At 44.2% G+C, this 72,089-nt stretch overlaps 2 protein-coding genes across 4 annotated transcripts in view; one reads left to right on the top strand and one right to left on the bottom strand.

Moving 5' to 3' along the window:
• Positions 1 to 23,340: 23,340 nt before the first annotated feature.
• CCT7 (chaperonin containing TCP1 subunit 7) lies at positions 23,341 to 50,835 on the bottom strand. Of its 2 annotated transcripts, XM_061583582.1 has the most exons (12): positions 50,698 to 50,835; positions 48,844 to 48,997; positions 46,165 to 46,271; positions 45,443 to 45,568; positions 44,773 to 44,825; positions 43,051 to 43,222; positions 40,985 to 41,149; positions 39,138 to 39,326; positions 37,863 to 37,960; positions 36,954 to 37,086; positions 24,998 to 25,204; positions 23,341 to 24,014 (listed from the first exon to the last, which is right to left on the bottom strand). In XM_061583582.1, exons 1-12 carry the CDS (start codon positions 50,701 to 50,703, stop codon positions 23,790 to 23,792), a joined length of 1,635 nt encoding a protein of 544 aa, XP_061439566.1. In that variant the 5' UTR covers positions 50,704 to 50,835; the 3' UTR covers positions 23,341 to 23,789. The 2 variants fall into 2 exon arrangements, with proteins under 2 accessions (XP_061439566.1, XP_061439567.1); XM_061583583.1 differs by lacking the exons at positions 44,773 to 44,825; positions 46,165 to 46,271; positions 48,844 to 48,997; positions 50,698 to 50,835 and having other exon boundaries at positions 45,443 to 45,504.
• A 4,882-nt stretch (positions 50,836 to 55,717) lies between these two features.
• Positions 55,718 to 72,089, top strand: part of PRADC1 (protease associated domain containing 1) — a 21,635-nt gene continuing 5,263 nt past the window's right edge. For both annotated transcript variants that reach the window (XM_061583584.1, XM_061583585.1), the window contains exons 1-4: positions 55,718 to 55,868; positions 63,838 to 63,938; positions 67,545 to 67,654; positions 70,453 to 70,620. In XM_061583584.1, coding sequence (XP_061439568.1) covers positions 55,736 to 55,868; positions 63,838 to 63,938; positions 67,545 to 67,654; positions 70,453 to 70,620 — 512 coding nt within the window. In that variant the 5' untranslated portion in view covers positions 55,718 to 55,735. The remainder of the gene's footprint in view (positions 55,869 to 63,837; positions 63,939 to 67,544; positions 67,655 to 70,452; positions 70,621 to 72,089) is intronic.

Below are 72,089 nucleotides of genomic sequence, written 5' to 3' on the forward strand. Positions count from 1 at the left end.
CTGTATGTGGCTAGAGCCGCACAGAGACACAGCCGGAAACCTTGAGATGGATGCAGTTACAGCTTCTGTTGTGATAGAAGAAGACCAAGAAGCTTTTCTGGATACAATCCAAAAGGGCATAGGCATATATCTGTAAGATCACCACAGTGATGGCTTCTATTGAGAGCATGAGCCAGTTGATCATCTTGTTTGAATCCTGTCCTCTACAGTGTTTGCAGTACTTGCTGGTTTTGTGCCATCTGCATAACTTGAGAAGCACACTCTTCCTTCCTTCCTTCCTTCCTTCCTTCCTTCCTTCCTTCCTTCCTTCCTTCCTTCCTTCCTTCCTTCCTTCCTTCCTTCCTTCCTTCCTTCCTTCCTTCCTTCCTTCCTTCCTTCCTTCCTTCCGGTTGTTAACAAAAACTGTTGATCACCACTGAACTCAGGACAAGCCCCACTTCCCACAGAAATTACTCCCGCTGAATTCAAGAGGTTATTGCTAACCTCTTGCACATAACTTTTAGGCCAGTTCTAACCTAGGCTATGGTCTGAAGGCACATGAGGCCAGCACCCTGCTGAAGCTAAGCAGGGTCAAGTCTAGTCAGTGTCTGGATGGGAGACCGCCTGGGAACCATCTGTAAGCCGCCTTGAGTTTCTAGCATGGAAAGACAGGAAGGGTATAAATGTAATAAATAAATAAATAAATAAACCTTAACCTAGCCATAACCCCAATGGATAATCTACATGTCCTCAGTTTTGTACATCTTCAAAAGACTTCCTCAAGGCATGTGATAATCTGTTCACATTTACCATTTCCTTTGGGCAGACAGTTTATGGGATTAAGGTAGTCTTCCATATGGGAACGCATAATACTTCACTGAAATTTAGAAACACCTTGGGTGTTCAGCTTTTCATTTGCCAACAAAACAGCAAATGAAAACAACATCCTTTTGATTTCTCTTCATCTCTTTATGTTCCCCACAATAGGCGTCAAGGCATAAAATGGGGAACTTCATTCTCATACTTGATTGACATCGATTATTTATTAATGCATTTATTTGAGCTATTTATATAAATCACCAGAATTTCTAAGCAGTGTACATAAAATGTCAGAAATCTACAGTGGCCAAAATCAATTAAAATTATCAAAAAACAGAGAACATCCTTAAAATGCCTGCTGGAATAGAAAAGCCTTTGTCAAGTGTCTGAAGTTCAACAGGGAGACCATCTGCCTAATCTGCGAGTGAGTTCCATATAATTGGGCCCACAATCTTGAATGCATGGCTTCTGGTGGATTTAACACCTCCTTTTACATCATAGAATTAACCTTGCGAACCTTAATCTCAGCTCCTGCTTGCGGGCTTCCCAGAAGAGGCATGTGGATGGCCACTGAGAGACCAGGATGTTGGACTAGAAGGCCTTTAGACTGATCCAGCAGCCAGGCTCATGTTCATATGGTTATGCACCTGGACATCATAAACATAAGGATACCTTATGTTCATATGGTTATGTACCTGGACATCCTGTTGCGTGATTTGGTCCTGAGTCCAGCAAAAGAAGGGGGAGTGATAAAGCCTAGCATAGGATCTCATTCCATCCCAGATTTCCTTGAGCAAGAGGCTCGCATCCAGAAAGAAAGGTGGCAGAGGGCCCACCCATCAATAATCAAAGGGATTTTCATCCCAAGAGACAAAGGGGAGGAAAACTCATTACTCAAAAGCACTTATAACTTTCTACATCAATCATGATAAATAACTGAAAGTCTGTTAGTGTGCCAGAAAGAATGAAAGTGTCCGGCTCTTAAGCTATTTTTTTAATTATATAAATATATGTATATTTTAGTCTTTAGCAGAAATGTTCTGAGAACCAAAATGTTTGTTTCCTGTGTCTTGTTGAGACTGATCCCAAATGCCAGGGTGAGCACATGGTTTATGGGAGTGGGAAGCTGTGAAGGGGGGGATGGGGAGAGATGACGTGGCAATCAACAGGCTCAATCATGGCCAGCGCACTGAATGGCTGGTGGTTCCCAAATACTGGAGTCTTCTCTGACTGTCTGTGGTTAGGCTTTGAGGCATGCACAGCTAGAGACTTATACAATTGGGTATGGCCTCTGTGAATTTAGGAGGGCTTTGTTTGCTTGTTTTGGAGTTGGAATGGATCTAATTCCTACCGTGCCCTCAAAGGAAATTCAAAATGTTGCAAATGCAGATTTTGGGATTCATTGGGAAATGGTGGGAGAGGGGTGGAAACGCCACTGAGCAGTGAAAGATTTCTCAGCACCAAATGTGGATCCCAAATCCCAGTTTGCAACAATCGGCATCCCACTAAATATTCAATTTCACATCCAAAACCCAGACTTTACAAAATGCCAAGACTGGTCAGGAAACAGCAGTTGTCTGAGTTGGGGAGCTGGCCATTGAGAACCACCACAATTCAGGAGACTGGAGATATGCCTGTGTGGGAATTGGGAGGAAAACCTTTGCACTGAAGATGTGAATTTTCTTTCATTAGCAGCCTTCTCCAACCTCATGCCCTCCAAATCTTTTGCGCTACAACTCTCATCAGCCCCAGCCAGCACATCCATGCTGATGGAACTGATGGGAGGTGTAGTCCAAAACAGCTAGAAGGCACCAGCTGGGCAAAGGCTGCACTAAAGGGTGAATTGGCAAAGGACAAAGTGAAAATGGTGCTTTAAAGTGCAGGAAGATGGGAGCTTACACCAGCTGAAGGAGAGACTTGCAAACCTGCCGCCTATATGTTAATCCTGGTGATTCTCATGGGGGGGCCCCCGTCAGGACACCTTCATTTTTTGACATTTGGGGGGCAGAACTATCATCTGTAAAATGCACTTTGATGTTGTTGCTTTGAAACTTTGCCGAATGTAAACAATACATATTTAAAATTAAAACAACAAAAACCAACTCTGTGTTCCAAGAACTATTTTATGATTCAGTGGTGAATAAAGTTCCTTAAAATGGAGAGGGTGTGCTTTCTTTTCCCTTTCAAGATGCCAAGGTTAAGGGAGAAATCGGTTTTAACAGGAAAAGGGGGTCACATGGCTTTGCTATTCTCCAAACAGTATTCATTGATTAAAATCCTCCCTTGCTTGGCTTCAAAGGTTGCATTTTTGCATCTGCATTTTCCCAAAGGAGGTGAGGCTGTGTACACATCACACACAGCTGCGAGCCACCGTTGGCGGCAATGTGCCTCTGAATGCCAGTTGCTGGAAACTGCAGGAGCGAAGACTGCTCTTGCACTCAGATCCTGCTTGTAGGTTTCCCATGAGGGCATCTGTTTGGTCCCTGTGAGAACAGGATGCTGGACTAGATGGGCCACTGCCTGATCTAGCAGGGCTTTTCCTATGTTCAAAGCATAAATAAAACACATGACTGAATCCTGGGAACTGTAGTTTACTCTTCACAGCGCTATAGTTCCCAGCGCCCTAAACAAATGACATCTTTGGGCAAAGTTACATGCTTTAAATGTATGGTGTGAATGCAGCCTGTGTTTAGCATCAGAGATAGGGAACCATTGGCTCTCCGGATGTTGTTGGACTCCAGCTCCTATCAGCCCCCAGCCAGCATGGCCAACTTTGAGAGATGATGGGATTATTTATTTTATTTATTTATTTTTAAAGGTGTATATCCCACTGAATTAAAAAAAAACCTCTAAGCAGTTTACATAAAATATATAAAATAAATTATATGTATAAATGTTCAAAGGAATTAAATTTAGTCGTTTATTTATTTATTTAAAATATTTCTATCCCGCTCTTCTATCCTATAATAGGGCACTCAGGGCAGCTTACAATAAAATTGCACACATACATAATAAAATTGTACACAATAACAAACACAAAAAAATTAAAGTAAATTAAAATACATAAAATACAATTATGTGTACAACAACCGGCCATTCTGCACATTCTCCAGCCCTCACAGAGAATGTGTACCTTAACCTTCTGTGAAGAGGGAATGGTGCGCATTTGCAGTCAGTACACATAACCTCCAACAGGCCTTAGGAAATGTGCATATATCACCTGAATTTTGCACATTCTTTGGTCATTATGGATAATCTCCAACAGGTTTTGGGGAATATGCATATCTTGGCTACATTTTGTACATTCTCTGGCCATTATGTATAATTCCTGACAGACCTTGGAGAATATGCGTATCTCAACTGCATTTGTACATTCTCCGGGCAATGTGCACATTCTCCAGTCAGTATGCAGAGTCTCCAAGAAACATGCTCTTTTTCCTATCTCTTGTTCAGAAGTGTGCAATCGGCACCCCTTGGGCTACGTCTGGCCCACTGCCTAATATTACATGTTCTGCAACATATACCCTCCCACTGATCAGCAGAGCATCAGGAACAGGGGGCACCAGATAAAGATTAACAGCTATTTTCTCTGCAGCCCAGCCCCCTTTTCACCACTCCCACATGTCCCCATTCAGCTGAGCAGCACAAGGAGGTTTACAGGGAAAGTTTTAACCCTTCCCTCCCCCTCCCACGATTCTGATAGAAATCCCAGCTCACCCTGCTGCTGTTAAGCTAAGGGAAAAGGCTCTATAGCAGCATGGGGTCTGCAATCATCAGGGGAATTGCAAGGAAGGGAATATTTAGCAACCTGAGGAAGGGTTTCCCAGCTGAGAAGAGACAAGAGGCTGGGAGAGAAAGGGTGCAAAGCACTTCTGATCCTATCTGCTGCCATTTTTGGCCCCCATACCCCGCTGGCAAATTACTCCCATCAGCCCCAGCAAGCATGGTCAATGGCCAGGCATGATGGGAGTTGTAGTTCAGCAACATCTGGAGGACTAAAGGTTCCCCCATACATTTAAAGCACAGTGCTGTCCCCAAAGAATCCTGGGAACCATCGTTTGTTAAAGGTGATGGGAACTGTCGCTCTGCGAGGGGGAAACTGCGGTCCCCGGGATTCTTTGGGGAAAGCTAAGTGTGGATAGGCAGCTTCAGAGGCCTCCCTCCTCTCCCTTCTTACAATTCTTGATCTTTACACCAGGCAGCTTTCCAAGTACAGGATGCCTTCAAATAGAGAACTAGCCTCTGTAAGGGTGGACACATACCCACTCTAGAAAGTAAAGGGCCCGTCAGCCAACCATAACAATATTTTAAATCTGGAAAAGTTTCAAAAACAATAACGCAGCATGTTGGAGAGGAGTGCTGTTCAAAACTAATACAAGTTGTGCTGGACACACGCCCTTCCCTCTGGGTGACTCAAGGTGTTACAGTCAGTGGGCTTATCCACATGGGAGCATTACTTCGTACTAAAGAGGCTGTTTTTACCTCCATATTTTATTTGCTCTGTCCACAGTAAGGGCTCAATGCCAGCTGCAAACACAGTATTTTCTATTCACATTGAGGGGAAGAATCAATCATGCAGTTTTCTGATGACCACGCCCTCTAATTTAACTTTTCCACTCCCTCTGGTTGCTTGGCAACCAAGCATGCTCAGTTTGTTCTAGCAGCTGCAATAGATTTAAAAAAAAAACCCAGAAGTGTGATTATTTGTATCACAGGATGCCAAGGGGCTATCTCATTACTTGCAACAGCACCCAAGATCTGGACAGATAACAGACAGAGAACATACAAAAATAACATATAAGGAAAATATTGTGTAGATCACTTTGCAGTAGGAACAAAATACAGGTCTTGAAAGATTGAAGTGGCTGATCTATATCCACCCAAATCAGCCTTAATTTGTGCTTGCCCAGGCTGTAAAAAATCTCTAGGGACTCCAGAGAATGCCTTTGTGTAGCCATGATTCTTAATTAACAGACCCATAAGTGGGAGGAAAAATGCCATTAGTCGTAAATGTCAATATCTGTGCCAGATCTCTGCAATTCACCAGACTGTTCTATGTCTAATAATAACTCTTATTTGTAAGAGGCATCATCTCCCAGAAACTCCTCTGTACTAACTCCTAGCAACCTAAGTGCCTTCAGAAACAATATAATAATAATAATAATAATAATAATAATAATAATAATAGAAGAAGAAGAGCCCTGCAGGGCCAGCTGCAGGTATGACTAGCCATGATGGCTGTGCTCTGCCACCCTAGTCAGAGACAGCATGCTTCTGTAAACCAGTTGCCGGAAGCCTCAGGAGGGGAGAGTGTTCTTGCACTCAGGTCCTGCTTGTGGGCTTCCCCCAGGCACCTGGTTGGCCACTGTGAGAACAGGATGCTGGACTAGATGGGCCACTGGCCTGATCCAGCAGGCTCTTCTTATGTTCTTATGTTCTTGAGCACCAGCCTGCCGCAGGCCTGCAATGCTGTAGCCCAACACACACACCCATACAGGCAGCACGGGGCTAATAAGTTTGCCTGTGCTCCCCACTTATCTCTTGTGTCATGTGAATGACTTGTGCGCATAGCGTGCATGCCTGCCATCACCCAAGATGGCAGTGGGAGCATCAACCCCTTAGGGAAGCCCCCACCGCCATCTTGGGTGATGGCAGGCATGCACACACAGTGCACATGGCATTCACACTGACAAGAGAAGTAGGTGGCTTACTGAAGTCCACACTGTCTGTATTGGAGGGGTGCCTGGGAGCTCCCTCTCTGTGATCTGTGGCAGGGTCGGGTTGCAGGACTCAATGCTGCTGCAGATCACAGAATGGGAGATTGACCCACCCACCCTAAAGACAGGCCCTTTAGGGCAGAGTTTGGAAAAGTTATTTTTGAACTACAACTCCCATCAGCCCAATCCAGTGGCCATGCTGGCTGGGGATGATGGGAGTTGTAGTTCAAAAAAGTAACTTTTCCAAGCTCTGCTTTAGAGCACCTACCTTTGGAATTCCCTCCCCTTAAAAATTAGACAGGTACCATTTCTGTTATCTTTTTGACACCTTCCTCTTTCAACAAACCTTTTAAGTAGAGACCTTATCCCAGTTTGTTTCTGTGTTGGAATTGCTCTTAAATATGTTTTTAAAGCTTTTCTAAAAAAAGATGTTTTTAAAGATGTCTTGTTTTAATATGTTTTTAAAGATGTTTTGTTTGTAAAATGTTTTAGAGCACCTTTAGCGCTTTTGTTTGCCGCCCTGGGCTCCTTCTGGGAGGAAGGGCATGATATACATTTAATAAGTAAATAATACTCCACACTGGCTCTCAACAATTGGCTCATGACTCACAGCAGCAGGAGTATATTCACAGAGTAATGGTATATCAAAAAATGTACTACATCCATTTGGCTGGGAACCTGCCTTTGAGAGGGGACACGGTGGAGTTAATAAAATTGCAAATGTTATGGAGAGAGAGTTGCCAGGAAAAGCTCCATAAGAACGACAACATGCACCGATGGTACACATTAATTGTTTGGTAGCTGCACGCACAATGCCTTGGCACTGCAGAACAGCCACTCTGTCCCAGTGCTGCTGGACTACAACTCCCATCAGCCATGATCATTGGCCGTGCTGGCTGGGGCTGATGGGAACTGGAGTCCAGCAACATCTAGGACTGGGGAGGGAAGCAATGAGAGAACTAGAAAAGGTCCTCAAATGCCAAAATGTATCACTGAACACAAAAGTCAGGATCATTCAGACCATGGTATTCCCGATCTCTATGTATGGATGTGAAAGTTGGACAGTGAAAAAAGTGGATAAGAGAAAAATCAACTCCTTTGAAATGTGGTCTTGGAGGAGAGCTTTGTGCATACCATGGACTGCGAAAAAGACAAATAATTGGGTGTTAGAACTAATTAAACCAGAACTATCATTAGAAGCTAAAATGATGAAACTGAGGTTATCATACTTTGGACACATAATGAGAAGACATGATTCACTAGAAAAGACAATAGTGCTGGGGAAAACAGAAGCGAATAGAAAAAGAGGAAGGCCAAACAAGAGATGGATTGATTCCATAAAGGAAGCCAGAGACCTGACCTTACAAGATCTGAACAGGGCGGTTCATGACAGATGCTCTTGGAGGTCACTGATTCATAGGGTCGTCAAAAGTCGTAATCGACTTGAAGACACATAACAACAACACCACACTGGCTGTCTACATGATTCACTAGAAAAGAGAATAATGCTGGGAAAAACAGAAGGGAGTAGAAAAAGAGGAAGGCCCAACAAGAGATGGATTGTCTCCATAAAGGAAGCCACAGACTTGAACTTACAAGATCTGAACAGGGTGGTTTATGACAGATGCTCTTGGAGGTCGCTGATTCATAGGGTCGCCATGAGTAGTAATCGACTTGAAGGCACACAACAACAACAACAACTAGAGGGTCACAGGCAGTGGAGGTTTGCCCATAAGGGAGGCAACCCCACCTGCCTGCCTTCTTTCTTACAGCTAAACCAGGGGGTTCTGCTTCCTCCTGCTCAGACTCAGTGTTGCTCTTGGCGAACTCAGCAGGGAGGAGGAGGGTGGGGGGGAGCAGAATGAGTTGACTCTGCTTATTCCTGTCATTGGATCTGGCACCACCTCTTGTCTGGGCTCCCTGCCCTCCAAGAGCCACCAAAAATCACAGGATCTCCATCCGTGGACTAGAACTTGGGAGTTGTCCAGTGCAATTGACCGGCACTCACTTCAGAGCGGACAAAAGGAAGATTTTCACATAATGCATAATTAGCCCACATAAATCCCTTGCCCCAAAATATGGCGTCGTTGTTGTGGGAGCATTAGCATAGGTGGCTTTGTAAAAGGGGGGTAGACATTAGAGAACTCCAAACATACAATCTCCTGCCAGCAGTCTGCACTGGTGCAGCCCAGAAAAAGCCACAGCAGGTGCATCCCATGCAACAGAGGAGCGAAACAGAAGCAATAAATCCACACCCAACAGCAACAGTACTAATTGGGTGTTTTCATCTTCATTAGCTTTGCTGTGTTTTTATATTTTTTTTCAGCTGTCACATTTTGCAAGACCTTTGGTTTAACTCGTTCGCTCTTGCTTCCCAACTAATATCAGCTCAGGGGTAGAGCACCTGTTTTCACAGGCACGAGAACCCAGGGCCAGCTCTGATTCATATCAGACAGAAAAGGCCCCTGTCCAAGACTTTGGAGAGTGCCCACTGCCAGCTGTGGTTCGCAATTACTGCGCAACGTGGACCAATGATCAGACTCAGTATAAAGCTGCCCTCACATATTTATTTTAGCACTGTCATTTCCCCAACCCCCCACACTATGATTTTCTCACTGTTAATTTTAGATTGTAAGCTCCTTGGAAGCAGAGCCCTTTTACAATCCAGTTGGAGAACTCCACAATTCTATGATTCTATTATTCTAATTGGCTCAAGTTGCAGGAAGCCAGATTTTGACTGGACATCAGGAAAAACTTCCTAACTGTTAGAGCCATACGACAATGGAACCAATTACCTAGAGAGGTAGTGGGCTCTCCAACACTGGAGGCATTCAAGAGGCAGCTGGACAGCCATCTGTCGGGAATGCTTTGATTTGGATTCCTGCATTGAGCAGGGGGTTGGACTAGATGGCCTTGTAGGCCCCTTCTAAACTCAATTATTCTATGATTCTATGATGGAGCTTTGCTTTTGCTTATGAAACTCTGTAGTGCCACGTCCAGCAAACTAATTAGGGATGGGAGGGAAGAAGAAATTTGATTTTTTAAAATTTTAATAAGAAATTATCTAATGTGTATGTCTCAAACATATGTGAACTGAAACACAACCATCCTTGGAAATTCACACTTCTCCAAATTTTGCAGCGCAGCTCTCCAATGTGTAAAAAAAATGCATATATTAGCAAAAAGTGTACATAAAAATGCATGTACTAGTGAATATAACATACAAAAGCACATCATATTAGGCAAAACTACATAAAAATGTGGTTGTTAAGAGAAATTTGCACTAAAATGCTGCTGAATTTTCATGCAGATTTTAAAATATAGCAACTTCCTGCAAAAAAGGGGAGGATTGAGTTGAAGATTGGAAAAATGAGAAACTGTGAGAAACCAAAATGGATAGATGTGTCCATCTCTGCTACTAATGATCCCAAGTATCAGGGCACATTAGAGAAAGCAACAAGCCAGCCCTGAAAGCAGCTCAGAAGGACTTTGTGGCTAACAAACATTCAAGAACCGCCAGAGGCACCAGAGAGACAGAGAGAGCTTCTGCCATGGTGCTCCCGGGTCACCAACACACACCCCAGCTTCTGAGGGTGGTGGAACCACCAAGAGGACCCCCTCTGCTGATCTCAGCACCCAAGAGGGTCTGTAGGGAAGGAGGCGGTCTCTCAGATATTTGGGTCCTAAGGTGCTTAGGGTTTTAAGCACTAGTGTGAGCCCTTTAAACTGGGCCACGTTATTATGATTACATTTGTATTCTACCTCTCCTCCAAGGAGCTCAAGGTGGTGGGCATGGTTCTCCCCCTCCCCATTTCTTCCTCACAACAACCCTGTGAGGTAGGTTATGATGAGAGACAGCGACTGCTCCAAGGTAACCGGGTGAGCTTCATAGCCAAGCAGGAATTTGAACCCTGGTCTCCCAGCTCCCACTCTAACCGCTGCACCGCATACATTTCTGCCTTGATGAATCCCATGACACTCTGACTCAAGGGAGGGCAAAAACCATGGAATCAGCGGCAGACTCCCGCCTGGGGTGACCACTTTATAGAAACCAGTCCTCTATCTGAAGGGTGGTCTGCTCAGAAAAATGGTTTAATGAGAATCCTAAACAGGGAGAGCAGATGGGCAGGCCTTGAAGTTGCCAGCCCAGGGACTGCAGACTAAGCAGGCGCTCCAGGCCACCTGGTCATGGCAGTGGTGGCTGGCGGCTCCATGTCAGTGGGGCAGTGGAATCCACTCCGGGTTTTAGTCTGGAGAGCTCATTGAAACTTCAGACTAAAACCTGGAGTGGAGTCCACTGCCCCACTGACATGGAGCCGCCAGCCACCACCGACTCAGCTTTCTCCGCTATGCTGAGATGTATTGTTTTTTCAGTTTAGATTTTAGTCATGCTTTCTAAATTTGCATCAAAAAGTAGAAATTAGCATATGCAAGTTTTCTACAGACCTCTTTCCTCTTTTTTTGCTGATGCATCTGTGTGTGTGTGTGTGTGTGTGTGTGTGTGTGTGTGAGTGAGAGAGAGAGAGAGAGATGCATAAGGGGCACACATGCCTAAGGCTTGCCCCTTCCTTATAGCTCACCCCGACCAACCTCAAGACCCAGTGCATTCTTGGAAGGCTTCTTAGTTTCTTCCCATGTGATGCTGGTGACTGCAGAGGCCAGGTGTGTAGCTCCAGCAAAGGCGCCTCTCCGCTAGAGATGGCAGCTAATTGCCCGCTCTTTTCCATTACTCTTTCCATTCAGCAAAGGGGTGAGAGACCCTATGAACGGCAAGGGGAAGTCACAGAAGGGGGTAAATGGGTCACTCTCTGGGAACGGCCATGGCTCAGGGGCAGAGCATTTGCTTCGCCTGCAGAACAGCCCAGGTCTTCATCACTGTTATCACCAGGCAGGCCTTGTACTCCCTGCCTAAAACCTAGGAGCACCCCTGCCACTCCGTGTAGACAGGACTGGGCTAGATGGACCAGGGGTCTGATTCTCTGTAAGGCAGCTTCCTCTGCTGATCTCTGAGCTGTGGCATCCTCTCTGGCAGCCCCTAACTTGTGGCATTTCCTCCCCACAAAGGTGCATCTGTCAGCTTCACCGTACAGTTGTCAGCCAATGCTGAAGATGCAACTATTTGCCCTGGCCTTTGACACTTGAGAAGTGAATTTCAGGACCCATCCCTGTGATTGTAATCGGTGTTCATTGTTTTTAAAATTGATTTTGCAACTATTGTAACCAGTAACAACCAAATGTGTTGTAAGTTGCCTAGAGACCACTGGGTGTGAGGTGACTTAACAAATTATAAATAAATAAATACCCAACCCTTGGATCTGCTGGGGCAAGTAATAATAATAATAATAATAATAATAATAATAATAATAATAATAATAATAATAATAATAATAATAATAATAATAATAAATGAGGCAGAAGTGGGGAAGCCCCTCCCAGACATTTCTCCTCCCCATTGCTAGACTCCTGTGGTCTACCAAGTACCATTACATGCACCCCAATCTCTGAGTGGTGTGAGACTTCCAGGGGTTTGGTTTCCTTGGAACAAAGGTATGCAGAGACTGTGGTGTCTTATAGGATATATGGCTTATTTACACATATATACAATCTGAGCATAAGATAAGATGGAGGGATTCTCAGCATTAACATTCCAACAGATCTTGTGTCCCCATCAGGCTTCCAGAGAGAAACAGCCTATGGAGGGCAAACCTCTCTGTGTGTCTTTCCAGATTCACCCCTAGTCTCACTCTAGCCACAGACCACTTCTTTGCTCTAGGATGAGGGGGGCCTCCAGCCAGGTGAGTGGGGAGGAGGGGGGCTCTTTCCAGGAAAAGTTGCTCCCCCAGCTAAATCCTTACATGTGTTAACAGGGGCCACTTGACAAACTTGGCTGGATCCATTCGACTAGTGGGGCTGCTTTCTTTTCTACAACTCTGCCTGTACAGATTCCAAATCAGAGGCTGGAAAGGGGACCCAAAGACACCATCCATCTCAACCCCCCCCAATTCTATGATAGTACTTTTTGCATACAGATTGGGCACTACGTAACTATTTCAGTCTGCACAATTGAACTCCCCCCTTCTCCCCATACTCGTTGTGTGCCCTCCCCAAATCTGATACAGAGGGTTTGCAGAACTCCCAGAATATTTTTAGGGGTCTCTTAGGGGGCAGAGAGGGGGGAGTTCCATTGTGCAAGAAATCCTTGGGCTGACTGAATGAGCATCTATTATAAATGAATCATAAAAGTGGAACGCAAACTAAAGCTGTACTCCTAAGCTGTTCACCTGAATGTTGGCTCCATCAAAATCAAAGAAAGCTTGTTGAGGACGCAGCATTCATGTGAAATATACCACCATTTCTCTTTCAGAAATCCAAGATGTGGGGCAAGACAAAAGGTATTTTGCCCCTTCCGTGCACCTCCCCCCCCCTCCGAGTGCCACTACTGTGGAAATATAGGCCAAAATTCCATCTAAAGCTAAATGGAACTCATATTCAAGAGTTCCTCTTTAGGCAAAAAGTTAAAATAAATTTATGTGGAAACCACAAGAGTTTCAGGAATTGCAAAGAGGACATTCTAGGTTTGCATAAAGCTTTGGTTAGAACTAAAAGCACACCAACCCTGTGGCTCATATCCTAAAACAAATATGCCAGCAGGAACAGTCTGAAGGGCCCATTTAAAAGCAGGCAAAAAGGGTAAGGTTTGAGATCTACTGAATTTTTGAATCACTTCCCACAAGTCCCAAAGTGATTTACAACAATAAAAAACTGTAATGAAAATACATCAAACATATTCAAAACATATTCAGAGCAAAAACATCAAATCGTCAGTGCTGCCTAAATGGCCAGGAAACAAAAATGTCTTTGCCTGGCACCAAAGTGATGGGAAAGTTGGCGCCAGGCAGGCATCCTTAGGGAGAGCATTCAATAGACAGGGAGCATCACTGAAAAGGCCTGTTCTCTTGTCACCACCTTCCAGGCCACCTTCCTGGAGAGGGCACATAGAGAAGGACCTCAGCTGACACTCTCAGGGGCCAGGCAGATCCATAGAGGGAAAGGCAGTCCTTCAGGTATTGGGGTCCTCAGCTGCACATATTTTTAAAGGTCAAAGCCAGCACTTTGAACTGGTCTGCGAAGGAAATTGGGGGCCTGATGGGATTTCTATTTGACCTCACCCTAAATCTAGCTGCCTTTATCTGGAAAGGGAAGGGAGGGGAAGGAGCTCTGCACCTGCCCAGACTGTTACCAGATTTCACCAAAATTGGTGGTTCCTCTGTCAACTAAAATCTGAGAATTTAAATCAAGCAAGAGCAATTAGTGCTGCATTTGTTCTGTTGGTATGGAGAAGACAGCACAAAACCAAGCATCTTCGGCAAATATAAACTTACATTTCATTATATTTCATTATAAGCACACACACACACACACATATAAATGTCAAGACAGGTATGGATGTTTTTAGCTGATGGACTGTTTCCTTGGTTACATGCTCCCTTGGCTGAGCATTACACCATACGCTCCTGAGCTGAACACTGATTGATCCAAGCAGGCAGCTTTTAGGAGCAGTTAAAATCACAAACACATGCGACAACCCTGACTGTTCCTTCAGAAAATGGTCTACATTTTTTACTCTTAAGTAGTATGCCAGTAACAACTGCTGCCCATATAGGACCAGGAAATAATTGCTGCCAAGTAAATTAAAATCAGGTAGGTGAATTGGTCCATTAGAACACAATTCACAGAGCCAGCAAAAATATACAAAGTCCAAAAGGTCTTCAGTATACAGTATGCATGCTTTCACATTCAGACATGGCTCTTGGCCCAGTTCTCAGTGAGACAGAAAGCTTGTTCCTGGGCAGTACCACTGAAGATGGCAGGTTGGAGCTCGTATAATAAAATACTCCTCTGTCCCTCTGCCCCCCCCATTCCTACATGTAGAAAGCTAGGCTAAAATATTTCTAGCATGCTAGTTTTCTGTATGTGGGGAACTGTTTTTGTATGGAGGAGTGCTTGGTCATGTGAGCTTTTACCTGCTCTCTGATACTTCAGGTAGAACTTTTGATTACCTCTCCCACTGCCCCAAGTGCAAAGTTTCTCAAACAGAACTGCACCCTTTACAGAACATCCCTATCTATGTCCATGCAGCAGTAAGTCCCATTGATTTATTTTATTATTGATTGATTTATTAAATTTCTATCTTGCCTTTCCTTCCAGAAGGAGCCCAGGGAGGCAAACAGAAACACCAAAAGAACTCTAAAACATCTTAAAAACAAAAGACTTTAAAGCAGGACATCTTTAAAAACATATTTTAAAAAGCATCTTTAAAAAAAAAAAAGCTTTAAAAACATCATAAAAAGCAATTCTGATAGTGTAAAGGAAGACATCTAAATGGCCCATATCTTCCCCCCAATGCAAGTGGGGCTTTTTTATGTCAATGGGACTTACCCCCAGGTACTGGTTTGCAGCCTTAAGTGCTTAATTAGCTAGAATTCTTTTCAGCCTTGTAAAGAGGCATTCCTAATTAATCTGGCAACATTTAACGAAATTAATTCTTATTATCCTTAATACGTATGATAATACTTTTTAAATACTTAAAAACCTGCACAGGGCATGCAGATTTTTGTTGATGTTGTTATGTGCCTTCAAGTTGACTATGACTTATGGCGACCCTATGAATCAGCAACCTCCCATGAACCACCCTGTTCAGATTTTAAAGAAACATAAAAAGAGCCCAGTTGGGTCAGACCAAAGGCCATCTAGTCCTGCATCCTGTTCTCACAGTGGCCAAGCAGAATCCCCACTGGGAAGATCCTAAGCAGGACCTGAGTGCAAGAGCGATCTCCCTATTAAGGATTCCCAGCAACTGGTATTCAGAATGTTCCTCCAACAATGGAGGTAGAACCAGTGAAGGCTGTTGGCTCTGATGTCAGTGGGGCAGTGGAATCTTCTCCGGGTTTCAGTCCGAACTTCCAAGGAGCTGTCCACGATCCAGCACTTTGGGCAGCTCCTTGAAAGTCCAAACTAAAACCAGGAGAGAATTCACTGCCCCACTGGCATTGGCAGCCTCCACTGGCCAGGGATGTACACATCCACGAACCCACACCATATCAGACACCCAAACCCCAGGGAGTTAGAGTCTGCAGCATGCTGTAGTGTAGAGATGGGGAACCTGCAGCCCTCCTAATGTTGGTGGACTGCCCGGCTATCCCTGACCAATGACGAAGCTTGCTGGGGCTGATGAGAGGTGAGAGTTCAGCTACATCTGGGGGGGCTCAGATGTTCCCCATCACTGACATAGCAGTTATGGTAGCAGACTTGCATCCGGAGACCCTGGTTCAAATACCCACTCCAGCCAAAGTTGACCGGGTGGCCTTGGCCCAGTTGCTATCTCTCAGGTTAGCTCTCCTTCCAGGGGGTATTGACAAGGATAACATCTGGAGGTGGAGGATGAGCCACTTCTGCCCCCCTGAATGCCCTAGACCAGCCTTTCCCAACCTTTGGGTCCCCAGATGTTGCTAGACTACATCTCCCATCAGCCCCAGCCAGCATGGCCAATGGACAGGAATTATGGGAACTGTAGTCCAGCAACCTCTGGTGACCCAAAGGTTGGGAAAGGCTGCCCTAGATGAACACTGCTCTTCGGCTGGTGGGCTGGGGGCCAGAACCGGGTCATGGCCTGACCTAAGCTGGGTTTTAGCATCAGTACTACCACCATACAAACAGATGGTAAAAAAAGATAATAATTAAGAAATGGGTCTCCAAATGCATGTTTGCATTAAAGGTGTGTGTCCCAGGTCTGAAACAGTGGAAGACAACTGCCCTAGAGAAGGCAGGGCCGGCGCTGGTGTGTTCGGCGCTCCCCTGCAAATTATAAATCGGCACCCTTACCTTTTATAATTTTTTTTGTTCATTTTTCAATTCAAATGTTATAAAAAATGTAACAAGGCAAATAAGGACAAATAAGAAACTCATTATGGAGTAGGGAAATGTTTTATAGTAATTTATTATTAATTTTTCCAGGCGTTTTAATTTTTTTTCCCGGGCTTAGAGGCGCCCCTCAAGCGTTGCGTCCTCCTGCCATGCTTACCTTGCTTACCGGGTTACGCCGGCCCTGAGAGAAGGGATGGGGAACCTTTTCAGTCCAAGGACCGCTGCGCCTTTTGGCAAACCTTCCAAGGGCCACTTACCAGCTGTGGGTGGGGACAGTGGCAAAAGTGGGCGGAGCAATGGACATAAATTTTGCCTTTGTGCGGCAGGCTAGTTTCTACACAGATTTACACATGCCTCTCTGTATCCTCCATCCAAACAAGCATGAGGCATTTTTAGAGTTCAAGACACAAGCCAGCCAGGCAGAAGCACTCAGGGTGTGAAGTGCGGCCAGTGAGCAGGGCCTGGAGAGACTAAGGGCCAGACTGAGGAGGGACAAATTTGGCCCGCAGGCCCAAAGTTCCCCACCACTACTGTAGGACATAAGCATAATAATTGGGAGGGCATTTATACTAGAGGCAGGAGGCATCTCTTTAAATGGGGGGGGGGTGCCATTTAATTTCTTGAAGTCCAGGAACATGGTTTGAAATTTAGAGAGAAAATTCAAGTTATTCTGTTGAGAAACAACTAAGGAGGGTGCAGATTACAGGCAGTGCTTTATCAGGAACAGGTAATGGAACGTATAAAGTCTGAGCATCTGCAGTCCTCCATCCTGGCAGGAGGCATCCCTTGTTAAGCCAGCACACTTCTTCATTTCCTGCACCACTGCAGAGTTTCGTGCGCAAGCACGCCGGCTCATAATGACATGCAGCAAGAACAGAATCTAGATGGAGCTTGATTAGCCAGAGTGCACAATTTATTTATTTTTTACAATAATTTTTATTCAAATTTTCATAAAACATACAAAACAAAATCATAAAACATTCAAAGACAAAAAACAAAACAAAACAAAAATGATTAAACAAAAAAATAAAATGTTGACTTCCCATTTGTCGCAGATCAAATCAGTTATAGGTCTACAATATATAACAATCCTGTCTCTTAAATTATATTATAAAATCACTTTCCTCCAGTAGTTATCTTAATTAATCATCAAATCTCATAAACATTACTTTATTCAAAAGTCAAAGAGAGGTTTCAATTCTTTAAGAAATATATCTATCAATTTTTCTCCTAATAAACATGTCGATTAATCCATCTCGTTAATAATAATAATAATCTTGTCATAACCATAGTCCAAATAAACATATCGATTAATCCATCTCATCAAAATCTGTTAGGTCCAATAATTTCAATAGCCATTATTCCATTATCCATATTAATTCCATCTTCCATCTTCAATAGTCCTGTTAAGTCCAGTAATTTCAGTGTCCAATCTTCCATTATCAGTATTCCATAATAATCTTGCTGTCATAGCCATAGTCATATAATAAGAGTCTGATGGGAATTCCCTCTATCCCAAATATTTTCTTGCCATCAATTCTGAATAAGTTGCTGAAATATTGTTGTAAAGTCATATCTCTGTTCTTCTTTTTTACAAAATGCACTGGCTCATCCCTTGAGAGTTTTTCCATTGTCACATGGCTGCAGTTAATTCCATAGATTTTCTCTATATCAAGCTCCATCACGTCATTCCAGTCCAGAAGATTATCCAAGCCATTGATAACTTTATCTCTAATATCTTCATTAATTTCTTCAGAGATAACGTTAAATTCCAAACAGTAGATTTTATTTCTAATATCCATAAACTCCAGATCTTTTTCCAATTCCACATTTGTTCCAATCTCCAGGGCTTGTATCTTCCCTTTATTTTTTCTTTTCTCATCTCTGATCTCATTCTCCTCTCTCACAGGATCCCCTATTTCTTTAAGCTCCTGCGTCATTTTGCTCATTTCAATTTTCAGCTCCTTACTGCCCTGTCGCAGGGTTTGTTTCGTTATCTCAATCTCATCCATTATTTTCTGAAACATAATTACTTCCAGATTCTCAGCCACTTTCTTGATTGCCATTTTTAAAACCACGAAAACAAAACAAAACAAAAATAAAGAAGAACCACTTCTTATTTCAGCAACAATTGGGTTAATATTCCAGGCTTGATGACATCACAGTATAAACAGAGCAGCCTGCCTTATCTCTCTATGTTCAAGAATACAAAACAAATTTAGTTCCCAGCGTCAAAACAGTTAGTGGCGTCGTGAAGAAGCAGATTCGTCAAAATAAAATAGACCAAAAAGAGAATAGTCCCAGACAATATAATGTTCCTTGGAATAGAAATCCCTCTTCTGGTTATATCTTTAGAATGCACTTCCAGGACAGCTTTTTGCAATAGAAACAGAGATAAGCTGTTAATTTCGTGAATAACAGAGAAGAGTTATAGCTCACCCAGAAGTTCTTTAAAGCTGATTCATTTGACAAATCTCTTTTTGCTGCAACAATTTAAACCAAGTAAAAAAAATAATAGAAAGAAGGGTGCTTGCCTGTTAGTCCGTTTTCTCTTTGAAGAAAAGATAAACGTGTCGCATTAATCAGATAGAGCTTGTTCGGAAGTCTGTCCGGCATTGCTGGCTGGACCTTTTCTCATAAATTAATGAAATCCAGTCCTCCCAACAAAAACAGGCTTTTGAGGTTGATCTCTACGTTTCTCCCTGCCCGGGAGAAATTTCATCAGTCAAAAAAAAAAATGTTCTGACTGATTTATATCTGAATAAGCTTCTTTTGAGGCGGGAGCCCGTCTCAAAAGCAGGCACAAGCGAAGTCACCCTTCCCGGAAGTCCCAGAGTGCACAATTTTAATGACCGGCTAAATAACCCACGCCTGTAAGGAACTCAAAATGCTGGAAATGATTCGCTACAAATTGGCAATTAGCGCAGAGGCAATTTGCCTTCTGAAGGGAACAAAATGTGAAGGGAAGAAAAAGAACAGATCTTACCTGCTGGAGATCCAGGGAAGGCTTTGAGGGAGAGCCTCTGTGGAAGGAACGCAGCACTAGTAAGTTTCTACAGAATACAGGAGAGTTAAGAGGATTAGTATCTACCAGGGTTGCCAGGCTCAGGGCCTGAGACTGATCCTGTATCTTTAGGAGAAGAGAAAGTCAGCCAAATGCAGGTGTTCTTGCAACACTGTAATGGGAAAAACCACAAGGTGGAATTCTCCCTTCCCCCTGCACAACTTTTAAAGATACAAAAGACCTCTTGGTTGCCAGGCCCAGCCTCCAAGAGGTCTTCTGTGCAGGGGGAAAGGAGAATTCCACCTTGTGGTTTTTCCCATTACAGTGTTGCAAGAACACCTGCACGTGGCTGACTTCCTCTTCTCTTAAAGATACAGAATCATTCTCAGGCCCTGAGCCTGGCAACCCTAGTATCTACCCAGAAGAACTGAATAACCATTCAGTTTAATGAAGCGTATTCTTAGGTAAGTGGGTGTAGGACTCCAGCCTAAAGCCATATCCCTACAAACATAAGAAGACCCTGCTGGATCAGGCCAGTGGCCCATCTAGTCCTCTTCTCACCACGGACAATCAAATGCCCCAATGGGAATCCCATGAATTCGGCTTTAAAACCACACACTATGCATTTAAAGCAGGCTCATAGTCCTGGCTTCCCCCCAAGAATCCTGGGAACTGTAGTTTGTTAAGGGGAAAGGTCATAGCTCAGGGGTAGAGCATTTGCCTCCCATACAAAAGGTCCCAGGTTCAATCCCCGGCGTCTCCAGGTAGGACTAAGAGACAGCTCTGTCTGGAACACTGGACAGCCACTGCTGCCAGTCAGTGTAGACAGTACTGAGCTAGATGGACCAATGGTCTGATTCAGAACAAGGCCGCTTCCTACGATCGCATAAAAGCTTAAATGCATGCTAAACAAGTGAAACCTACTGACTCAGCTTTCTTTGTTCCGAAGGGTGTTGAGGGCTGTTAGGAGGCCCCTGTTCCTCGCATAGAACTACAATTTTCAGAGTGGTTTAACATAGCAGTAGCAATTTTACTTTGGTCTAAGAACATGTGCATATATTATCAATACTGCAGTTCTTTAGTCTGCTTCTCCTTTCTGTGGACTGCATTTCTGATGCTTTCTATTTCATATTAGAAATAAGCTGGTCTTTGACTGAAATAAAATTACTTCTGCTACTACTACAGTCAATCTCCCTTTCCAGGGAACTCTGAGAACTGGAGCTCTGAGAACTGGAGCTCTGAGAACTGGAGCTCTGGGAGAGGAATAGGAAGTCTCCTAGCATCGCACAGCAGCCTTAAGAAACTGGTCCCCACTATTCTTCAGGGGAAGCCATGACTGTTTAAAGTGGCAGTGTAGTACTTTAAATGGATAGTGCAGATGGGGCCCCAATTTTGGAGCCCACAAGGTTGCCCCAAAATAATAATGCAGAAACAGTTATGGCTCTAAGGTCACCTAGAGTGGCGACTCCAGTGGCCATCTATTGGGACTCTTTGCACCAACAGCAGCTCACTGCCCCCTCCCTAGAGCTGTAAATTACTGCCGCACCGACATACTTCCTTGTTTCTCAGTTCTTTGGCAATCGCTCATGCCTACACAGACAAAAGAAATTATCTGAAAGATCAATTCCAAAATTCAAAACTGTCTTCCCTTTTTGCAACCCAAATCACTGTGTTCAGATTAGTATGTACACACAGGTGTGTGTGCATGTCATGATTCTGCAGAACATCTCAGATTAAGAGCCTCCTCCGACTTTAAACACATGGAACCATTCACCTTTCCCCAGCTAATGCCATACAGGGGACTGGCTGAAAGGTTACTGCCTCACTCCTTTCATTGGCATAGTATGGGCCCCTGGGGAAGCAATTCTCCACTGGTGGGATATAGTTGTACCACCACAAGCCACTTGAAAAGGAAGTGCAAAGTCTCAGAGTGGAGCAGCTTGTGGGTGGTGCTGCTCACTGCCACCCACCCCAGCCGTGAGCTGGGTAGAGTGCACAGCCGTGACGCAGGGCCCTCCATTGATCCACGTAGGATTGGCAAGGTTGGGAGTTAGGCAATAATCGTGCAATCATCCCCCATCACGCCAATGCGATTTGCAAAGGAGACCTATGCCAGTCTGCATGTGTGTTAGAATTGCTTAATTTTTTTTAAATGTTTTTAACCCTTTTTTAAAAGATGTTTTTAAAGCTTTTTAAAAAAATGTTTTTAACGTTTTCTTTTAATGCATTTTAAGGTCTGTTTTTATGTTTTAAAGTGTTTTTAGCGTTTCTGTTTGCTGCCCTGGCCTCATGCTGGAAGGGCGGGATATAAATAAAATAAAATAATAAAGGAGAGGACTCTCTGTGCATGGCAGGAACAGGTCAGGGGTATGCCCATGTATTCCACTTTAAACGTAGACAGCCATGAGCACGGCTGTATACCATAGCCAGTATGGATTTTTCACATTGCAACATGTTCAACTGAAAATACCCTCCCCATCAGCCATTCTGCTGCTTCCCATGACATTTCAAAACAAAATCTTGCAGAACTTGCAGTCTGAACTCAGAAACGTTTGTTTAACAACGCTTGGGGCAGGGCCCCAGCTCCGTGGTAGAGCATCGGCCTCCTACGCAGAATGGCATCTCCAGGTAAGGTCGGGACTTCCTGCTGAAAACCAGGGAGCGCTACTGACAGTCAATGTAGACAATACTGAGGTAGATGAACCAATGGTCTGACTCAGCTTCCTATGTTCCTCTAAGTTTCCCTGGTGATACCCCAAAATAACCACAGAATTAAAAACAAAACCAGAAGCCTGGTGGACTTTTTTGAGATGTCATAATTTTTTTGAAATTCATTAACAATCAGACATGTTCATTGTAATCCTATTACTGACTTGCCCCATACTGTGGGCTTCATCTTCTGGAGTTTAGAAGTTTACAAAATGCATGGCATTTTTAAGAATATTAACATGCTGCATGCACACAAGGAACCGTCAGGTTCTAAAAACCCGACTAACAGCTCTTTGGCTTTGAGTCAGATAGCTGGTTGAAGCCAGAGTTGACTTAACTTAGATGCTCTTCATTATCATCCCAGTTCAGTTGGAGGGTTTGGGGGGAAAACCACCCTGAGGTAAAAATCTATGGGGCCTCCACAAAGACCATGTATCAAGCAGGTCTGAGAGAACAGAGTAACTTCAATAGACTCAACGCCCCACCTCAGTGTGAGACTGGAATTCGCAACTCTTCCACTTTGTATCCTGCTCTTTGTTGATACCCTTTCCCTTCTATGCATATTTACCTGCAAGGCAAGTTAGCCTTTTTTCCCTCTGGTATCCTTGTAAAGATGGAAATGGTTGTGATATAATGCTCTTGCACTCTTTTGGTAAGTGTTCCCAGTGAAATATTTGAAACATATTTGGTTATTTGTTACTTGGTCCAGTTGTATTTTACTTTCATATAAATCAATAAAATGAGGGAGAGACATAAGAACAGCTTGCTGGATCAGGCCAGTGGCCCATCCAGTCCAGCATCCTGTTCTCACAGTGGCCAACCAGGTACCTGGGGGAAGCCCACACGCAGGACCTGAGTGCAAAGCATGGGACTATTCCATTCCACCTAAAAACCCATTACACAATCTGCTCTGCAGTAATGCTGGAATGCTGCGCATTTGTAAGTTGCGAACAAAATAAGATTCTTAGTTCCAGCCACGGAATTTTAAACAAGTTGCCGTTACAGAGTGGGGAGAGGCACACAGCCACAGAATGGTAGGCCCTGCCCAACTGCACTTTCTTTCTCTCATGCACACACACACAAAGGCTCCAGATTACCATTTGGACATCATAACTTTTGATAGTTTTTCAAAGGAGAATTTAATCACAGGAAAAGGGGAGGAGAAATAGGCAAAGCTATGAAACAAACTGATTTTTAAAATGGTTTATTGTGTTCATGGCTGGGTTTGAATGCCTTCTAGAAACAACCAATAAATACAACACACTTACTAGCCTCCTTAACCGTCAAGCACTATGCCAGCAATGGAGAGATCCGGGGGAGGGGGGGGGCTTAGGTGTCAAAGCTGAAGAACAAGGAGAAACCCAGGAAGGGAGAAAAGTCTGGCACCAGGTAGGATACCCGGATCTGAATGTTGGAAGGGTACCTGGCCTTGGATTTCATGGGGCTTCCTCCCATTTCACACAACTGGTCACAGAGCAGCTAACGCTCAAAGCGCTTCTCCCCTGAAAGCATCAAAGGTGGTTTGAACCCTCCAAATGCGGAAAGCAGGCTGAGGAGTGCTAAGTGACGGGGTCCAGGGGCCATCTTTTGTGGGAGAGGGCCTCCCTGTTTCTCACACTGCTGTCAAAGCCTGGGATTTAGTGGTTATGGGGCCGCCCTCGCCCTCTGCCACGGCCTGGAGGAGGGGCGTCCACTGTGGAGCGGGGGTTCTTGATGGTTTCGTCAACGGACACGATGAGGCACGCCGCCTCAGACGCTGCTGTCAAGGCGTTGATGCGCACAACGGCTGGCTCCCATACACAAGCCACAAAGTTGTCAGCGATATCTTCGTTGTTCACGTCCACACCGAACCACTTCCCACCCTGAGGGGCAAACAGAACAGGCACATGACAGCATGGAAAAACCACTCCTGAGTTCACCCGTCACTAACCTGGCGCCCTCCAGCTGTTTTTCAACTCCATCTCTGCTATCTTTTTGGCACCTTTTGAAGACTTTCCTCTTCCAACAAGCCTTTTAAGTTGAAACCTATCCCAGTCTGCGTCTGTGTTAGAATTGCTTGTTAATATGTGTTTTTTTAATAATGTTTTTAACCCTTTTTAAAAAGATGTTTTTAAAGCTTTTTTTAAAAAAAATGTTTTTAACGTTTTGTTTTAATGTATTTTAAGGTCTGTTTTTATGATGATTTAAAGTGTTTTTTGCATTTGTTTGCCGCCCTGGGCTCCTGCTGGGAGGAAGGGCGAGACATAAATCAAATAATAAATAAATAAAACTCCCATCATAGCACAGCTGGCAAAGGCTGTCTTAATAGCTCAACTGCCTGAACCATGATATGAACGACTATTTAAGAAATGATGCCTGAGTTTCTCCCCCCCCCCCTTGCAAAGCTGCAAGCAGGGACTCTTGTCTTAATTTTCTGTTTGGGAACCTATTTTGGCTGAAAAGCCGGGTACAAATGCTCTAAATAAACAACTAATAAAACCAGGCTTCGGCGCGAAAGCTGAACTGAGGCACTGTCACGCTCCGTCTACTTCTCTTTTGAGTGTTAGAGACTGATCTACCTGCATGCATATATATATGCACACACACAAGCATGTGCATATGCTTATATACACACACACAGAGACCTACAAAGGCCTTGTGAAAACTCCCAGGCACTATTCACTGCTCAGAAGAGAAACAGAACAGTTCCTATCAATACAGAGGGGAACAGCAGAACCACAAGGCTAGCTGTGATGAAGATGCAACACGATACAGCTGGCCCACGGCTGAGAAGTTATGCAAGTGGAGGCGGCCGCTCTGCAAAACCTGTAGAATGGACCGCCACACCTTCGCCAAAGTAGCTCACCTGGGCATGCTTGGCTCGGAGTTTGTTGAGTATGTTGGTGGCATCAAAGCCAGCGTTGTCACAGAGCTGGCGTGGAATAATCTCCAGGGCTTTGGCATATGCCCCGATCAGCAACTGCTGCTTGCCCGGAATGGTCCTGGAATAGTCTCGGAGGTACTTGGAAACCTCCATCTCTATAGCTCCACCACCAGCCACTACAGAGTCATTCTGGAAAACATAAATAACCAGGAAAAAGGTCACTTCTCTTGAAAAAGACAGTTATTGCAACAGGTCTAATTTATGCCATTCACAAGGAAGCCACTGGCTGTTTGCCCAGCACAGAGCTGGCTGACATCATTTAGAGAAGAATGACTGCATGTCTCTCAAGTTCACACAAACGAATGCTATCCACCAGCCGGCTGGCAAGGAGAAAGGCACAGCTGTTGAATAATCCAAACCTAAAGGATCCTGAAATCCATGCAGAGAACAAAAAATACAGAATTGGCACATTTAAAGTAGAAGCGGACTATTTCCTTATTTTTGTAGCACCTAATAAAATAAAAATCTGTGTAGGGCTCTGGTGTACAGAGCCCCACAAAGCTTGGGACCAGGATACCTGAAAGACCGTCTTACCCCTTATATACCCAATCACTGTGCTCTGCAGGTGAGGGCCTCCTGCAGATACCATCTTATCAGGAGGTCTGTTCCGCACAACATAGGAAGTAGACCTTTAGTTTGGTGGCACCGACGGAATTCCTTTTCCTTAAATATTAGACTGGCACCACCTCTTATCTTTCCAGCGCCTATTGAAGACCTTCCTCTTTCAACAAGCCTTTTGAGACCTTATCCCAGTCTGCGTCTATGCTGAAACTGCTTTTTAAGATGTTTTAAAAGCTGTTTTATTTTAATACTTTTTAAAATATTTTTTGTTTTTAAGATGTTTTAAAGTACTTTTAGGGCCTTTGTTTGCCACCCTAGGCTCCTATTGGGAGGAAGCGAGGGATATAAATTTGATAAATAAAATAAAATATCTAAGCTATTTACATAAAAATAAGAACACGGTAACAACATTCAGTAAGATTTCCTAAAAACTAGGCAAACTTATGCAGAATGGGAAAGCCTTTAAGCAGTGATCAGGAGGACCATATAGACCTGTGGTCAGGAAACCACAAAGCTGATTAATATTAAATTTCTATCCTGCCCTTCCTCCCAGGAGCCCAGGGCAGCAAACAAGTGGCAAAACACTAAAAACATCTTTTTTAATCTTTAAAAACATCTTAAAAAGTAATTCCAATACAGACAGAGACTGGGATTAAGGTCTCTACTTAAAGGGCTTGTTGAAAGAGGAAGGTCTTCAGCAAGGACAGAAAAGATAACCGAGATGGCGCCTGTTGTAATATTTAAGATGCATTAATGCCATTACTTTTTAGGGTATGGAGTATAGCCAGATATGCATATATACAATTTAAACACAGAAAGCAGCATCCCAGAAAGTTGAGCTTCTTGTACTTTAGGCATTCTCTGGACCAAAGATATCAGGCTGAGCCAAAATGAACACGATAAAAAAACACTTGACTCAAAGTTAAGGTGTCTCTGTTGGCACAAGCGCCTCTATTATTATTAAATTTATATCCAGCCTGTCCTCCGAGAAGGAGCCCAGGGCAACCAACAAAAGCACTAAAAGCACTCTAAAACATCTTAAACAAAAGACTTTAAAACATATTAAAACATCTTTAAAAACGTATTAAAATGAAACACCTTAACATCTTTTTTTTAGAAAAAGCTTTACAAACGTCTTCATTCCAACACAAACACACTGGGATAAAATTTCTACTTTAAAAAATGGAAATGGACTGCCTTCAAGCTGATTCCGAGTTATGGGCGACCCTATGAATAGGGTTTTCATGATAAGTGGTATTCAGAGGCAGCAACTGGCCCAAGGTCACCCTGTGAGTGTCAAGGCTGTGTGGGGATTCGAACCCTGGTCTCCAAGGTCGTAGTCCAACACTCTAACCACTACGCCACACTGGCTCCCTTTCTACTTAAAAGGCTTGTTGAAAGAGGAAGGTCTTCAGCAGGCACTAAAAAGATCACACAGATGGTGCCTAACATTTAAGGGGAGGGAATTCCAAAGTATCGGTGCCAAAACACCAGGATTGATTTAATGTAAATCAAACTGATTTAAATCACTTCTTTGAAGGACTCAATTTTAATGATTTAAATCACAGCTTAACAGAGCATTCAAAACGCTGGGGAGCCGGAGGAAGGGGGGCTGGCGAAGGAGGAGCCAGCAGAAAGCTCCATGGCATCCAACTTACCCAGCCCGGCAGAAAGGGAAGTTAGACTGTGCCCTAAATCACTAGTGGGGAAGATTCTATATTAGTATAAGTACATTATTGTTTAATATAACCTTAATACATATTCAGAGACCTATGTTACATTAGAAGGTAGGTACACACTGCACAATTATACCGAATTGTTTTCAGATTAATTTTCATCAAAAATGGGATAATAATTTGGTCATTTTAGTACGAAAGCAGAATGAAGTTGTGAAGTCATTCAGGAGATGAACCAGCTCCAACTGTTCAATTAATCGTGATATTTTTGTCATGATGTGCCAGAATCACCACTACCAAACAGGCTTTTAAATTATACTAATAAAATTGTTTATTCTTCTGGTTAGTTTTCTTCAACGAACAACAACATTAACAAAACAGGCACATGGGTTTTTGAATGGTTAACTATTTCAGTTTTTAGATAAATGTAAAGTTCTTTAAAAAAATAAAGTTTAGACAATTTCAACATGAGAAACTTGAAATATTGGGCGGTACTGTTAACTCAGTCAACTTCTTCACCCTTGTCTTCTTTGTTCATTGTGCGGAAAAGAAATACGAGATTCCCTGCTTTTTTGTAATTTAGAATGAATTAGTCCAAAAGAAGAAAAAATTCTCTCTACATCTGCAGAAGAGACCGCTGCTGCTAAGAGCTGGATTACCACTTCAGTGGCCTCCTGCTTGTTCAGATCTACTCCATCTCCCCAAATTCTCTATTCATTCACCTTCTCTATCATTGCACTTAGAGAGAGGCAAAGCCAAGAGAGATTAATTTCTACCATCTGCAGAATAGGACTGATCGGGTTATCCCCCATCTCCATAAACTGCTGTCAACATATTCACAGACTATAATTAGAAGTTATATAATTAGTATTCATGATGATATTTTGACCTAGGCTCTTTTTACTGTTTTAAGAAAACTTTAAAATCTTATTTAAATTTAAAAAATCATTGATTTTTATCAACCTTGCACAACACTGAAGGTCAGCCTCTTACGTTGTGCGGAACAGACCTCATGATAAGATGGTATCTGCAGGAGACCCTCACCTGCAAAGCGCAGTGATCAACTGGGTATATAAGGGGCAAGATAGTCTTTCAGGTATCCTGGTCCCAAACTATATAGGGCTTTGTACACCAAAACCAGAATCTTGAACTTGGCCCGGTAGATAACGGGCAGTCAGTGCAGTTCTTTTAGCAGTAGGGTAACATGTTGACAATACCCTGCCCCAATGAGCAGTTGCGCCACCACATTTTGCACCAGCTGCAGCTTCCGGACCAACCTCAAGGGCAGCCCCACATAGAGAGCATTACAGTAATCCAGCCTGGAGGTTACCAGTGCATGGACAACAGTGGTCAGGTTATCCCGGTCTCATATTTGCAAATACTCTCAACCCTCTCAACTACCTTTCCTAAAAAGGGGATATTTGCAACCGGGCAATAGTTGTCACAAACCAATGGGTTCGGGATGGGGGTTTTCAGGAGCGGCTGGACCACTGCCTCTTTCAGGACAGCAGAGACCACTTGCTGTCGCAAAGCCACGTTTACCACACCCTGGATCCACTTGGTCCTACCCCCTCGGTAAGGTTTAAATTGCAAAAGAAGGGCAAGGGTCAAGAAGACATGTTGCTTGCTGACTTCCCGGAAGGAGTGCTGGCTGGTAGTTGTCTCTGAGTGAGCTCTATCTCAGAGGAAGCTTATTTCAGTTAAAAGCCAGTCAAGAGGAATTTTTGACTGGCGTAAATGTTCTCCAAGATAAAAGGGGAACCGAAGAGATTATCCACGGAACTTCGTCGAGCTGTAGATTGCTAGATTTGATCAGGAATCCCCCTGAGATAAGAAGGCATATCTAGCTGCGGAAGACGGAGTCTGGATTTCTAACAAGCTGTGCTGAAAGTAAGTGAGACGTTTTTTCTTTCTCTTTTAAAAACGTTTTTAACGAGCTAGCCTCCCTCTGTCTAAATCTTATCAATTGACTTAAATTACTATCGTAAAAGAGACTTGTTTACGAATCAGCAACTCAGAAACTTGGGTGAGTCACACTTTTTTCGCTTTATATAAAGTTAAGGAAGAAGGGAGCAATTCAAAGAACCTGTTTTATTTTTTTTATGACAAAAAGCTGGCTTAAATCTGGAATTACAAAGATTAAAACGGATAAGAGGCAACTTATTAGATAAGATGATTTGATTATTTGAAGGAAATATATCTGAGACTTTTTTTTATTCCTTTTTATTTTGGATTATTATTATTTTTTTGAACGAATCTGCTGTTCGTGTATGTTACTAACTGCTGGATGCTGAGAACGGGATTTGTTTTACATTCCTGAATGTGCTGGAGATAAGAACCGTGTTGGTTAAGATCATATTAACAGGCCTGGAATATTAACTCTTTTGTTGCTGGGAGAAAAAAAGAAACAGTTTGCCTCTAAGTTTGGGAACATTGGCCAATAATAGAAAAGGGTTTTTTTTGTTTTTTTCCAAGAATGACAGCCAGGAAAGCAGCCAAAGTGTTAGAGCGAAGAGGTTCAACTGATACACAGGAAGGGATAGACATGTTCCAGAAAATTATGGAGAGGTTTAATGATTTTAAACAAGAGATGAAACAAGAGATGAAACAGGACAGACAACAATTTAAAGATGAATTTCGCAATATGAAAAAGGATTTTAAAGATTTACAAGATCATATCAAAACAGAAGTGGGTGAGATTAAAAATAACATTGGGCAATTAACACAGGATGTAAAAAATGTTAAAGATAAGGTGCAAACCTTAGAGAATAGAATAGATATTACAAATGTGGAATTGGAAAAAAATTTGGACTATATTGCTGTTATGGAACTTAGAAATAAAGAACATTGCTTGAGATTCCGTGCAATTCCTGAGGAAACAGGTGAAGATATCAGAGAGAAAATTGTTAATGCCTTGGTAAAATCCTTGGATTGGAACGAAGATCGGATGGAATTTGAAATAGATAGTTTATAGAATTAATTCCAGATATGCAACAATGAAAAAAATCCCAAGAGACGTGCTTGTTTATTTTCTAAAAAAAAGAAGGACCAGAGATATGGTTTTGCAACATCATTTTAACAATGTCTTCAAAATTGACGGTAAAGAAATACAGGTGATGAAGGAAATTCCTATTAGACTTCTACATAAGAGAAAAGAATATGCTTTCTTCACAGAAAAACTTAAACAATGTAAAATTCAATTTAGATGGGATGTTCCAGAGGGAGTGATTCTTACATTTAGACAACAGAAGTATCGATTAAATACTGTTCAAAAAGCAAGGGATTTCTTGAGAAAAGCTTCAAAAGACATGGAAGAAGATAAACTCAAAGACATGGACATAATTGCTGGGAAACAAAGTCAACAGAAACAGGTAGAGGAAGAAAAGGATGATGATGAATCAAAGGGAGCAACAGGTATGCATTTTTCTAAAATACATGCTTAAAAATGGATTACAAATATCTAACTTGGAATATAAATGGAGTTAATTCGTCGCAGAAGAGAAGGAAAGTATTTCATTATTTGAAAAAATTAAAATTGGATATAATTTGTTTACAAGAAACTCACATTAAGAAGAAAGATTTTAAATATTTAATCTGTAAAAATTTGGGTGAAGAATTTATTTCGGCAGGATCCAAAAAAAAAAAATGGTGTGGTTCTTTATGTTAATTCACAATTGTCTCCTAAATTGATATTATTGGATGATAGTGGCAGATTTGTGGGAGTTGAAATCACCATACAGGGTACAAAAATCTTGATAGTGGGCATTTATGCTCCCAATGAAGATAAAACAAGGTTTTATACTGGACTTATGGAAAAATTATCAGAGTTTGCATATGATCATTGGTGTGTCATGGGTGATTGGAATGGGGTAATTTCACCAAAAATGGATAGACTATCTGAGAAAAATATTAAAGAGACACAGGGCAAACTGCCGAAGATCTGCTTCGAATTGATGGAAAATTTAGAATTGGTGGATGCTTGGAGATATATAAATGACAATGCAAAGGAATTTACTTACTTTTCAGAAAGACATAAAACATTTTCGAGGATTGATATGATTTGGATGTCTAAAAACTTAGTGAAAGACACTTCCAAGATGGATGTATTACCAAAAACTTTTTCGGATCACAATCCAGTGATATTGACTTTAAAAAAAAAAAATCTTGGATTTAGATGGAGACTAAATGAATCTTTATTACAGAATGATAAAATAGTGCAGGAATGTAAGAAGAAATTAAAAGAGTTTTTTGAACACAATTTACATAAAGGAACAGATGAAAATATTGTTTGGGATACAAGTAAAGCATTTATGAGGGGATATTTTATCAAATGTAATTCTGAATTAAAAAAGAAGAAACAACAGAAAATGCAATTAATTTTGGAAGAAATAAAACAAAAAGAGGACGAACTGAAAAAGAATCCAACTAAAGCTTCTACTGTAAATCAAATTAAAATGTTACAGAAACAAGTGTCAATGTTGACAGTTAGAGAAATTGAAAGGAAATTACACTTTGCTAAACAAAGGACTTTTGAATTTGCAAATAAACCGGGGAAATTGCTAGCATATAAATTAAGAAAAGAACGACAAAAAAATCTTATTTTAAAGATACAAGAAGGAGATGAGATGTTGACAGACAATGTAAAAATCCAAAGGGTTTTCCATCAATATTATTCAACTTTGTACAAGTGTCAGGAAATTCCCTCTGAAAAAATAGAAGAGTATATATCTAAACAGAATTTGCCTAAAATTACAGATTTTCAGAGACAAGCTATTAATGGTCCTATTATGTCAAGAGAAATATCTGAGGCTATAAGTAAAATTAAATTAGGAAAGGCGCCAGGACCGGATGGACTATCAGCAATGTATTACAAATGCTTGGAGGAGGAACTTTTATTACCTTTACAGTATACAATGAATTCTATTTTACAAGAGAGGAAGATACCGGATAGTTGGAAAAATGCCAATATAACATTAATACCTAAAGAGGAGCAGGATCTAACCAAAACAAAAAATTATCGGCCAATATCTTTATTGAATAATGACTACAAAATTTTTACAATGATTTTGGCTGAAACAATGAAAATAATATTGCAACAATTTATTCAGGAAGATCAAGCGGGGTTTTTACCTAAAAGACAACTACGTGATAACGTCAGGAATGTTTTGAATGTGTTGGAATATCTAGAACAACGAAATGACATACAAGCAGCTTTGATTTTCTTAGATGCTGAGAAAGCATTTGATAATTTGAATTGGAAATTTATGTTTAAGGTTCTAGAGCAAATGGACTTTGGAGATAATTTTATAAAATGGATCAGATCGATTTATACATCACAGAAGGCACAGATAATTGTCAATGGGGATTTAACGGACTCATGTGAAATACAAAAGGGTACAAGACAGGGATGTCCATTGTCCCCTCTTTTATTTATTCTGGTTCTAGAAGTGCTGCTTAGAGACATAAGGCAAGACAAAAGGATTTCGGGAATAAAGATAAAAAAAGAGGAATATAAATTGAGAGCATTTCCTGATGATTTGATAATCGTATTAGAAAACCCTTTGGAAGGAATTAATATATAGATGGACAAATTAAAAGAATTTGGACCGTTAGCAGGATTTAAGATCAACAATCAAAAAACAAAGATGTTGGTGAAAAATTTAACTTTAAGGGAACAGAAAGAGTTAATGGACAAGACAGATTTTACAATAGAGAAAAAGTTGAAATATTTAGGTATCATTATGACAAATAAAAATTCAAAGTTGTTTCATAATAATTATGAAAAATTATGGACAGAGATTAAGAAAGATTTGTTAAGATGGGATAAATTACAGTTGTCATTAACGGGTAGAATATCTGTAATAAAAATGAATGTATTGCCGAGAATGATGTTTCTATTTCAAGCAATACCTGTCATATCCTCTGATTTACCTTTTAAACAATGGCAAAAAGATATTTCTAAATTTGTTTGGCAGGGGAAAAAACGAAGAGTTAAATTTAAATTATTACAAGACGCCAAAGAAAGAGGAGGACTCGGATTACCAAATTTGAGACTTTATTTTGCTGCCTGCTGTCTAGTCTGGATAAAGGAATGGATTTTATTGAGGAATAAAAGACTATTGGATTTGGAGGGCCATAACCTGAAGTGGAGATGGCATGGATATCTATGGTATGACAAAGTAAAAGTAAATGTAGACTTTAATAATCATTTTATAAGACGTCCTCTGTTGAAAATATGGAATAGATATAAACCAAGGTTTTATTCGAAAATACCATTATGTGTCTCAAGTCAAGAAGCGTTTTACAGAAGAGAAATGGCTGGAAAAGAGAAATGGTTAACTTATCAAGAACTATTAGAAAATGTACATGGAGAATATATAATGAAAGAGAGAGAACAACTATTAAAGGAAGGATATAGTTCTCAATGGTTTGCCTATTTACAATTGTTAGAAAGATACAAAATGGATAAGAAAATGTATGGGTTTGAAATAAATAAATCTGATTTTGAAATAGGTTTGTGTACAAATGATGAATGTATAATTGCAAAAATGTGTAAATTTTTATTGAAAATGGACATGGAAGAAGAACAAGTAAAAGAGTGTATGGTTAAGTGGGCAAAAAATGTTGGTTATAATTTACAAATGGATCAATGCGAAAATATGTGGAGAAAAGGTTTGAAATTTACATTGTTATAATCTTAAAGAAAATTTTTATAAAATGATGTATCGTTGGTATATGACTCCAGAAAAGTTGTCAAAAATGTATAGTAATGTTTCTAATGTATGTTGGAAATGTAAACAACAAGAAGGATCTTTTTATCATATGTGGTGGTCGTGTAAACAGGCAAAATTATTTTGGGCACAGATAGGTAGGATGATGCAAAAAATCTTAAAGATAAATATTCAGTCAAAGCCAGAATTTTTTTTATTGGGTTTTATGGATAAACAAAAGGAAAAGAAATATGGAAGAATAATATTATATATGATCACGGCAGCAAGATTATTATATGCACAAAAGTGGAAAATGGAATCGATACCAACAATGGAAGAATGGCTATTGAAATTAATGGACTTAGTTGAGATGGACAAATTGACATGCCTTCTTAGAGAAAAAACATTTCTTAAGGAATGGAAGCCTCTTTTGGACTTTTTGTTGAAAGAAAAAAATGAAATGATGATAATGGGATTTGACGATTCATCAAGATAGACTATGGAAAAAAAGTGAATTTCGTATGTTTTAGGGGACAGGTTTGATATATATTATATACTTATAGCTGATCTGTAACAAATCGGAAGTCAAGTTCTTTTTTTTATTTTTGTTGTATTGTTTTTGTTGTATTTGTTTTATAAAAATCTGAATAATAAAAATTATTATATAAAAAAAAGAAGACATGTTGCTGGCCACACTGTCGCAAGCACCTTGTCCACATCATCAGGACGCATCAATTGAAACTGATCCCAAGAAGTTGCGGCAGACGCTGCACTGGACACCTCAGTGGGGACTACAGTAGATGTGGATGGGGCATCCGAGGCGAGCAACTTTACCCTCAAAGTGCCTTTCAAACAATTCATAGTGGGCCTCCGAAAGGTCTAAACCTCCATTTCCTGTATCACCAAATATGCCACCAAACAAGATCAGCCTCACAAGACCTTCTCTCGGTCCCACCGGCGAAGACAGCTAGGCTGGTGCGGACCAGGGAGAGGGCTTTTTCGATCGTGGCCCCCACCCTCTGGAACTTACTTCCCTTTGACCTTCGGCATGCCCCCTCCCTGTTGACTTTTCGCCGAGCCTTAAAGACCTGGCTCTTCAGGCAGGCCTATGGGATCTCTGGGGTGGGTTAGGTTTTATACTGTGTTAGTGTAGGATGGTTTGTTAGATGATATGTTATGATATTAATACTGTTATGGTTATGTATATGTTGAGACTGTATTTTATATTGTACATCGCCCAGAGTGTCCGTTAAGTCGGACAGATGGGCGTCTGATAAATAAAATTTTATTATTATTATTAATAGACCCCTGATAATATGAAAAAGCTCCGCTGGACGGCTACTTGAGGATGTGATGCAGGCAGAGAAGTGGGACTTCTTCACCACCCTCACCACCACACAATAGACAGCTATGTTTTACTTGTGCCTGATCAGCGTCACAGCATGACTTTCGCCACTTGCGCTCTAGCCATTGTCCACCCTATTCCACTGCCCTTAATTCATTAGCATACAACACCCAAGAGCCAGTTGATATATTACCTGGTACCAAACGGAGGTTCGCTATCGAGTGGACACAGGAGAAAGCTGCAATCGAGTCTCCTTCACATACTGTGCCTGCAGGATTTTACCTTTTTTCCAGCAAGTGCTAAAGTCATGCATAGAGCAAGCCCAGGACGGAGCAACGGACTGACTATACCACTCGTTAAATGAGATGTGGAGAGGACAGGCTGCAGTCCTCCTAGGCTCCAGTTCAACATCCTCTGGCATGCAACTAATAGGAACGGTGGCTACTTTTGTGATGCTAGTACCCAGAAGGCAGCCACTCTCATTGAAAGGCTCTTCTGTTGTTTAATCTCCCTCATCCCACCTTGCTTCACTGAACAACAGACCAAGGTGCAGCAAGGTGATCTCTCTACTTTCATCTGAAGAGAGCCTCATTTTAATTCTGCTGCTGGTCCTCCTAGTCCCATTCAGGACTCTGCACCTCACATAAGCAAAATCCTTGGGAGTTGTTGGTTTTCAAGGAAACATGTTTCTAGCCCTCATGGTAGGGATGCATTAGAATGGCTGTTTGCAAAGGTTCGGAGATGAGTTGGGATTTCAGGATGTCCAACACAACAGCTTCCCACCTCCTCTCATCTGTATACCTTCCTCCTGCCACAAGAATGCTGCCGTTTTGAAACCCAATTCTCCTATCAGTAAAAATCCCAGAATTCTACAATAGCTTTTACCATGAAGACAAGCTATCCAAAGGCTCCACATGCCAAATATGGGCTAAGTACAACCAGCAGAATTCTGGAACAACCAGGAAAACAAAGAACCTGATGAAGCAGAGCCCGCTGGCCATATTTGGCCTCTCAGGCCTCCCCATTTGCCCGCCAGGCTGTTTTCCCCAAATCATGCCCACCTGCCCCCCCACCTGGTGTCGTACGCGACGTCTGGTGTGGGGCAGGTAAAGATGTGGCCAAGTGAGCTGCTTGTGGAGCTGAATCCTGCAGAAAGCAAGACTGAACTCCCTGCGGACCAGCTGATGCAGAGGGAGCTCAACCCTGCCTGGTCACTATCTCTCCCCTGCAGGCCAATTTGTGAGAGGTGGGTAGGACCACCCACCTGTCAATCAAGTGATGTCATGGCAACATCAGATGATTGACAGGCAGGTGATCCCACCCACCTCTCACAAGTTGGCCTGCGCAGTGGGGGGAGGGGACACAAAGGAGCTGGCCAACCGGGCCAGCCAAAAAGGTTCTGATGAAGCATGAAGGAGCTTTTCTGATTTTCTAGCCTGGTACCCTCAAGCTGTGGCACATCTCAACTGGGAAAGCAGAGGGGAGACAGAAGCCTCTCTGCCTGACCACAGTTCATCATTGTAAGAGGCAGCCAGGCCAAAGTCTACTGGCCCCCTCCCAAGTTAGCCCAGCAGCTGGACCCGCACCTTGATTGCTCTCCTGACAATCATGATGGCATCATGGAGGGAACGCTCCGTCTCTTCCATGAACTGCTCAGCCCCTCCACGCAGGATTATTGTGCAGGTCCTGGCCTTCGGGCACCCGGTGAAGAAGTTATACCTGCCAAAGGGAGAGGAAGACATGACTTACAAATGAGGGATGCAGCATTGCCGGACCTTGCAGAGGTGCCCTCGGAGGACAGGGAAGGGTCACTACCTTCACCAAGTCCTCTAGACAAACTATAAATTAATAGCACATATTTGCATCCCTGAATGTAACCCATGCTTTATTTTCCTGTTAAAGCGTGCTATGCAAGCAATGTGAAGGATGGAAGAATTTAAATGGTTTCTTTTAGGAGAATGAAAGAGACAGGATGGCAATTTAAGTGGATACCAAATTCTGCACTGACATATAATTCCTGACTAAAATCAGAGAATGCACCAATTGCTGTAAACTGACCGGGGCTTCCGTGAAGAGCAAAGTTACAACAGACTGACAGGTTACAAGATTTAGACATTAAATCTGGGTTATAGTAATTAGCAGAACGCACACAACTTTTGCAAGAGCTGTGGCTCAAGTCTACTCTGAAGCCTCGTCCTAGATCTGTATGGCCTGGCACTGAGAGCGAAGGGTGCTCTGAACATGCTCAGGAGCAGTATTGCCATGCACTTCCGGACTGGCCTTCAGAATTCATAACCCTTGGAGGCCTAGGAGTTCCAACTACACAAGTCAGGCCAAATAGCACACAGAAGACATTTGAACTTGTGGGGGAGGGCAAGGAGAGAGATTCCAATTTTTGGAAGCGGGGCCGTGGCTACCTGATGACCATCTGGGGCAAGCAGGGCAACTCCAAAGCTTGTCCTGTCCCTCTGCCGTCCCAGCCAGGCTGACTTTACCTGTCCCCTCCAATCTGTGCCTCTTCGAAGAGCGCGCAACGCCCAAGGACATCATCCGCCAGGGCATTTACGCTGGTCTGGATGGATCCGCCGCAGGCCTAGATCATGTGCAAGAGAGCAATATTTTATATAGCATCAAGCAAGCCAGACCAACTAGATTTACTTTTTTCTAACATTAATAAAGTTGTTTTTATTGTTAATTATATTTATTTAGTATTTATTTCCTTGCAAAGCACCCCAAAGCACAATTAAAACCAATGATATTAAACAAACACATTAAAAACAACACAACCACCTAAAAAGAGATCAGATCAAGACAAGTCTTGCAAGACCTACCACATTGAAAGAGGCCACTGATACCTGAAAGCCCTTCAGATTATGTGCCCAACGCCTGGGTAAGAGGGAAGGCGCCTAAAACTAGATAATGATGGCGCCAGGCACACCTCCCGGGGGACTGCAGTCCACAAGCCGTGAGCCCCCACTGAAAAGGCCTGCTCTTGTGTCACTTATTTACATATTTAAGTATCACTTCAAAATAGCCTTGTGCCTGGGAAGTTCATCCCCTATCAATATTTACCCTTCAAAGTAGTAGTTTTGCAAAACCCTTTAACAGAATGAGAGGGGCCCTCCTCTTTTAGACATGTTCCTGGGATGGTTGTGGAAGGATTGAGAAACGGTGTGGGTTTTTAGAGCAATCCTTGATTGGCTAGGACCAGCCGTGCGATTACAGAAAGAGCTGCTGTCACTTCAATGGGCTTTAACTTGCCCTTCATGACATGACCGTGTACTTTAACCCAACTGACTGCAGAACACTGTGGCATCATTACATCCAGGATGTGATCCCCAATTTGCTAAGATCACTCAAGGAGGAATGAAACAAATGGCAGGGGGAGGTAATGAAGCCTGAAAGAAATGGCAGGAGAGGGAAAAGGCAGGAGTTGCAGACAGCCACACAAGAAAAAGGTAGAACTGATGGGACGGAAGATGCACATGTGCACCTGACAATTACTTGAGAAAAGTGACAGTGGAAAATGCTCAGAGCAGAGCCATAAACAGACATTTTGCGGCTCTGTGCAGCTGCACCTAACATCAAAGAACTGAGCTCAGCAACAAACGACACTGCAAGGGATCCAGAGGCGCCGCCCTCAATCCTACATTGCTTCACCAATTTCTTTAACAACGCTGATGCTCAAGGCAACATCTTAGGTGGCTCATATTGGCAGTCCAGCCCTGAGCACCTGGCTAATCGTGTAAAGACGTAACAGGAATCCTCACCATCATGGTCCTCTTGAGATCTTCTTCAGGGACTCGACCAGCACAGAACAAGTCCCTGTCAGCAAAGTACTGAGTAGCCACATCACCAATGGCAAGCTTGGAGAGGACAACTTTGGCCCCTGACTTGTGGATTTTATCGAGCTTGTCATATAAGATGTTCCACTCAGCGTCCACAATGGCCTGGTAATCCTGCAAAGGGAGATTTGAACAAGAAGCTATCAGTGTGTGTGTTTTTAGCCAAAGATCCAAAATGTTTTGATTAAAAAAAAAACAGGCTAGGGGTTGTCATTTTCCTAGAACCGTCCCCAGCACACAACTGATACAGTAAGCCACATGGAAACAGGCTCATGCACACCGACCAAACACCTCACAAGAGCATAGGTGCCATCCCACAACTGGCTTCAGAAACTCCCCATCACAGAGGCTGCACTTATTAGCTGCTGCAAGGTGGGTGCCCAAATTCACTCCCCTTCTTCTATTGCTCTTGCTCCTCAACACCTCGTTTTTACTGTATTTTTAATGGTTTTTATTAGATGGTTCTTATTTGCTGTAAACTGCTTTGGTGTTTTTTGAAATGAAATAGGAGTATACAAGTATGTTTCTATATATCAAAATAAAAATGTAATAGTCATGCTGCAGTTCACAGCACCACAGACAGGTGGCATTGCAAACTACAGGCGGGCCCCGCTTATACGGCAGATTCCGTTCCGGACTGCCGCCAGCAAGCGGAACCCATTGAAAATAATGGTGCACGATGAAAAAAACTGCCATAAAAGCAGAACAAGCGCCTTAAAGAGGGGACTTTCCGGAATTGAAAGCTGCCGCATTAGCGCAACGCCAAAAGGCAAAACGCCGTAAATGGGGCCCGCCTGTATAGCGCGAATGCTTCCCCTCCCCCCCTGAATGCCACCTGCAGCACCTGCCTCTGTAAGCAGGTACCTAGAGGGCCAGTAACATTTGTCCAGTGGAGACGTGGTGTGGGGCTGTGGCAGCAGCCTGGGTGGAAGGCCTAGGTGTGTTCAGCAGCAGCATTGTCCAGGGCAGCAGCAAAAGGAACAGGTGAGGCAAGCAGGTTGGTGAGGGGAGTGAGAGTGTTGGCGAGCAGAGCCAGCAGGGGGCTAGACCTCCCTAGTACAAATAAATAAGTAAACAATATTGCCTTATTTGATGGCTGTCAGCATATGAGAAAGGAGAGGAGGGGAAGAAGAGAGAAAATCCAGGACTGTAGGAACAACCCTGCAGCCTTCTGTTGTGCTCATGGCCTCTTGCACTGAGGTGCTTAACTTATCAAGAGGGACATACAGGTGATAAAGCAACTTGAGCCCAAAGTACCTTAAGGACCATCTGACTCCCTATGTTCCATGTTGATCACCAAGACCTTCTGATGGGGCACGTTTGGTGGTTCCCCACAGCCCTGAGGTTCAGCTGGCCTCCACCAAGGAGAGAGCCTTTAGCATGGCAGGCCCTGCCCTGTGGAGCTCCCCACCAACAGCGGTTGGGCAGGAACCATCCCTTCTTCCTTTCAGGCATCTCTTGAAAACTGAACTTTTAACGTGATTTTTTTCTCCCAAGCAATACAGTATTATTAATGCTCTTATCACTGTTTTTAATGAAGTTCTTAATGTTTTTAATTACATCTTTGTACGCGTTAGCTGCTTTGATGCATTCTATGAAAAGTGCAGCCTAGGAACACTTTAATAAAGCGAGTTTTTACCATCAAGTGGTAGACCAAGTGGCACGTGACAATCAAAGATGATGATACTCCAAGACCCAAAAGGACATCCTTCTTGTTAAAAGGAGTTACACTTTCATTTGCCAAGTGCTTTCCAGTGGCTCTCAGCCCTTACCTGCACACTGTGGACCCTGACTTCAGCATTGTCCTTCTCCGCCTTAAGCTCCAACTCGATGTTGAGCAGAGCAATCTTAGGAGACTGGTACTTCTTCGGCTGCATCTCAAATCCGGCATAAGAGAAGGTTTTCTTGAAGGCCACCCCTGCAACCAGTTGGGAATCCTAAAGGAAAGGACAGGCCATTTCAGTTGGGTTTTGGTAGAGCTACAAGGATCTTCACACTAACCCAAGGAGGGGGAACCCATGGCCCTCCAGACGTTGCTGGAGCAAATTTCCCATCATTCCTGACCATGCACCATGCTGGCAGGGGCTGATGGGAGCTGGAGTCCAGCGACGTCTGGAGACTCCTGTCCCTCATTCCTGTTAATCAAGTTGCAGAGTCCAGCGCTCAGCCAGCAAATCAATAGCACCGCTTAGCTGCCTCCCTCTATACTTTTGACCAACAATAAATTATGGGACCAGGTGACTGATTAAGAATGAAACGGAGGTTATCATAATTTGGACACATAATGAGAAGACATGATTCAATAGGAGAGACCATAATGCTGGGAAAAACAGAAGGGAGTAGAAAAAGAGGAAGGCCAAACAAGAGATGCATTGATTCCATCAAGGAAGCCACAGACCTGAACTTACAAGATCTGAACAGGGTGGTTTACAACAAATGCTATTGGAGGCCGCTGATTCATAGGGTCGCTGTAAGTCGTAGTCTACTTGAAGGCACATAACAACAAAAACCTACGGAGTTGAATCCACACCGCCTTAGCATTGTGTGGTACTCTTCAGGCTACTGCAATTTTGTCATAGTGAATCCTGTACAGCATGCTGGAAAGATTAAAACCTGATAAAGCCATTAAGTCAAAGATGAAATGGTGAGATCTAAACATATTAATTTAAAAAACAGTAATAATTGGTATTGTTATGAACAGTGACATTTTGTTTATACAGTTCAAAGGCTGTGATAACTAAGTGCAACAGAGCCATATATTTATTATGGCCCCATAAATGATAAAAATCATGCCCCCATTAGTGAAGTGTTGAAACTGTTTGTTGTCTCTTTAAGGGGAATGGTTTGGATGTAACACATAGAGAGGCCTAAAGGGGTATCTTTTTATGTAACCCCTATTGAATATTATGAGCAGTGAAAGCAACTAGTTTTCCCGCCTCTTTTCTCTCTTAATCCCTTCCATTTCCTCAGTTTGTAGAAGCAGACTTTAGTGTTGTTGTAAGCCAAGTGTGACAATTAATAAATATAATCAAAGTTAAAGAAGTCAAGTTTGCAAGAAACATTTTTCCTGTTGAGAAGACCTTAGCTGTTGCAACCTGAAGGACGGACCCTGGGTTGTATCCAGCAAAATCAGGAATGTGGCCCTGCAGATGTTGCTAAACTACAAACACCCATCAGCCCCAGCTAGCATGGCTGATGGCCAGAGATGATCAGTACTGTAGTTCAGCAAAACCTGGAGGGCCAAAGGTTCACCTGAGCTAAGCTGTACTCAGAGTAGACTTATTCATGGACCAGTTAGTTGTCAATTACGTTGAGTAGGACCAACATGACTACAGCGCCCCCTACGGACAGACATGCTGTGTAGCAAGATGGGCCTCCCAAGAGGGTCAGAGTGGGTGCCTTCATGCTGAGGGGGTGCCTGCGTTATGCAGAGACAGCAGGGGCCAAGGGCTCCACATGCTGCCGATTCCTGGTATCAAAGTCACACAGAAGCAGCAGCACTGAGCCTGCTCCAGAAGGGAGTTTGGCTGCAGGCCTAAAGGAGGAGGAAGGTGTTGATGAGCATCCCCCATCAGCACTGTGAGAAGGAACACTGCACAGCAGAGGCAGCTCTGGAAAAGTGTCCCCAGTTTGCAGGTCTATACTTGTAACGCTGTGTTTACCTGGCACTTTTACAGCCAACTCTTACCTGTGTTTGCTTGTGTGAGGGGTGGTACTGTTATTGTTTTCACAGTTTGAACTGTGACGCTGAAGGGTCAGATTACAGCCCTCCACACCATTATTCCCTTAGAATTGGGCAACAAGTCAGATGGAGAGAGATGGAGGCCACAGACTTTACCTCCAGGGCTCCTCCTTGCACCTTCTTGATTCCAATCATTTTGATCTGCAGGAGCTCATCCAGCATCATCACAGCATCCACCACCATCTTGGCAAAGAACTCCTTCTGCTGGGAAATCAGCTTTGAGCTCAAGGCTGTGCTTGCACATTTCTCCAGCAGGCTCCGCAGCTCGCTACAAGGACGGAAGGAAGGAAAAGCCATTTTTGTTTGCTTACTTTCAAAGTACTCTGGTGCATGAGCCATCTTAGAGGCTAAAGGAGCATCTCTATGGCAGCAGGCAGACCAAGACACAGACCATACGCCTAGGATGAATCTCATAAGGCAATGAAAATGGATGCTACACTTAGCTAAGGGGTTCTCATGACTGCACAGACAATGGATCACTTTCAACTTTTGCACAGGGGGCAGGGGATGAAAAGAACTGCTTTCCTCCTTAGTGCCCCTTTCCTTCCTTTTAAAAACTGCTAAGAACACAACCATGTTCCACTCAACACCACCCTTGATGAAAGACATTTGTTGTTTAAAAGGTCAGTTACACAGAAAAGCTGTTGATTAAGAGTTCCATCATGTGAAAATTAATTGGCATTTGCCTAAAGATTTAACTGCAACACCAAACCACGTATCATGCTTTGTAATGCTGGTCCATCAGGAACCCTATTTAGGCATTATCTGTCAATCACGTGGCGGGAGAGAAAAGGACTGCAACCACTGGACCCACCCTCTCAGTTCCACCTCCTGCCATCCATGTATGGGGGGCAGGGGGAGAGATCTGAAAAGGGGAGCCTGCTCAATGCATACAGGCTCCTGCAATTTAATCTGGATTCTAATTTACAAGGACTAATTTTCAGCCACTAGAAAGAGGGCCGGCCCTGCTGGTTTCAGCCTGCATGCACAGAACAGGTTCCCCTCCTCAACACCTGGATTGCAGGAAGGGGCAGAGCTGTCAGGAAGGCGACAGTGGGGTCAGCAGGCACAGCCCCACCCTCTCCACAGACGCGATAAAGATCATACAGAGGATAACACACAAACAGGGCTGATGACAGCCCACCATTAAAGCTTAGATTATGAATGCCTTTCTTAATTTGCAAAAAAAGTGAAAAATGATTAAACAGCTAAATGGTTAAACACTTTTCATCTGCTGTCCTTCCTTGTAGGAGAAACAAGATATTCCCTCTCTATGCAGCCACAGAAACTATAGAATGCTCTTCCTGCCTGCGACTTGCAACCCTCAGTCATATTTGGATCAAGGTTGTATGAGAAATAGAACATGAACAGAGCTATCCAGACATACATATTCGAAGATTAGACAACAAAACTTTTGCATAGGCTTTCCAAATGGCAACATGAACAAGCTGGTGGGCAACCGTATCTTGAACTGAGCAAGGGACTGAGGGGCCAATGCTGGCTCTACTCATCACCTAAGCCCCATATAAGCCAAAACACAAGCAAAGGGCCATTCAACCCCACTTTCCTCACATGTGAGCACCAACCCTTCCTTTTTGGATAGCAACTGCTTACTGCCATCAGTCTGTGGCTTCACTGGCACCCTTTGGAGAACAAGCTTAGATACAGAAAGGGAGGAGTCTGACAGAGTCTCTGCATTTCAGAACCACTTGCATGCATTTATGTCAATAAAAATATGCACTCAACTGAGTGAACAGGGAAGGGAGGTTGTGGATTTAGCCCTCCTGTTTGGGGCACAGAAGAGAATGGGAAACTTACTCTTGGTCCGTCTTCTTGATTGTAACAGCAATCTTCTTGATCTTATTTACTGCCTGCCAAAAGAAGGCAAGAACCAGAATTAATGCTTTGTGCTCAACCCCTGCCACACCAACACTGTGATAATACAGCTGTCACATGCCATTATCTAGCTTGACAGGGTCACCCTCCCGTGGGACGCCCTCCTGTGCCAGCCTCGCCAAAATGAACAGAAGCGTAATGCCCTGTTGCCAGTCTGAATTCTGCATTTCTACGGCTTCCGGTTATATCATACTTGCAAGCAGAAGGTGCCAAGGCAAAAGAGGTACAATGGTCTGCCTCAAAGGTTTTTATTCTATTCCACACCCCGTGAAAACAAGATTTGCATAACAGACCCTAGGCACGATTTCTGGCTTGGTATGTGCCTGATTAACTCCACAACAGATGAACGTCTTATAACGCTCCTGGAGAAGCAAGAGTTACTCTCAACCAAAAGCACAGACTGCCCAGTAGCGACTAGGATTGCTGATACGAACTGTTTGCATTTGAGTGAGTATGGTCCTAATTCCCCAAGTCAGGCCTGAGTAGCAGCCATTCATAAATCTCCTCCTGTTCCTTCATTCCCCAGACACAAACGAGCTTCTACGAGTGAAGGCAGCGAGCTGTTTCAGAGCGTGCAGCCAGATTCCCTTACCAGCTGGGTTGCGGTGCGGAAAGCACGGATGATGATCTGGGGGTGCAGCCCTTCTTCCACATAGGGTTTGATTTGCTTTAGGAATTCGGCAGCTAGGAGGGTAACAGAAGTGGTGCCATCACCGACCTGCAAAAAAAATAAAAAAAAATAAATAAAAATGTACACTTGAAAGCCAGAATTTTTCCTAAGCAGCTCACAAAGCAGCAGCAAGCGCTCCCTCCCTGGCCCCCTCCTCCTCAAACAGTAATCTGACCTATCTCCTTCCTCCTGCTCTCTCTCATTAGACAGCCCCATCCAAAGCAACAAGCACTCCAAATCCAACATCTGGGAAGGAACTCTTAGATCACCCTTTGAAGGAGCAGATCTCTAGGTTACTCTCACTGGAGATTGCTTAGGGCAATTGTTCCCTGAATTGCCAACCAGGAGCCCATCTTCCCAATCGCAACCGGAAGGCCCTCCACTCCATTCAGCAGTCACTGGTGATGCCAAGGTATATTGCATCTCACTATCTTGCTCTCCATCTGCCTCCCCTGCCCCCAACTCTAATGGACATGGGAGAGTCTCTCTGTACACTTACTGGAGTCCAATGGCGCCTTGCTAGAAGTACTTTGGATCCCAGCTACAGGCTACAAAAAGCTTAGAAGGCCTGAGCAGGATATCCTGGTGCTGCCACCTACTCTTCTCCCTCATCATCTGAGAACTATCACGTGTCCCGTACCCACCTCTGCATCCTGGGATTTGGCAATGTCTACAAGCGTCTTTGCAGCAGGGTGTACGACATCGAGAAGCTTCAGGATGGTGGCACCATCATTAGAAATGGTTGCTTTGCCTGCAACAATTCAGCAAGTCAATCAGGAGTCAGAAGCCAAAGTTAAGGGGGGGGATGGAGCGCTGCTGGATCAGGCCAAGAGGATCCCACCTAGCCCTGCACTGTTTCCAACCATGGCCAGCCAGAAACCTAGCAGGGTTCCTGGAGCCAACAACCGAGATGCCACTATATTCCTCCCATTTCCACAGTGGGCACGCTAGAACGCAGAAGACGGCAGATTCCCAAGACTTTGTAACAAGCCTCCAAAGAAGGCTTGGGAAGGACTTCTCCACCAGCTTAGATCCCAACTACAAAAAGCCAATCCAAATTAAAATGTGAGCTGCTCAGAGCGACATCTGGCAAACCTTGCAGGAAGAAATCCAGCTCCTGAGGGAGAACCACAACAAATCCTGCTATCCTAAGCAGGCCCTCAGATAGTAGCCTAGGTTGGTCTTAGAGACCCGTCTCCCGTAGGCAGAGGATGGTAGGGAAAATGGGGGATTTACAGCTCAATGGCAGCCAGTTACACTAGTACGTTTGGACTCACCTAAGTTACTGTGACATCTGACTACTGAAAAGGATCTAGAAATACAGCGGTGCCTCTGAGGCCCACCCACCCTTTTCTGTAGCACCCCAACCTAAACTTCCTGATATAAAGTAATGCAGGGGCTGCCAACCTTTTTAGGCCATGAGTACATTTCGATATCTGAGTGAGTGCTGTGGGTGCTACCCCCTCTGGTCCCTTCTCTCCCTCACATTTCCTCTTCCCAGGACATGCACATACTTCACTTTTCCAAGGGATGTTGGTAGAAGTCGGATCCGGGCTACGTAATTTGAGCTTTCAAAAGCAAGAACTAAAAGAGGAAGTGTGGGAGAGTGTCACTCTTCCAACTTCCTCCTCCCTTGGAAAGTGCATACAGGTGAATGTTACTCTTCCTACTTCAGCTCTATGTACTTTTCAGACAGTGGGGAGGTCACCACACTCACCACCTCATGAGTAAGGGCGCGGGGACAGAAGCATTGCAAGCACCAGGGAAGATCTCATGGGTGCCAGGGTGGCCACGGGCCGACCTCCTAGGTAATAGATTCAAGAGAATTAATACCTTCAGGCTCTTCACATTAAGGAAATTAGGTAAGAAATATAAAAAGGGGAAGTTTCCAAACTGCCTTACTGTTTGTGCTCTTCGCTATGAAGGATTACTCTTTCACATAGCTACCCTTGCTTGGTATTCTATTTTCAGGTGAATAATGCCACAGGGGTCTCCTGATTTAGCAAAGACTTCAAAATGAACTGTTGTGCAATGTCCAGCCACAAACACTAACTAGGGCTTACTATTGCACCCAACCACCTGCCATTTCTTGTCCTGAATTTGGATGGCAAGACTGACCCCCAAAGGATGCAAAACCTGTGCCTGATTAAGATGGGTTGGGAACAACTGGAGAAGAATGACTGTAAACAGAAACTATAAATGACTGTAAACAGAAAATTGGGCAACGGGGAGGAGGAGGAAGATGTCCAGGGCTCCTTATACCTACTCCGAGAACCGGAGGGGATTCAAAGCCCTCATTGCCACCCAGTACACCGGTGCCAAGATTAAGATCCTCTCCACTCCACCACAGTTTTACTTTGGGCAGACCAACAAGACCCTGGAGTTCCTGAGGAAATTTACAGCCGGGGAGCCCCTCCGCGGCTGTGCTCTTTGGGCCGTTGGCCCTGCTTCCCGCTCTTCCCTGTCTCTGCCCAAGCTTGTCAAGTTGGAGCTGAGGCGGAGCAGTCGTTGGAGAGTGAGGGAGAGTGCGCGAGAGTGCGCAGCGGGAGCAGGAGCCGGGGCCCAGCAGTAGCGCTTTTAGTGGCAGCAAGAGCCGCACCGCCAGTGCCACCAGTAGCGCCGCCAACACCAGCAGGCCCACAGAGACTCCTCCCTGCACAGCATGCCGCTTCCTCATCCCAGTCCCGCAGCTGCCTTGGCTCGGCCTCAAGCACACAGGCGGGCCAGTGGTGGCGGAGGCTGCCACACCATCTCTGTGAAGGAGAAGGAGGCGACAGCAACAGCAGCAGGTCTGTTTCTTCAGGAGCCTTGCCTGCGTGTTCCTTCAGGACTAATTAACTTTTGCCTTCCTGAGCCGCTTCAAGGAGCGAGTTAGCTACCGGGAAGAGCCTACTGTAGGCACCAAGCCGCCTTCCGTCATGGGACTCAAGGCAGCGTATGTGAGGTTTCTTTGCAGATATCCATCCAGGCCTGACATACCCAGACCTGCTTAGTTCCAGCTAGGTAGTGGCTCATGGACTTATGTGCTTTTAGACGGTACCTTGGGGCCAATTTTAGCGCTGCAAGTGTTAAGTTGGAAATGTAGATTGTGATGGTTATTGTTATTTAACTCTTGTAAATTGTGTTTTGTAAGTCGTATTGCTTTATTGTTTTATTGATGTATTCTTATATTGTATTTTGATATTTGTGTCTTCTGTAAGCCACCTTGAGGGCCTTGGGCCGAAAGGTGGGGAATGAATGAATGAATAAATGAATAAATAAATATAATAATATACACGGAGCGACTCTAGTTCACATGCAGGTTAACCAAGCACCAGGCTCACCTCTGTCGTCAACAATGAGCTTGTCCATGCCCCGAGGGCCAAGTGTGGTCCGAATGGCCTCTGCAATGACTTGGCAGGCATTGATGTTACTCACAAGCTGGGGGATCCCCTGGGAAGTGTCTGTGCCTTCCTTCAGCAGAATAACAGGTGTGGGCTACAAGCAAAGCAAGGCGTTAGGACAAAAGACCCTCCAAAGACAAGAGGCCAACAATTGCATCACACAAAAGGCGGTTCTGAACATCACAACGTTCTTTGCTCTAGAAAATTCAGCACCGTTTAGAAGGGCTTTCCGTACGTGAAGGCAGGAAAACACTGAATCGGAGAGCAGATTCAACCTTTGAACACTTCACAGCTGTATTTGTTGGGCTCCACAAATCTCCCAAAACAATCCACCTATAAGACCACCCCCAGCTGCTGGCCAAGATGGCATGTCACCAAAGAACATTCATAGACATTCCAACTGCTCAACTGCACCCTGCGAGAGAGAAACAAAAGATCACTTTGTATGGGGGACGGGAGGAAATCTCCCCTGTCCCATGTCATACCCGTGAACTGGGGCTGCAATCCTATACACATGAACCTACGAGCAAGCCCCATCGAAACTGCCTTCTAAATAAAAGTGCAACAGAATTGCAATAGAGCGCCTGGCAACGGCGCTATGAAAATGCAGGGACTGCAGAGCAGGCACACACTCAATGCAACATTTATGGGGCAACTATACACTGGGGGTGAGAGCTAAAAAGAGAATAGAAGGGCCATTTTTAAACCCGTTTGGGAAAGCAAAGGGAGCACTCTCTCCCCCCTCCCCATGCAGAGGTACAGCGTAAGCTGAAAAGAGAGTATTGGCCAAGCCAGCCAGGGGGAACCTGTGGCCCTCCATCAACCCAGGCAACACGGCCAACAGTCAGAGGAGGGTCCCCACGCCAGACCAAGCAGCTCTCAAGGGAAGAAAGCAGGGTGAGCTCCGAGTGACAGGACAAGACTACAACTCCCAGAGTGCCCCCTGCTGGCTACTCCCTGCAGTAAGAGGAGCTGGCTCCCAAACTGCTTGGCGGTACTGGTAGTCCCAGGGACACTCCAACACCGACACCCAGTAGAGTAGTGGCAAATTCAGAAGTGCAGAATCCCATCAGGGTAGCCACAGTCCCGCCCTCTTCTAAAGCGATACAACCTACTAAGGCTATAGAATAATCTGCCCAGGCTGGAACGTTGCTTTCTGCTTCTCTGTCCCTGTGACCATTGGACTGGCCTTTCTCACTGTCAGATATTGTTTGAATGACTGAATTCAACGTCTACACGTTTATCTCCTACTGCCACCAAACAGCCTGTTGATGTAGATGGGATACTGTTGTCAACTTGTCAGGATTCACTCTTCTGAAATTACAGAATTCTCACTTTCTGCAACTTGGCTTTTTGAAGTAGAAACTATCAGGAACTCCTTTCACCCTGATTGGCTACAATTAGCAGGAAAGGCCAAGGAAGCAAGTTAGAAGACTCTTCTCACTGGCTAACCTGCTCCTCTTTCATGCTGATTGGCTCACAGGACGCTGGAGGCATAAGGACCCTGCTGGGACCTGGCTCCCCCCCCCCACCAAAAAAAAGTAAAGGTTCGAAGACTCCCGAGACCCTGGACCACTAGACTTCTGCCATCCGCCCCGCCCTGCCCTCGCCTCGGGCCTACAAATCCTGCGGGACAGCGCCTAACTCCCATCGCGGGCCCCGGCCATACCACCCCATTCTCGCAGGGGAGACTTTTCTAAGGGCAGAAGGGCCACGGACGAGGAAAGCGAGCCCATCCTCGGGGCGGATGGCGGCGGATGAGAGACGCTGCCCGCGATCCATTCATTCACTCACCATCATCTTGGCGGCGGCCCTGCTGCTAACGGTCCCTCCCCACAATGCACCACGCGCGCCCAGAACCTTCCCGGCACCCGGGTGGGCGGGACCAGGCCTATAGGAAGAGCTTTGAGGGGGGGAAAGGTCGTTGCTGTTGTCGTAGAGATAAGTAACCAAGCGAAGGCTACCTCTGCGGTCTGATTCGGAAACTTCCGGGTTCATATGAAGGGATTTGTTTATTTAATCCTCACCCGGGACGGAAGTGGAAAACTGCCTATAGTAAATATTGGAGAAAGCTGCGGTTTTAGGTGCATAACGGCAAAAGACAGGAAATCATGCTTTTTTCTAACTCAGGACTTTTGTGTGTGTTTTTTTGTTTTGTTTGTGGATGCCAATAAAGCCCACTGCACCCTCTGTTGCTGGTAGGGGGAGGGGCTGCGGCTGGGAGACCGCTGCAAGGTAGTCCACGATTAACATTGCAAATTGGAGGTGGGGCTGTGGGTAGCTTGGTTTGCAGCCCAGCCACCCACCCCTTTGCAAAACGCCCCTCATTTGCAGCAATCTAAGTCCGTGCCTCCCCATCCATTCAGATCGCAGCTCAGCCAACATACTCTCCACTGAATTCGTGCAGAAATCTTGTGCACCGTAGAGTGGCATGCAGGCTCCTCCGTTTCTTGTTTAAATGTTTCAAACAAAAAGTAAATCACATGAAAGAAAACCTGTTAGGGGAAAGTAGGAATTTCTCTCTTTCCTGCTAACTTTATTTATTTATCTTATTTTTGGCAGGGGGGCACGCTGCTGTCCAATCACAAACATTTAGTCCCTTTAGGTCCTCAAATGCAAAGACGTATCACTGAACACTAAAATTTATTTATTTTATTTAATTTATATACCGCCCTAAGCCAAAAAGCCTCTCTGGGCGGTGTACATAAAAGATAAAACAAGCAAGATATATAAATACAGTAAATATAACAGAATCAAAAATCAAAACAACAAGCAACAAAAACCAAGCAACATCAAAATATCACAATAATAAGATACTGTTTAAAATACACTATAAAAACAATGATTAAACTACATTTTAAAATGCCTGGGAGAATAAAAAGGTTTTCACCTGGCGCCGAAAAGATAGCAGCGTCGGCGCCAGGTGTACCTCATCGGGGAGACTATTCCACAATTCGGGGGCCACCACCGAGAAGGCCCTGGTTCTGGTCACTACCCTCCGAGCTTCTCGATGGGATGGGACTCGGAGGAGGGCCTTAGATGTCGAGCGCAGTGTACGGGTAGGTTCGTATTGGGAGAGGTGTTCCACCAGGTATTGCGGTCCCATGCCGTGTAGGGCTTTATAGGTCAAAACCAGCACTTTGAATTTAGCCCGGAAACAAATAGGAAGCCAGTGCAGATGGGCCAGAACAGGTGTTATATGAGCGGACCTTCTGGTCCGCGTCAGTAGTCTGGCCGCTGCATTCTGGACTAGCTGTAGTTTCCGAACTATCTTCAAGGGCAGCCCAACGTAGAGCGCATTGCAGTAGTCCAACCTAGAAGTTACCAGAGCGTGAACAACTGAGGCGAGGTCATCACTGTCCAGATAGGGATGTAGCTGGGCTACCAGTCGAAGATGGTAAAAAGTGTTCCGTGCCACCAAGGCCACCTGGGCCTCGAGAGACAAGGAAGGATCGAAAAGAACTCCCAAGCTACGAACCTGTTCCTTCAAGGGGAGTGTAACCCCATCAAGAACAGGATGAACATCCTCCATCTGGGCAGTGAAGGCACTCACCAACAGCGTCTCGGTCTTGTCTGGATTGAGCTTCAGTTTGTTAGCCCCCATCCAGTCCATTATCGCGGCCAGGCAACGGTTTAGCACGTTGACAGCCTCACCTGAAGAGGATGAAAAGGAGAAATCAGGATCATTCAGACCATGGTATTCCCAATCTCTATTTATGGATGTGAAAGTTGGACAGTGAAAAAAGTGGATAAAAGAAAAATCAACTCATTTGAAATGTAGTGTTGGAGGAGAGCTTTGCGGATACTATGGACTGCGAAAAAGACAAATAATTGATTGGGTGTTAGAACAAATTAAATCAGATGACTGTCACTAAAAGCAAAAATGATGAAACTGAGATTATCATACTTTGGACACATCATGAGAAGACATGATTCACTAGAAAAGACAATAATACTGGGGAAAACAGAAGGGAGTAAAAAAGAGGAAGGCCAAACAAGAGATGCGTTGATTCCATAAAGGAAGCCACACAACAGATGCTCTTGTGAGTCACTGTTTCATAGGGTCGCCATAAGTCATAACAGACTTGAAGGCACATAACAACAAATGGCCAGTTCGTACCCTGGAAATGACCGGAGGGGAGAGAAATCTAAAATCCCGGAAGTTGGAAACGACATGTGAGTTTACTTACTAAATCTGTGGTTGACCTCTATGGAAAGAGCGGCTATGGCCAGCCCGAGTCCTTCCTCAGTTCCTTACCATAGAGAGAGGGAGGTACAGCATGAATCAAATAGGCTACACGGGCAGCTGAGTATATAGAGATCCTTTGTGCCCATCCTATACACCTGGGATAGGAAACCTCCTGTGGCCGTTCAGATGTTGCTGCACTCCAACTCCCATCAGCCCCCCAAGCCAGCAAGACCAATGATCAGGGATGATGGGAACTGGAGTCCAGCAACACCTGGATGAAGGGCCACAGATGTGTTACCTGGGAGCTCGCACAGCTTGGGGGAAGCATCTCTTGGAGGTAAAATTGGCCCCCCATCCCAGGGAAATGCAGAAATTCAAGAGGTGAGGTGTTTCCTGAGATGCAGCAATGGAGAAGCTTTTCCGGTTGAACTGCTGTTTCATCCTGCAGGGATGGTGAAGCATTTCCTTCTTTGAGGGGACCACCATCATGGGCTTAGGCTGCAATTCCTATGCATTGCCACTACTTGGGAGGAAACGCACTTGGACAGTGCTTCATCTGGACTTACTTCTGAGTATTTTATTGGTTGGGTAGGTTTGTATCCCGCCTTCCTTCCAAGGAGCTCAGAGAGGGACACATGACTCTTGCCCTCTCTGTTTTATCCTCACAACCCTGTAAGGTAGAATAGGCGGATGGGAGTGACCCACCTGATGTCATCCAACAAGCTTCATGGCTGCATGGGGGATTTGAATCCAGGTTCCCCCCATTCCTTGACTAACCCAGGGGTGAGAAACCTTTACCGCTTGAAGGCCTAATTTCCTCGTGGGCAACCTTCCAGGGAAGGGCTGTGTCCAGAGTGGGTGGGGACACCTCCCTTGCCATCCTCCATGCAGGCATGCAAGAAGATTAGTGCAGTTCACTGACACATTCTAGCTAGGTAAAATCAAAAGAAGAGGCCTGGGGGGGGGAATGAAACATATTTTGGGGGGGGACACCTCCCCCCCCATTTTTCTGTATTTTCTTTTTAATTTTGGACAGGCAGCCACCTCAGGTGTTGTGTCTCTATATTTGGAGTGATTGAATCCTCCAGCTCTAGCCGGTGTGGAGAAGGGACACAATTACTCATCCTCAGCAGGCTAAAGGAAACCATCTAGAAATAAAACAGAACAGTTTTATTTATTTATTAAATTTATATCCCACCCTTCTTCCCAGAAGGAGCTCAGGGTAGCAAACAAAAACTCTAAAAGGACTTTAAAACCTCTCAAAACAAAACATTTTAAAACATATTAAAACAAAATGTCTTTAAAAACATATCAAAACAAAACATCCTAAAAACATATTTTTTAAAAAAAGAGCTTTAAAAATAGTTTACATGCAGAGTAGCAACAGCCAGCCTCCTTGATAGGTGGATATTTGGGGCTCACAAGGACCCTTGAATTATTCCATACGCTTATTTCTCATGGCTTGTCCCAGTCCATAGTTTGGGAATTAGCGATGGCTTCAATATAAGGCAAACTTCTTATGTTCTCCTGCTTTCAGTCTTTAGGCAGAATTTTCCAGGCAGCTGACTTTTTTTTGCACTTGGGATGATTTTTATTTGAATTCAATATCAGTGTTCAGCGGAGAAGTATTCTACATCTAAAGGGCAGCTGAAGAGAAGTATTCTCTGTGCATGGACAGAGTGCCTGGCTGGCTGGCTGCCATACACACCTGAGTTAACTAACCACAGCCAGGCCAAATACAACTAGTAGTTTGGGAACAGGGCCTGCCCAAACAGGTCAGATGAAAACCTGCCACCCAAGATGAAAGAGCGGAAGATAAGTTTGACGTTGGCAAACAAAGAACTCTGACCAAATTCAAAAGTGAGCCCACAAAGGTGGCCATAGAGTCAGTCCTGAGTCTTTAAAAAAAATTAAATGTTTTAACAGAACTGGAAATAAGAACCATAATTTATGAGTAAAAAAAAAGTGAAGAAAAAATAGAATTCAGTCTTTTTGTATTTGCATATCTATTTTTAAATGATTTATTCATAGATCACCATCTGTGCTACATAGAGAGAGAGCACACCATCTGTGTGTGTGGCACTTTACAGAGGATGCAAAGACCAAGTCTCTGCTCAGAAGACCTTACACTCTCCAGGATACAGAACACTCTACAGCCCTAACACCAGTTTCATATTAATTTGTTTCTCATTGTTTTATTGACGAGTGTGTCTTTACTTTTCATTGTTTATTGGTAATATTGTTATGATGCCTTTAGAGTTTATTTTCAGGGACTGGGAAGGTGGGAGATAAATACCTTAAGCAAACAAACAACTTTAATAAATTGTGTGAGTGTGTGTGTGTGTCTGTGTTTTCCTGAAGTGGAATATACTTTTGTTTTCTGCATTGATCACCTCTGGATTGCTGCAAATCCTTGACCCACAGAAGGGCAACTAGCCAACCTTTTCAGCTTCTTTTTTCCTCCTTTTCCTTGTTAGAAGCTTGTTGGTAGACCAAAACACACACCCCAAACCCCTATTGTGAATGCCAGATGGATTCAAACCCCCGCCAATGGCATCTGTCAAGAGCTCGGGCCCAGCCAATGAGAGAGGCCTTGGAGGCGGGTGCTTCTCTCCTAATGTCAGTGAGAGCGCTGCATGGCTGATGTGCATCCAGGGAGCGCTTGCAAAAGGTGGCGGCAGGCGCAGGCGGCTATTCCACCCCCCCTCCCCAGCGATGCACCCCCTCTCGCCTGGCTGGTGGTTCTTCTTGCTCTGCTTTCCCCTCCTTGCTCGCAGTGAGTATCCCCTCGCCATAGCTTCTTAGCCCGTGGCCAGCTTCTGAATGTGGGCTGTAGCTTTTGGAAGTCATCTGGCACGGCAAGCACAGAGACACGGAGGGTTTGTAGAGTGCAGTGTCCTCCCTTGCCCTCTCTGGCTCAGTGTGCCGGATCTTGATGGCTTTGGGTTGTCCTCCCCGAGAGGCCCCCTGCGTGAAAGAAACAAAACAAAAAATCTCCTTTCTCTTTCCAAGTTTTTGTGCATTCTCCCCTTTGCACACTTAGCTTGGTTGCATTTCTATTTCTAGAATTATTTCTGAAGATCTTGTAATGCTAGCTAACACGCACACACATCCCGATGGGTATTTGCCGTGAAAGGGTGGTGAGTGTTAAGTGGCATGAGAGAGAGGGGTTGCCAACTTCGCAGTTGGACTTTGTAACTGCGCTTTCAACAACAACTTCATAATGTTTATTGCTGTGCCTTGAAAAGCTTCATTTGCTGGGGGATGTCCCCCTCCCCTTCTTCATTTCAAGCTGCTGTTAAAGGCACAAGCGTAGGCCAGCTTTGGGATTTCTTCTCCTAGTCAGTTGGCAATCCTTGTTTATTTAATACAGGATTGAGGAACATCGATGGCCCTGCAGGTGTTCCTGGACTCCAGCTCCAGTTAGGATTTCAGGGAAGTGTATAGCCATTGTATCTTATTTTATCTCTAAAACAGTAGGTGAAATAATACACAAATAAACCTGTATACCAGTTTAAAATGGCTGGGTACATAGGAAAGTTGTTTGTGTGTGTGTGTGTGTGTGTGTGTGTGTGTGTTGTGTTTTTTGGCCTGATGCCAAAAGGATTGGAATGCAGGTGCCAGGCAGGCCCCTTTAGCGAGGGCATTCCATCACCCAGGCACCACTGTTGATAAAGATTTTCCCTTGTTGTTGAGTAATGTAAATGTAAATGTACTGCCTTCAAGTTGATTCCGACTTATGGCTTAGGGTTTTCATGAGGCTGAGAGGCAGTGACTGGCCCAAGGTCACCCAGTGAGCTTCATGGCTATGTGGGGATTCGAACCCTGGTCTCCCAGGTCGTAGTGCAACATCTTAATCACTACACCATACTGTACCGTTGATAAGACTCACCTGGAAAATGGCCTCAACAGAAGAAACTGTGGCAGATTGATATGGGAAGAGGACCTCCCTCAAGTCAGTCCTAAGCCGTTTAGGCCTTTAAAGCTAATTATAGCACAGTGGGGAGGAGAGCCCAGCTGGGAGTCTGGAGTCTCTGAGTTCAAATCCTGCTCATGTCTCCTGGGCGTCAAGGGCCAGCTAAAGATCACCCCCAGAGGGAGTGGCTTAGGGGTTAAGTGCCATGCCACCTGTGCAGCCGTGGGCAAGCTGCACAGTCCCAATGAGCCCAGTTGACCCCCAGCTGGCAGTTGCAGACAAGGAAAGGGCTGGCTTGTGCGGGTGGGCAAGCTGAGCAGGCCCTAGCCATCTGGGGAGGACTAGACTCAGAGGGAGGCAATGGGAAACCCCCTCTGAATACCCCTTACCATGAAATCCCTGTTCATAGGGTCACCATAAGTCGGGATCGACTTGAAAGCAGTCCATTTCCATTTCACCAGCATCTTGAATAGGCAGCCAATGAAGTTCTTATAAAATTGGTGTAATATGCATATAAAAAAGTGGATAAGAGAAAAATCAACTAATTTGAAATGTGGTGTTGGAGGAGAGTTTTGTGCATACCACAGACTGTGAAAAAGACCAATAATTGGGTGTTACAACAAATTAAACCACAACTATCACTAGAAGCTAAAATGATGAAACTGAGGTTATCATACTTTGGACACATCATGAGAAGACCTGATTCACTAGAAAAGACAATAACGCTGGGGAAAACAGAAGGGAGTAGAAAAAGAGGAAGGCCAAACAAGAGATGGATTGATTCCATAAAGGAAGCCACAGACCTGACCTTACAAGATCTGAACAGGGTGGTTCACGACAGATGCTCTTGGAGGTCGCTGATTCACCATAAGTCGCAGTCAACATGAAGTCACATAACAACACCAATGCATATACCTGGTCATGCCAGGCAAAATTCCGGCAGCCACACTCTGCACCAAATGACACTTCCAGGTCGTCTTCAAGGGTAGCCCCAAGTGTCATACATTGCTGTAGTCCAACTAGGCGGTTACCAGAGGGTGGATCACTGTGAATGAACTATCCCTCTCCAGAAATGGCTGCAGCTGGCATGCCAGACAAAAGTGGCAAAAGGCACCCCAAGCCCTCTAGTGACAAACCTGGATCTAGAGTACCCCACCCCACCAAATACGGCGTTATCTGCTCTTTCAGGGCGAATGCAGCCCCGACCAAAACAGGGAACATACCAATTTCCTGCACCTGAGACCCATTTTCCCCTTTCTGGTGTCATGCACCCTACTGCTGCATAGCTGATTGACATGCTGGGGATTGTGTTGTTGCCAGCTGGGCAGGAATACCAGTAATCAAAGCAGCAAACAGTAGCAATGGCGAGACTTTGCGCATGTAGTACAAGCCACTGTCAAGACTGAGGACTCCAAAGCGGCTCTGCCAGCTTCTGTGAAACTGCTTCAGAATATGTGGCATGTGAGCTTTGCATCTGGAGTCTATTTATAATTCCTTGCTTTTTACGTCTGCTATTTGCAGCGTGGCAACAGCCAATTGCATGGAACGTAGCCAGGCAAATGGTTTCCAGTCTCTCTTTCTCTAACACAATTATGGGCTAGCTTGCAAATCTGGAGGCATCCAGGGGTGATGTGGAATATGTTAGGAGGCAAGGACAGGAGAGGTTATATATACAGATATCCCTTTTTTGTGCCGATATTCATGCGTATTCGATGTTTACAGAGTGTTTTTCCTGAAAATTCAAAGCACACAACGTACGTTGTATCAATAATCCTCCAAGGTAGACCATAGTTATTGTACCCATGTTAGAATAAGCAAACTGAATGGAGGAGGAGAGATCTGTCAACAGATATTAGCTATGGGGGATAATGGATAGTGGATACTCAGAGGCAATCTATCTGCAGGTCCTGATAAGATGGTATCTACAGGAGGCCCTCTCCTAAAGAGCTCAGAGATTGGTTGGGTACATAAGGATGAGACAATATGTTAGGCATCCTGTTTCCAAGCTGTGTAGCACTTTGTACGTCAATATCAGCACCTTGAACTTAGCCCATCAGCTAATTGGGAGCTGGCTTGCCTTTCAGTCAAAACTAAACCGATTTTGCAGTGCACTTGGGACTACATCAATCAAAAGCTTGTCTAGTTCCTGATAGGCCCCAGTACATGGCTGGCAGGCTCCATCTAGCTTGATGGCTCACATGTTTTGCTTTAAATACTAGAGCGCATTTAAAGTCTTCAGCCCAGGTCTGGGGAACTTTTGGCCCTCCAGATGTTGCAGTCTTTAGCCCAGGGGTGGGGAACCTTTGGCCCTCCAGATGTCGCTGAACGACAACTCCCATCAGCCCTAGCAAGCATGGGTAAGGACCAGGGATTGTGGAAGTTGTAGTCTGGCAATATCTGGAGGCCCAAACGTTCCCTACACCTGCTTTAGCTGGATGGTCGACAGGTCAAGTGACCAACAGATTTATTTTTGTAGCCAATCCAATGACCCATCTGACTACAGCAAGTATAAATGCAAAAGTTCTCCTTGAGGAAACATGCAAGGCACCTCTGCCTCTGACCTCCAGCACTTTCCAGACATTCAGATTTGCTGTGAGATTCTCTGGGCACCTAATTCTTCACCAGCAATCAGGTCTGATGTTTATGTGGCAATCCCGCAGACTCACAAAATCCAGGCAGTTGTCATTCATGGACTCTGTTGGCAGCTTCCAGTTAGCATTTCCTAGGCTCATGACAGAGGTGGCATCCAGCTGTTCATCTTCTTTCTGATTTCCTCAGTGATGCACTCAGGAACACGACTGTAGAGATGTGATTGTACTGAAGAAACGTGGATTAGGATAGGTTGCCACCTGAAAACATTTTCAATATTAAAAAAAAATCCAATTCAGTTAGTTCAGCCTTCACAAACCTGGTGCCTTCCAAAAGCTTTGGACTACACCTCCCATCAGCCCCAACCATCATGGGCACCAGGCTGGCGAAGGCTGAGTTAGTCCCTTCCCTCCGGCTAATCTGCATATCAAAGACATGCTGTGTGGGACGGCAGCAAAAGTGTCATTGCATCACAGACACAAACTGGTTTGACAGTCACTCCTTGTTGCCAGCTATGTGAGGGGGCTGCTGATTCTCCACATCTCAACAGCGGGGTATAAAACTAATAAATGCTTCTGGTACAGATACCCCCCTCAGTCTAGTTCCCAGACTTTGTACAGCTGAGGCATGCTTAAAAGAAATGGAGGCACCTTTCACTCTTATATGTGAAAAGATTTATTTAATTTGTGGAAGGAGACAAGCCCAGAATGGTGGGTTATACAGAGAAGCGACAGGCAGCCTCTTTTGAGGACTGGTAATTTTGCTGTAAAGTGATTGGATTGCCCACTCACGACTGAGGCAGACATCCACCACAATGATGAACTCAGTGGCAGAAGCAGAGAGGGACAGCTGAGTGTCCAGAAAAAGACGGAATCCTGTGACTCGTCTCCACGCTAACTTGCTCCAATGTTAGGAGCAGCTCAACTAAGAGGTAAACATGAGACGGCTCACCTCAGGTGGTAGATTTTGAGGGCCACAAAGTGGGAGGCAAACCACTTTGACGTTTGGGGCATATTTAAAGATGACGAACCTGTCCATTTCATTTTCCATCAGTTTTTCATTTTTCACTCTCAGAACAGTTCGCCACATTTCTGCATCGGTTTGCAAGTCCTCCCAAAAATTCCTCATCATTTTTCTGCACATTCTCCCCCACCACATGTCATATTTGCAAGCAGCCTCTCCTAATGTACTGTGGTTTTGTATGTCATTTTCACGAATGTGAGTGTTTTTAATGCACGCTCTCCCCAATGTACTTTCTTGGCTGCAGAACTGCACTGTGACATTCAGAGACCTGCCAATTTCAAAACATAGCTATGTTTTGGTTCGTGTACTGTTTTGGAAAGTGCAGATGAGGTTGTTTCACGTGAAAATGCAAACTGAACTTTTTTTCCCATTCCCAGGCACAATCCATAGGGAAACCCCATTTGAAATGAGTGGGAGACTCCTTTTAACTCCAACAAGGTTTGGGCTGGAGATCTTTCTAATAGATTGCGCTCATATTACAAAAGAATTGGGGGGGGGTGGATTTTTATCCCAACAACGAAATGGTCAGTGGATTTAGCCCATTTCCGCACCTTACCATTAACTCACATTTCTTCACTTACAACTTATTTATTTATTACATTTCTACCCCGCCTTTCTTCTTCATGATTGAAACCTAAGGCGGCTTACAGATGGTTCCCAGGCGGTCTCCCATTCAGGCACTGAGCAGACATGACCCTGCTTAGCTTCAGCAGGGAGCTGGCCACATGGGCCTTCAGACTGTAGCCTGGGAACTTACAGCACCATCTTAGGAGGAAGAGTAACCTTCTCCCATCGTGTCCATTTGCCGTCTTCAGAAACAAAAAAAGCAGAGTAAACCAACTCCTAAAGATGTTGTTACTAACATATAAGGTCCTCTACAGCTCAGGACTAAGTTACTTGAAAAATCGCCTTCGCCCAGCAGGATGCGTGCATTCTGCAGGAGAGTTTCTCCATGAAGTCCCCAAAATATTGGGGGTTTTCTCCCCAGCAGTGGTGGCTGGTGGCCCCATGCCAGTGGGGTAGTGGAATCTGCTCTGGCTTTTAGTCCAAACAAAGGCAAAAAGTCTTCCTTCAGAAAATGGAAGTCTTGTCCGAATGAAGAAAATAAAAAAGAACACAAACTCTGGCAAAAGAAATACAAGAAGACAATAAGGGATGCTAAAAAAGAATTTGAGGAGCACATTGCTAAGAACATAAAAACCAACAACAAAAAATTCTATAAATACATTCAAAGCAGGAGACCATCTAGGGAGACAATTGGACCCTTGGATGATAAGGGAGTCAAAGGTGTACTAAAGAACGATAAGGAGATTGCAGAGAAGCTAAATGAATTCTTTGCATCTGTCTTCACAGTGGAAGATATAGGGCAGATCCCTGAACCTGAACTAACATTTGCAGGAAGGGATTCTGAGGAACTGAGACAAATAGTGGTAACGAGAGAGGAAGTTCTAAGCTTAATGGACAATATAGAAACTGACAAATCACCGGGCTCGGATGGCATCCACCCGAGAGTTCTCAAAGAACTCAAAGGTGAAATTGCTGATCTGCTAACTAAAATATGTAACTTGTCCCTCAGGTCCTCCTCCGTGCCTGAGGACTGGAAAGTGGCAAATGTAACGCCAATCTTCAAAAAGGGATCCAGAGGGGATCCCGGAAATTACAGGCCAGTTAGCTTAACTTCTGTCCCTGGAAAACTGGTAGAAAGTATTATTAAAGCTAGATTAACTAAGCACATAGAAGAACAAGCCTTGCTGAAGCAGAGCCAGCATGGCTTCTGCAAGGGAAAGTCCTGTCTCAGTAACCTACTAGAATTCTTTGAGAGTGTCAACAAGCATATAGATAGAGGTGATCCAGTGGACATAGTGTACTTAGACTTTTAAAAAGCGTTTGACAAGGTACCTCACCAAAGGCTTCTGAGGAAGCTTAGCAGTCATGGAATAAGAGGAAAGGTCCTCTTGTGGATAAGGAATTGGTTAAGAAGCAGAAAGCAGAGAGTAGGAATAAACGGACAGTTCTCCCAATGGAGGGCTGTAGAAAGTGGAGTCCCTCAAGGATCAGTATTGGGACCTGTACTTTTCAACTTGTTCATTAATGACCTAGAATTAGGAGTGAGCAGTGAAGTGGCCAAGTTTGCTGACGACACTAAATTGTTCAGGGTTGTTAAAACAAAAAGGGATTGCGAAGAGCTCCAAAAAGACCTCTCCAAACTGAGTGAATGGGCGGAAAAATGGCAAATGCAATTCAATATAAACAAGTGTAAAATTATGCATATTGGAGCAAAAAATCTGAATTTCACATATACGCTCATGGGGTCTGAACTGGCGGTGACCAACCAGGAGAGAGACCTCGGGGTTGTAGTGGACAGCACGATGAAAATGTCGACCCAGTGTGCGGCAGCTGTGAAAAAGGCAAATTCCATGCTAGCGATAATTAGGAAAGGTATTGAAAATAAAACAGCCGATATCATAATGCCGTTGTATAAATTTATGGTGCGGCCGCATTTGGAATACTGTGTACAGTTCTGGTCGCCTCATCTCAAAAAGGATATTATAGAGTTGGAAAAGGTTCAGAAGAGGGCAACCAGAATGATCAAGGGGATGAAGCGACTCCCCTATGAGGAAAGGTTGCAGCATTTGGGGCTTTTTAGTTTAGAGAAAAGGCAGGTCAGAGGAGACATGATAGAAGTGTATAAAATTATGCATGGCATTGAGAAAGTGGATAGAGAAAAGTTCTTCTCCCTCTCTCATAATACTAGAACTCGTGGACATTCAAAGAAGCTGAATGTTGGAAGATTCAGGACAGACAAAAGGAAGTACTTCTTTACTCAGCGCATAGTTAAACTATGGAATTTGCTCCCACAAGATGCAGTAATGGCCACCAGCTTAGATGGCTTTAAAAGAAGATTAGACAAATTCATGGAGGACAGGGCTATCAATGGCTACTAGCCGTGATGGCTGTGCTGTGCCACCCTAGTCAGAGGCAGCATGTTTCTGAAAACCAGTTGCCGGAAGCCTCAGGAGGGGAGAGTGTTCTTGCACTCGGGTCCTGCTTGCGGGCTTCCCCCAGGCACCTGGTTGGCCACTGTGAGAACAGGATGCTGGACTAGATGGGCCACCTTTGGCCTGATTCAGCAGGCTCTTCTTATGTTCTTAAGAGTTCATGTGCGCTTTCTCTCTCTCTCTCTCTCTCTCTCTCTCTCTCTGCTTTTGGCTTGCAGGCCTACGCATCCAAGAATATCTCTATTTCCAAGTGCTGAGCCCTGGCGATATCCGCTACATCTTCACTGCAACACCAGCGAAGGATTTTGGAGGGGTGCTTGTAAGTATGAGAACCCCACGCAGCAACTTGGTCTTTTTATAGACCCTTCCCCTCCCAACGGGGCTTAATGCTCTTTTGCAGGACAGCCTCTTTTTTGGGGGGGGGTGTTTAAAAACGTAACAGAGAGCCTTGTGGCATCTTCAAAGACCAACATATTTATTATGGCATAAGCTTTTGTGAAATACGGTACACTTCGTTGGATGCATTGAAGTGTTATCACAGGAACTCACTAAGCCGCCTTATGCTGAGTCAGACCATTGGTCCATCTAGCTCAGTATTGCCCACACTGACTGGCAGCATCTGTCCAGGGGTTCAGGCAAGGATCTCTTGCAGCCCTACTTGGAGACACCAAGGGTTGAACGCAGGGAGATGCTCTACCACTGAGCTATGGTCCACCCTAAGTCCTGAGTCATGTTTTGAGTTGCAGGTCTATGGACACATGGTTGGGGATAGGAAGGAGAATTGTAGACAGTGATGACAGAAAAATATGAAAGGAAGAATAGTGAAGATTATAATAATTCCCTTAATTAATGAACGGTGATTAAAACAAACAAAAAACCCACAGTAATTGATAACACAGATGTCCTGGCATTGGTAAGCCAATTAATACATGCCGTGTGATAAAAATCCATTGTGCCAATTCAGGCCGCAACTGATGGCACTAAACCTCTTGCTGTCTTGTGATTCTATGATGCAATCTCTCTTTAAAGTTCCTTTTTCCAGTGTGGGGTCATTTCCAGAGAGTCCTCAGAAACTGAAATGTGGCCCCCACTGGCCATTTCTGAAGTCAGTTTTTATTTATTATTAATTAATTAGAGAGCCTGTGTGGCGTAGTGGTTAGAGTGTTGGACTACAACATGAGAGACCAGGATTCGAATCCCCACGCAGCCATGAAGCTCACTGGGTGACCTTGGAACAGTCTCCGCCTCTCAGCCTCAGAGGGAGGCAATGGGAAACCCCCTCTGAATACCGCTTACCATGAAAACCCTATTCATAGAGTCACCATAAGTTGGAATCGACTTGAAGGCAGTCCATTTCCATTTTCAAGCATGATTGCATGGGAGTAAATCTCATTGAACTCAATTAGTATGCAAATGATCAAACTTGCCCTCCCCTCCTCCCTCCTCCCTCTTGCCCCTTCCCTTCCCCTTCCTTCACCCCTCCCTTTCCCTCCCCATCCCCTCCTTCCCCTCCTCCTCTTTCTTCCCCTCCGCTCCGCCCTCCACCTTCCGCCTCCTCCTCGCTCATTGTCAGTTTTACCTATCCTAGGACTACAACCTGGGAGACCAGGGTTCGAATCCCCACACAGCCATGAAGCTCTGGGTGACCTTGGGCCAGTCACTGCCTCTCAGCCTCAGAGGGAGGCAATGGTAAACCCCCTCTGAGTACCGCTTACCATGAAAACCCTATTCATAGGGTCGCCACACGTCAGGATCGACTTAAAGGCAGCCCATTTCCATCCAGTTAATTAATTATAAGTCCATTTATTATTTTGCGTTGAGAGGCTGACCTGTCGAGGGCCTTCCCCTCTAAAAATGATAGCAGTGATGATGTTGTGAGAGGAGCAGCCCCGAGAGGAATCTTTGGCTTTTATTTCAATCAGGTCATTGGCGGGGGACGATGGCCGCTGGTAGCCAGTTCCCGACACCCCCAATGAGAGCTACATCTTTTGCCAGAGATGATGGCATTTGAAACCAGCTTTGCCTTGAGAAGAGATTAAGCAGCATTCTTGGGACGGTCCGTAACTCAGTGGGTTGCATGTAGCTGCTCCCATATTCAATCCCCAATGGCATCTCCAGCCAGGGCTGAGAAAGACAATTCCCAGAGTGGTTTACTAGTCAATCCCTCTTCCCAGGGAATTCTGGGAGCTGTAGCTCTGTGAGGGGAAGAGGCACCTCCTAACAACTCTCAGCACCCTTCACAAACTACAGCTCCCAGGAGTCTTTGGGGGAAGCTGCAGCTGTTTAAAGCAGTGCGATGTTGCTGTCCATGTATAGTGTGGGTGAGACTTGATTCTTGATGGTGTGGCGAGTCATATTGCAAATGACTTGAAACTGCAGGCTGTTCCCTCCTGCTGGCTCAGCCACACCCCAGCCCTCTTTGCATTCCGGCATAGGGACATTTCGGAGCGGGGCACCTTCACTCTGCCACCTCTCCCCCACCTTCCTCATGCCGCAGAATGTTATTGTAAGTCAGCACCATTTGCATTATGTGTTTGATCTGATGGGGCACGCATTTTATAAGCCTTGGAGAGCTTATAGGGTCAAAGGCCAGTGTGGGTTGTTTACTGTTATTGGTGTTCCGTGCACAGGTTTGATGTTTCATTCAAAACAGACCAAAAAAATTGGCCTTTTATCAGTGCTCTCATCCGCTTGGGGTAGGCGGTGGTTTTCTCAGTTAACTTTCCTTGGCCCTTGCTTTGTGAGCTACTCATCCTTTTTTGAAACGAGTCTCTGGTGCAGGACTGGTTCCAAGACTTTATGACAGGTGGGAGGAAATCTGTGGGATGGTATTGGAGCCCATCAGCCCTAGCCAGCATGGCCAATGGTCAGAGTAATGGAGTTGTAGTCCAGCAATATCTGGAGGGCTCCCACAGGTTCCCCATCTCTGGGCTAAGATGATGCATGCATACATCATCTCAGAGAGCAAGAAACTCTGCTTTCAGCTTCAAATCTATTGTGTTTACCCATATCCAAATTTGATCTCTCTATCACACTTGCATAATCAACCAGGCACCGTTACTAGGAAACAGATCCCTTTGATGGGAGTGGGAGTCACTTCCAATCATCCAGAGGGTACAATCCTGTGTACAGTTACCTAACAGTAAATTCCATGAAACGCAGTGAGACTTACTCCTAAATAAACACACATAGGGCTAAACTGTAGAATTCATGTAGTTACAGTTTTTCTACCTAGACGAGAACCATAGTTTCCAGTGCAGACACTTTATTTTTCTTTATTATTGTATTTATATCCCATTTTTCCATCAAACAGCGCAAGGTAGTGTACACGGCTCTTCCTATTCCCATATTATTGTCACACCAACCCTGTGAGGTAGGGCAGGCTGAGAGTGGATGACTGGTCCAAGGTCACCCAGTGAGCTTCATGACTGAGAGCAGTTTTGAACCCTGGTCTCCTACGCCCTGAGCCACATTCACACCATACATTTTCCCACTATTATTCCCCTTCAAACAGCCATGGCTTCCCCCAAGAATCCTGGGAAGGGTAGTTTGTGGAAGGTGCTGTTAGGAGACCCCAATTCCCCCCCCCACAGCTACAATTCCCAGAGTTCCCCAGGAAGAGGGAATGACTGTTACTGTAGCTGTGCGAGAGGAAACAGGGGTCTCCTAACAACTCTCAGCACCCTTCATAAACTACAGTTCCCAGGATTCTTTGGGGGAAGCCAGGACTGTTTAACATGGAATAATCGTGGAATAAATGTGTGCTGTGAATGTGGCCCGGGTCTGACTCCCTAACCACTACACCGCACTGTCTTCACTCCACTGTATGGCAAGGGAAGAGAGGAGGAAGCCTTAGAACTTCTGTGATCTTCAACAACCTATAATTTTATTTTGGCTTTTTCTGTGTGTCTCTCATCTGTCCCAGAACACAAGATACCAGCAGATCTATCTGGTCCCGGCAGACCCTCCGGAGGCTTGTGGGGCTTTAAACAACGGTGTCTTCATCGAAGGCCAGATCGCCTTGGTGGAGCGCGGGTGAGTTTCCTTACGCAAGCAGCGGGTGGAGCTGTTTTTGCATTGATGGTACAGTTGGGGGGGGTAGGGGCTGCATTTTTAATTAATGGGATTGTTGCTTTCGGTGGGATTGTTTTACTCTGCATTTTGATTACGGATATTTGTTTTAGTGCTTGTGTAACTTTTTTTACACTCTGTAACCCACTGAAGCCTATTTTGGCATTAAGGAGCATATCTATTTATTTAATTTAAGAAATTTATATACCACTTAATCATTAGCATTTCTAAGCAGCATGCATAAAAATAAACCACATCGAAAACAGAACAAATGCAACAATAAAAGATTATCATAAAACCAAGCAAGAAAGTCTTAGCCATGTGCCTGAAGATCACCAAGAATCGCTTTAACATAAATTATGTTATTAATAATAATAATATGAAATGGATTTGTAGTAAAATCCTCCTTGAATTTGTCTAATGTCTCTTATCTAGGTCCTTTGAAAGCTGGTGTATAATAATGATGATTTATGTTTGCCGCCCAGAGAGCTGTTTGCTAGTCGGGCGGGATATAAGCTGAATAAAATAAATAAATAAATCACCTTCCACACTTGTGTCTCAAGGTGATGTACAAGATACAATAAAAAGAGCTTAAAACGACACAGAAAATAACAGCAGATAAATTTAAAAACAGTAGACACGCACGGCAGAGGCCAGTTCATCCAGCTGGAAAACCTTGTCAGAAGAAAAATGTCTTCAGTTGTTTCCAGAAAGTGCAGATAGTGAGACCTTGTCTTATCATGCGAGGGATGCTGTTCCGCAGAACAGGGGCAGCCACACTAAAAGCCCTGCTCTGACGGACTCTAGAGTGGACTTCTGATATCTTTGGAACTTGAAAGAGAAGCTGTCCCACAGACTACAGTGAGCTATTGGGCATAGCGCCTAAGAACCGAGATAGGACCTCGGTTCAAATCTTACTACTGCCATTCCAGGGGCCTTTGCATCTCTCAGCCTCATTCTCCCCATCTGCAAAATGGGGACAGCATCTCATGAATAACAGTGCATTCAATAATCTTTACCAGAGCTTGGAAAAGTTACTTTTTTGAACTACAACTCCCATCAGCCCAATCCAGTGGCCATGCTGGCTGGGGCTGATGGGAGTGGTAGTTCAAAAAAAGTAACTTTTCCAGGCTCTGATCTTTACTACCATCTAGATTACATAGTCTGCGTTCAGCCTTGATGAAGAAAGAGGCCCATTTTCAAATCTCCCTTCAGCCGTAGAACTCACTGGGTGATCTTGGGCAAGCCAGCATTCCGTAGTCCAGCCTACCTCACAGGGTTGTTGTGTGGATAAAATGGGGCGTGCTGCCCTGACTTCCAGGGAGAGAGAGGGCAAGGGATTTAAAATGTCATCAATATGAATAGTGTTGGCATCAGACACCCTGGGGTATGTGTGGAAGAGAGAGAGTTGAATCCTCCCCTTTCTTCACCTCACTGTGCTCCATCCCTAAAAGGAACGTTCATCCCTAACACAGCCAGTCTACGCTGAGGACAAAACTCCTTCTATTGATGGAGTGCAGCAAGGTGAGATTTCACCTTCACCTCACCCTGCCCCATGTTCCTTTTCTTGTCATAAACAAAACACTTCCCATTTTGGGCTCCTCTGGATGACCTATTTACATCCTGATTTGCTTGCACAAACTTACACAGTAGTTGGACTATTGTCACAATCATCCACACCATACATTTAAAGCGCTATGATACCATTTTGAACAGACATGGCCTCCCGCAAAGATTCGTGGGAACTGTAGTTTGTTAAGGGTGCTGAGAGTTGTTAACAAGCTACGGTTTCTTAACAAACTACAGACTCTTAAAGAGTGCTTGAAATGTATGGTGTGGATGTGACCCTAGTCTGATCTTTATTAACATTCATTCTGACTTGTTTACGGACAAGTTATACAGCAATGAACATTCATCCTGATTTTCTTGCCAGGTGTTTACACACCTTCCTATTAGTCATTCGTTCATCCATCACTTTTCTATGCATTTCCCTGTCACTTTCCAAGCAGCAAAAAGTCCAGTTTGTTTCTTTTGTTTTTAAAGAGGATTTGTTGTGCTAGGGCGACAAAGTGCTTTATTCTACTTTAAAAGTGCAAACCTAACGTTCTGGTATATGACTGAATCCCCCCCCCCCAAATACTGGCGGTCTGGAGCTGCCCTTAGAGCAGTCAACACGTTCAGCAAACAAATCTGTCTATTCCCATCCTGTCTAGTTAGGCCCTGAGTATCCATCACCCTTGGGCCCACACTAGGGATGGGCAAGAATTTTGATTCAGTTCTCATTTCAAGCTGAATCAAATTTTCACTTTCCAAAACATACGAGAACCATCCTTCGAAATTCACACTGATTCAAATTTTGCAATGCAGTTTGCCAACCAGCCATTGTTTTTAATAAATGCACATATGAGGGGAAAATGTGCATAAGAATGAACATATGAGTGAAAATAACATGCAAAAAGGGATGATGGGATGAGAGACGGCTTGCAAAAATGTGTACCTTAGTCAACCAGCGCTACAAAAATGTGTTTATTAGGGGGAAATACCACTAAAATGCTGGAGAATTTTCATGAGGATTTTTTAAAAATAAAATTCGCAAATTGCTGCAGAAATGTGGAGAACTGAATTTAAGGTTGGAAAAATGAGAAACGGAGAGAACCGAAATGGACAGACCTTTCCATCCCTAGCCCCCCCCCCCTCATAAATCTAGGCAGACAGACACATGGGGCGCAAGGCTTGATGCCCTCTTGTCATGTTTTCAACAGGGGCTGCTCGTTCTTGTCCAAAACCCGCATCGTTCAAGAACTCGGGGGCCTTGCAGTGATCATCGCCGACAACGCCTATGACAACGACAGCTCCTATGTGGAGATGATCCAAGACAACACCAGGCGGACAGCAGACATCCCTGCTCTCTTCCTGCTCGGGAGAGATGGGTAAGTGGCTCAGCGGTAGCGCAGCAGAGGGGCCGAGGGCGTATTGGTGAGCTGAGAAGTTGAAGGTGTCAAAGGTCAGGCAAGTTCTGTCTGGGCCTGGGAGCACTGTAAAAATAGAAGACAATCTTGGGAAGGTGTGACAGACAGCATTAAAGAGAGAGGGGATTATGTTGTCTTGGTGTTGCCTAGATAACTCTGATAAGTGTGTACTGTTAAATTTGAGCAGAGTCCTGGTGTTTATGGGCAATGTTAAAGAGATATGGGCTCATGTTGTCTCAGCATCACCATTAATAACTCTGTTAGTGGGCACATAATGAGAAGACATGATTCACTAGAAAAGATAATAATGCTGGGAAAAACAGAAGGGAGTAGAAAAACAGGAAGGCCAAACAAGAGATGGATTGATTCCATAAAGGAAGCCACAGACCTGAACTTACAAGATCTGAACAGGGTGGTTCACGACATATGCTCTTGGAGGTCACTGATTCATAGGGTCGCCATAAGTCGTAGTCGACTTGGAGGCACATAACAACAGCAAACCAGTTGCTGGAAATCACAGATGGGAAGAGCTCTGTTGCATTCAGGTCCTGCTTGTGGGAATCCCTTTGGGATCTGACTGGTAACTGGAAAACAGGGTGTTGGACTAGATGGGCCTTTTGCCTGATCCAGCTGCAAGGCTCTTCATCCTTTCTTGTGTGCATAATGTTATTATGGTTTGTAATCAGGTCTCTGTGCCAGCAGTAACAACCCTTGAAAAATAAATATAAAACAATCTAACAACAAGAGAATGGAAAAGAGTTTGCCAAATCTTATTAATGCAGAAATTCACCTGTTTTAAAAGTGAATTTGCACCAGCCAGTAAAACCAGGTCTTTTCAAAATAGAATAAAAAGGCTGGGCAGGCAACAGTTCATTAGGTTCTGGAACAGGATCAAAGCTTTGGAAAATAGCAGACAAGAGCTGTGAGCGATGTTGAGGTAGAGCACGCTTGTTTATGTCGTGAGCCTGAGTACACATTATAAATTTAAAGCAGATGGCTTCTCCAAAACAATCCTGGGAACTGTAGTCTGTTGAAGGTGCTGGGAATGGTAGCCCTGCGAGGGGTAATCTACAGTCCCCAGGATTCTTTCGGGGAGGCCATGTGCTTTAAATGTATGGTGGGTACACAGCCTGAATGCTTATTAGTTCCCTTGAACTGGGCGGACATAAAGGTAGGTTGCAGACTTCTGGGAGATCACTGGCCAACTTCTTGTGGCCCACTTAGGTGCTGCTGGACTCTTGCAAAGGTTGCTGGACCGTGGTCCGATCCAGCAATACTCTTAGCATATATTATTAACAGCAAAATTTAGATGCTGAGTTATGACTGCTTTGTAGCCAAAACAGGGTTATTCAGAAAGAATATCTGTATACCTGCTGGCAGAGGAAGGGACCCCAAAATTTTCAGAAATGGAAAAAAAAGTCTCTAGGAAA

Source organism: Rhineura floridana, chromosome 9 (assembly GCF_030035675.1).
Source record: "Rhineura floridana isolate rRhiFlo1 chromosome 9, rRhiFlo1.hap2, whole genome shotgun sequence".
In the NCBI taxonomy this organism is placed as follows: domain Eukaryota; kingdom Metazoa; phylum Chordata; class Lepidosauria; order Squamata; family Rhineuridae; genus Rhineura; species Rhineura floridana.

Excerpts from the sequence above, each read along its gene's own strand:
- CCT7 (XM_061583582.1), bottom strand. Across the intron at positions 41,150-43,050 it reads TGCAAGGAGGAGCCCTGGAG|GATTCCCAACTGGTTGCAGG; the intron begins GTAAAGTCTGTG and ends CCTTTCCTTTAG. Across the intron at positions 24,015-24,997 it reads TCCGAGCCAAGCATGCCCAG|GGTGGGAAGTGGTTCGGTGT; the intron begins GTGAGCTACTTT and ends TTTGCCCCTCAG.